The sequence below is a fragment of the Lactuca virosa genome, chromosome 9, assembly GCF_052849685.1.
Source record: "Lactuca virosa cultivar CGN04683 chromosome 9, Lactuca_virosa_CGN04683_v6, whole genome shotgun sequence".
Taxonomy (NCBI): domain Eukaryota; kingdom Viridiplantae; phylum Streptophyta; class Magnoliopsida; order Asterales; family Asteraceae; genus Lactuca; species Lactuca virosa.
In genome coordinates, this window is record NC_136434.1 from 284,446,319 (window position 1) to 284,518,407 (window position 72,089).

At 35.6% G+C, this 72,089-nt stretch overlaps 1 protein-coding gene and 1 long non-coding RNA gene across 5 annotated transcripts; both read right to left on the reverse strand.

Moving 5' to 3' along the window:
• Positions 1-16,717: 16,717 nt before the first annotated feature.
• On the reverse strand, positions 16,718-20,426 carry LOC145140979 (SHUGOSHIN 2-like). 4 transcript variants are annotated; one of them, XM_079074348.1, is made up of 11 exons: positions 20,238-20,426; positions 19,847-19,894; positions 19,397-19,566; positions 19,242-19,279; positions 18,956-19,064; positions 18,848-18,871; positions 18,671-18,739; positions 18,542-18,583; positions 18,373-18,460; positions 18,234-18,288; positions 16,718-17,124 (listed from the first exon to the last, which is right to left on the reverse strand). In XM_079074348.1, exons 3-11 carry the CDS (start codon positions 19,544-19,546, stop codon positions 16,851-16,853), a joined length of 849 nt encoding a protein of 282 aa, XP_078930474.1. In that variant the 5' UTR covers positions 19,547-19,566; positions 19,847-19,894; positions 20,238-20,426; the 3' UTR covers positions 16,718-16,850. The 4 variants fall into 4 exon arrangements, with proteins under 4 accessions (XP_078930474.1, XP_078930473.1, XP_078930472.1 ...); XM_079074347.1 differs by lacking the exon at positions 19,847-19,894 and having other exon boundaries at positions 18,373-18,457; XM_079074346.1 differs by lacking the exon at positions 19,847-19,894 and having other exon boundaries at positions 16,718-17,121.
• A 24,634-nt stretch (positions 20,427-45,060) lies between these two features.
• Positions 45,061-45,526, reverse strand: LOC145136670 (uncharacterized). The gene is made up of 2 exons (XR_013720648.1): positions 45,379-45,526; positions 45,061-45,296 (listed from the first exon to the last, which is right to left on the reverse strand). It is a non-coding gene; the product is annotated as an uncharacterized LOC145136670 (long non-coding RNA).
• Between the last annotated feature and the right edge of the window lie 26,563 nt (positions 45,527-72,089).

A 72,089-nucleotide genomic window follows, 5' to 3' on the forward strand; every position in this document is an offset into this window, starting at 1 on the left:
CACATCGTGAGAATTAGGGTCTCACGTCGTGAGATGAGTTTAAATATGTGTCTGACAAGGAAACTACATTCCGCATATAAATCTTCTAGAATGATCAAGCCCACGTTGTGAGCTATAAATCTCACGTCGTGAGTTTTGTCTTTGCACAAACATCATGAATTTTCTTACAAACACGGCATGGTGATCTATTTCCACGTCGTGGGGAGTGTCTTTGCTTGATTTTTCTTCCCTTTTAAGCTCCATTAAGCTCCTGTTTAAGCTTCAGTCCTTCCAAGTTCCAATATTCGTCACTTCTGATCCTTTTTCTTCAATAATGTCCTTTTTAGCTACAAAATAGAATTTAAACATTATAAGTACCAAATATATTCATTTTCTCAATTAAGCATCAAAGTTCGCATTGGATCGTCTCATGCAACACTAGCAACCTAGGTCTCAACACAACAATACAACAATTTAAAAAAAAATGTAGCTAGATTTTTTTTCAAAATTAGACTATTTTTACAAGTCTTTATTATCTATTTTTAAATTTTAAATCTAGAAATGTCAATTAATCTTAAAATTTCTTTTTAACTTTCGACTCACTACCCCACACTTACTTCATGTAATGTCCCCATTGCATGCATAAACAATTAAAGAAAATAAAAATAAAGAAAGAGAAAAAGAAACAGACTCCCCTGGGGTAGTAATGGCGAGATTGAAATGAGAGGGGGCTACTAAAAGTTGCTCCAAAATTTGTTGAAGACTAGAAACTAGAATTGATGTTTTTTCTTCTCAGAACGGGACTTGACGTGCGAAACGATCGGTGAAGACTTCGTAAAACAGATCAATGTGTACTATCTGGGAATTGTTTCTCGGGAAGTTTCTTCACGCAAGAGATGTCGCCATGTCGTGGTGTGCACATGCCATAGCATGGAAACTGAACAATGGATTTTTTTTCGCGGCTAAAAAATTGAACTCGAGTTGTGTCGGCCAAACACTCATCTTGTCTCTTGTATATGCTATTCCCTCTAGTAGTGGACTTTAATAAAAGCGTCGATCCTTCTTTTATATGGGTAAGTGACCCCACACTTATGTGATGCAGCGCCTCTTGTGAAATTTCTCTCGTGACAAAATCTCACTCGATCCAAATTGTTGAAATTACTGAAGGCATCCGAAGGGCAAAAATTATGCAAAGATCTGAAACATCAAGTTTTTGGCGTCGTTACCGGGGAACAGTTTTCAATTAATTTAGTTTATCTGATTATCCATTATATGTTTTTTTTTCTTTTCTTTTTATTTTTATTATTATTTTCTTTGATAACATGTCACTTGTCTGGAAGGTTTTTGTCGTTTTTTGTAGGAATTCATGATCATACGCATTACTTGGTTTTTCTTTTTATATGGGTTTCGAGATTGCAAGCGATTAGGGAATTCTTGACTTGTTTAGTCCACATATTTGGTGATTTGTCCGACTCAATCCTCAACTTTTGTAGATAGGTTTATAAATTTACTATAACTTCATATTCTTAATATGAGATATAGCAAATAGATTTCAAGAAATACCGTTTTTCTTAATAGACATCTACTAGAAGACTTTTATATAGCTTATCCTAGAGGTTTTCTTAATCCATGTTATCCTAAAAAATGTTTAATGCTTAAGATCCACTTGTGGATATAAAACAAACATCTCAAGGTTGGAATCATTATTTAATATATAAATACAAGGTGTACTTTTATATCAAACTAAATATGACATTTGTATTTACTAAAAACTGGTGGGAGCAAAGTGATATTCCTAATCTTGTATGAATGAGACATTCTTAATCATTAGAAATAACATTCTGACAATGTAAGGTCGTTTTATCTTGAATTAAAAAGTATTTCTAAAATGAAAGACTTAGGAATGATAAGATACATTCTTGGAATGTAAAATCTATAGAGATAGATAAAGACAAATGTTGAAAGTTTTAAATTCTTTTGCACGAATTAAAAATATCTTAAAAGAAATCAAGATACAAGATTCCTTTGGAGGATTATTGGCATTGTCACATGACATCATTTTTTAGTCTGTCTCAAAAGGACATAGCATATAGGTTTGAGATAGATGAAATGATTTATATTCTATTTGCTTGGAAAATGAATCCATCATTTATGTCATATTATGCACAAGACTGGGTATATGATTATGCTATGAACATATCATGAGAAACCAGTTGGATACATGGTTGAGTCACTGGATGACTATAAGAACATTCTAAGAGCACTTAAGAAGAACTAAGAGAATGTTTATGAGATAATCAGTTTAGAAGAAGATCTTTATGTAAAGAGCTACATAAGGTGCTAACTTCAAAACAGATAAATATAATTATGAATTATAATTAGATTATGACTTCTTTATGGAATGGAGAGTAATTTTTGTAGAAATGAGATCCAAGCAAAACATAATTTCACAATCTACTAAATAAGAATACATTGCTACTTCATAAGTTGAAATCAAATATGATTGGATGAATGAGTTCATTGAAAAACTATGTTGATTTGTGCCATTCAAGGATCACATAGAAATCTTCGTGACTTCGAGAGTATACTTAATCAATCTAATAGAATCTATATCATGAAAGAACACCAATCATATTCTAATATACTAAGTGTGACATCCCCATTTTCACGGCCAGAAAAGACCGATTTTGTTTATGCTTTATAAAAATCAGAGTACCTCTTTTAATAAAAATGTTGCGGAATTTGTTCCCAGTAAAACATGATAAATACGTTATCAAAGCATTTCCGAAGAAAAGTATTTTTATTCATTTTAAAACATTTGGGATGTCATCGTCAATACGGAAACATAAGCATAAACAGAACTTACATTCATTATCACTAGTGATCCTTAATCTCTCAGTGTAATGTAACTTCATATCAACACCTGTGATATAAATAAATTGAGTGGGTCAGGTTGAGAAACATGGTGGGTACATAGGGTTTTCAACCCACAATAATATAATTATTATGTTTAATCATCAAACAGTTAACCCAATTACCCATCCCCATTATCTTCTTTACTCTTAAGGATCTACCCTAAGAATTAGCTATTTCTCATTCATTCATTCCTAAGGATTATCCTAAGGAATAGGTACGAAGTCCATCGTTGTCAATGACACAGCTGTCAAGCACAGCTGCTAGTTCTATCACTTAGGCGCAGCTGCCAGAATTATGACATTCTCTATGAGGTGCAGCTGCCAGTATTGTCCTTCGAGCACAGCTGCTAGGGTTATCTCGTTTATTAACAGTATCATTTTCGAGAATCCACTCGCAATACATGTCAATGGGTTTTTAGAGTACACCGGTGAACACATCATTCACAACACCTACAGGTTGCGAGCCTGCTAGTGTTCCACTGGACTGTCTAGAATAGTCTGTGGTTGTCATCCATACTCTGCTAGATGACGGGGCCAACATTTAGGGACAAGGCTTCTCACATCGTCCAGCTCTCACCCTTACCTCATGGTCTATATCACCTCTCAACTCATCATCCAACTCATATTTTATCTACCCATGTTTTACCCAACATATTATGTAGATATAAATACATATACAGTTTAAATAATATAAAACTTGTATAAAATCGTTCATCCAGCATAGATAGCAAGTATACAGATAATATGCACACATAACACGTAGTTTATATAAAATACTTCATATCTATGTGTAAGATGAAAGTGACCATGCACTCACTTGAAAAGGTGGTGATTCCGAACTCAGACAACGCTTCGCTTCTTAAAAATAATTTCCTTCGACGAAACCTAGTATTATTACCACTAGAGTTTAGTCTATTATTCGCCGAGACTAATTAATAGTCTAGCTATTATTACTATTATATAAACGTTAAACAATACTTATATAACCCATAATAATAGCTCAATTACTTATTATAAGTTCTTAATAACGTTACTATAATTAAATAAAAGTTATATTAAAAATAGCGTAGGCGTAGCTCACTTACAGCGGGTTTTATAGAAAGTCGGGCTTTGCTTGGAGCAGCATTCCCGTGCGGAAAAGCTCTTCTTCTCGGAGTCGTCGAGCACTCCAGGGCTTCCGCCTCGTGCTAGGGAGGTTCCCTAGGCTTTTCGGGGGGTTTCGGGGCTAGAAAGAGGTTCTAGAGAGAGAGTAAAAAGAAGAAAGAATGGGAAAGGTGTGAAGAAAATGAGGGTGGGAGAGGTTCTATTTATAGGGTGAAAATGGCTGAAATTGGTGCCACATGTCACCATCTAGTGGCAAGACTTGGGGAGAAAGCAATGGCCAAGATTGTGCCACATCACCCATTTTTGCACAGCACACTTCCGACTTCTAAAATCTGTAACTTTCACATACGACCTCCGTTTTTGACATTCTTTATATCCACGCGTAGGTAAAAATAAGATCTACAACTTTCATTTTGACTCCGTTGGCTAGTTCTTGACCGATCTTAAATTTAACAGTACGAGGAGATTATACTGTTAAATGTCCGCGTAAAATTCATAACTTCTACATACGGACTCTGTTTTCGTCTGTCTTTTTACCGTTGAGTTCCTATTAATGAGATCTTCAATTCTCATTTAGGTCGCGTAGGCCAAAAACCGCTCGAACTAAAATTCGAGTTTCGGGTCGTGCACTGCTATGTCAAATCTTAGAAAATTCATAACTTCCTCATACGAAGTCAGATTTGGGCGTTCTTTTTTTGTATGTTCTCGGTTTAACGTATACTACAACTTTTGTTTAGATCACTAAGGCTAAAAATTCCTTTATCAAAAATTCACTATTTACGTCTCCCGGTGTCGTGTCGGTTCTGCCGTAAAACTTCGACGGGCCATAACTTCTTCGTTATAACTCGGATTTCGGCGTTCTTTATATGTAAGGAACCCTTGAGACATATTCTACAACTAGGTTAAGATTATTTATTCTAAATGTATTATCTCTAAATTGACTAGACCAGATATACGGGCGTGACACTAAGGGTAAAGTCAAATATGGAGATGATAGTATTCATAGAATTCACACAAATTAAATTTAGTCAAATCCATTAATAAGTTCCTTACTTTGAAGCTAAATATGAATGATCACACTTCAGCTATAGGACTTCATTATTCTAGAAATGGGATTTTGATTTGAATTTAGTATTTGGATATTGGAACATTAAGACAACAACTATTATATTGTTTTGATATATTGGGATATGATCATCACATCAATACTTGTTGTGTTCTATTTTAACATGTTTAATCCATGAATAATCTTATTATTCTAAAAGTTCAAATTCGGTTATAATTATGGGAGCAATTATAAAGTAAGACGAATATGAATTGGATTGGTTGACTCTCACTTGATGAAAGTATGTAAGTGGTTGTAACCAAATTTCGTAGGTACTTTTCAGAGAACTAATATTGAACGGGCATGTATCAATATCAACTCATAGATCGTATTTATTAGTGATACTTGATTAAAAGGTACTATTTATGTATCCTTAACGCCTGAGATACATGGTGGCACTTAAGTGTAGGGAGTTTTATGCTTAGATATGGTCAAATGTTGATCCATAACCGGGAAGTTATAAAAGCCCTTTCAGGTATGGTGTGAACTATGCAAGAGGCTTATATAGTCATGATGAGATTTGTTCCTCTTATGTCTTAAGAGTTAGACATCTAACGCGCATTACCCAAAGTTGAACACCAAATGATATTGATTGCAATCCAAGTCTCATGTTTAATAGGATGTCTATAACAATGGGATAACTGATAAACTTACCTTATAATTCAATTGAAGCTTTGAGCTTTTTGTAATTGGATGTTGATAGAACGGAACAAAGTCATATATTACTAGGGGCAACGAAATGTTTCTAGATGTTCACCACTGTCTATATCAATCTATAATGAGTCTTGTGCAAGTGGGATATTGAAAGATCTATGATCAAAAGTCATTATAAAATGATACTGCTAGATAATATATGATACTAAAGGGTCACACTAACAACAACTAAATGGAAATATATCATTTATAAGAAATTGATTCTTGATAAATAAATATAACTCTTGTAAATAATTGGAAATTATTTATTTCATAGAAATATTAATTTTCAATGTTAAGTATCAAAATATATCATAATATATCATAAGGTATGATTTATTATGTCATATATATCTTTTTCGACTATAAAGACTTTTGTCTTTTGGCTAAATGGATAAGGCTTTATATCTTATAAAACACTTGAAGATTTTTGTAAAATCTTCTCTTTTTCTTTATTGAAAAAACACATGAGCTCGTCATTGTGTAAGAGAATATGATCTTTTGATTATAATATTCAAGGGGATATGCTTTAAAAGCATGTCTTGAAAGTATTATTAAGATATAGGCTTTAGAGGCATGTTGCTTAAGGTATTAAGACCCTTGGGATAAAGATTTTGTCAAAAACCTTAAGAAAGGCTTTCATTAGATGATTCTAATAAGGAAAACCACGAAATTTTACTCTCTTCCTCTCAATATTCTCTCTTTGTTTCTTAAGTGGTTAAGTCATAAAATAGTGTTTGATGTTTTACTTGAACTCTCCTTTAGAACAAAAGCTTTGTTTTGTTCTTAAAGGCTTAAGAGTATTGTTATTAAAAGAAGACTAGCATCTTATCATGTTGGCAAATTGTTGGTGCATATCTCTAGAGAGCTTCTACTTTGGAGCTTGGTTACATCTTCATCAACTTCCTAATTGCGAAAAGGAACAAAAGACTTCAAAAGTTGTAATCTTTTCTTCTTATTTGGTTATGTTTATTCTTTCTAAGTTCTTGCAAAATGACCCTTGGTGGGTAAACTAGTTTATTTTGTTCAAAATCAAAGTCTTTCGTTGTTATGTTTGTGTTTATGAAACAATTTTTGAATAAAAACCCAACACATAGATTGTACCATGAATAGGGTTACAAGAGTCCTTGGTCTTATACCAACTTAGAAGGTTATGAAGCACTCTTTGAAATGTAGAGTAAGGGTTCATCCTTCATTAAGTACATTTCGACGGCTACGATTATGAGGTTTACGTTCTCCGCGAGGGTGCTCGACAATCTAGGACTTAGATTAGAGATAGGTGGAAATCCTAACAAAACTTTTGGGTAATTTTTTTACAAACCTTCTTTGAACAAAATATTTGCTGCTCGAAGGGAAACTTTCTAAGAGAATGAGATGATATCCAAAAGAGTTAGTGGGAGCCACACTGATATTGATAAGATTTAAGAGTCAACCAACAAAGAACATGAAGTTGGTCCTATCATTCAATTCGAGATTAAAAGAGATATTGAGGACACAATCCAACTCTTCCCGATACACTTGATAAGGGATGTCATATACCTAGTTATATAGATTAAGTCACTGGCAGACAATAAAGAGAGTATTCCAGCTATCGGAAGTCATGGAAGAACCCTTAAGGTTGTAAAATGGAAGAAGAACATGGATAGAGAGAGATTTAGTCTATGAATGTTTGAAAATTTGGCTATTCAAACACTTGACCTTAAAATCGTAATTGTTAGTGGATCTTCAAGAATATAACAAATATGGATGGGAACTGACACATAGTCAAACCAAAGTGTTTATATATATATATATATATATATATATATATATATATATATATATATGTGTGTGTGTGTGTGTGTGTGTGTATGTGTGTGTTGTTAATGACAGTGGAAGCAACCAAAATCTTTGTTTCAATGATAAATTTCAAGGAGTTTGAATTTCGAGAAACAAATATCCGCTATGTATGTTACAATGTTAGTAGGAGAAACAATACACATATTGCATGTGTTGATTTATAGAGATGGATCTAGGTAATTCATTAGGATAAGACAAAGTACATGAAGTCTCGAAGAAACTTGAAATAGTTCATAATATGTGGCGTGACATTGAGATAATGTCCTAGTTCTAGTATTGAGCTAGAAAAAATGATTTGGGTCCCACATGCTTATGGGATCAATCATGTATTCTATGGCAGATACCAGGTCTGATGAATCGTATGCATTGAGCATGACAGGTCAGATCAGATCAACTTGGCGGGAATCAATGAATCAAAATCAAGAATGTTCCTTAGTGTCCTAGGAGGACAAATGACTTGAAGTTAGTATGAAAGAGTTTATTGTTAAAGTTACATTGATGCTATGTTTCACACTAATAAAGACAATTATGTTTGCAGTCAGAATTCGTGTCTTTTACTGAATGGTGAAGTATCTTCTTGGAAGAGTACCAAGTAATACACTATAGTGGATTTGAGAATAAACTTAGAGTATATTGCCATCAGTTAGAATGCAAAGGAAGATATGTGACTAAAAGAGAATCATTTGTGACGTCTTTGTTGAAATTCAATCATTAATGATCCTTATGAAAGATTCTTGTGATTGAAAGGGTGAACTTACTTCGAGTATGGATCCCAAAGTCATGCAAGATTACATGGTGTGTACTTAGTAAGTACCATTACATTTGATAGTTGTTTGAATGTAAATAGATTATAGTCAATAGAATCATATTGAAACAAAGTCTTTTCGATCCATTCATTAAGTCAACAAGTCTGACAGTAAGACTGATAGTGAAACTTGATCATGAGGCATTTAATTTGCAAGCGATTTGACTAGAGCCCAATTAAAATAAGTTTGTTTTATATTTGAGAACTTAAGAAATATAAATTGTTAATCTGATTGGCGATTATTAAGTAGATATCTTAGTATACGATGGAGATTGGTCATTTCAATTAGTTTAGCATTGTGCTATCCTTTTGCATGTTTAGAACCCACTTCTTGAATATTAATTTATTCAAAACTTCATAGTCGCTCATACTCTTGGGAGTGAGTATAGGAATTAGGATTGTCATGAGTTTGGTGGATTGTCCATAGATTGGACATACAATGGAGATTGTGTGAACACTCATGAGTACCTGGAATAAAGATTTAAGTATTGGAACAACCCACTCCATGGATTCAATCACAAGTAATTATGATATGATAATATATTTTATTCATAAAACGGAGAGAAATTGATTTCTTTGTATACGAGTTGGTTATGTTTTGGTCTTGCTCTAACGCTATTCGTAACTACTAACTAGTAGTTATAACGAGTGAGTTCATGCATGATTAGACAAGTAGAAAAAAAATTGTGTAGTCAAAGTTTATTTGTTCCTTCTCCCTTAACATGAGAGGAGAGATATCCTTGGCCCCTTGATGATTTCGTGTTGTATCTTATGTGTTTGTCCGGGTCCGGACTGAATGGATGTGTTCAATTAGTAGTCTGATTTGATCATCAGAAATTGGAAATTGAAAAAATAGTGTTGAACTGTTAGGTTGATTCATAATACATGACTCAGTTCACAATGATATCTTGTAGAAATAGAGGAATAAATGATCACTTATCTAAGAGTTGATACTTGATAAGATCGAAGTTCGGCAGTTGGTTATTCAAAGATTATTTGACCAAGAGTAGTTGATGAATTTTCCAAGTGGAAAACTGTTAGAAATTGGTGTCCAATGTCATAACTAAATTGGTATAAAATTGGGAATAATAACAAAGTTCTTTTTGGGTTGCCCTCAAGAGCTAAAAAAGTTAGAAAAGATTTAAGAGTGTGAGATAAATTGTTTATTAATTTATAATATATATATATATATATATATATATATATATATATATATATATAAATTAATTAGAAACTTGTTAAAATTAATTTAGAATTAATTTGGAATTAATCAGAATTAATTAGAATTAATGAGGAGTTGATTAAAGGTGTAGGGATTGAATGTTAATTGTACAAAAGTTGAACAAGAGGAACATTATGGAACCCCTTTATGGGGGTGGACGGTTTTGGAGCTCTAGAAGGGTTCTGGAATCAATCCTAATAGTTGGTAAGGAAAAGATTTGAATATGTTCTGATTATTTAATTGATTCAAATTAGCTTTATCTGCAAGTTACCTCAGCTATAAATAGACCATTTGGCCTTCATAATTTTCGTTCCTAATTCTCCATACTCTTAGAGAATTCGTTTTCTCTAAGTGTTCTCTCCTCTCTCCTAGGTTTTAGTCTTTTGTATGTAAGCCATTAGAGGCATTCTACTTTGGGTGCTAGTCCTTCCAAGTGATTGCAAGGAGTTCGAGATCTTCAAGTGGAACATAAGTATATACAATTATACTTGAAAGGTTAGTAATCCTCTCCCTTTTGATAGTTCAAATTCATAATTTTAAAAGTACGTTGCCATAATAGTAAAACCTAGATCTCGGATGCATGTACACTTAGGATTATATTTTGAATGCTTTTGTTGCCTAAATCTAGTGTAGAGATGCATAGAAAACCCAACAGAGCCTCTCGTACGATAGAACAATCCAGAAGAAGATGAGACGCAGTATCAAACATGGTATTGAAAAGCGGACATGAAGTGAAATCGAGAGATAACTCGATTTTCTCAAGATTAAATCAAGTAGGCAATCTATCAAGAAGAGATCTACAAAGAAAGATGTTCATTTTACTAGGAAAGATTCTATTACAAGGAGTAGTGTCCAGATTGTGAATCAAAAACTTATCATCCAATAATTTCTTGCACGATGCCACATTATAACATCCATTCTCATGTTCAGTCCATTTCCATCTGCTTCCCTGTAAAACAAATAAGTCATTAAGGTCCATCTGATATCGTGCTAGGTACATGTAAAGATAAATGATAACACCTCAAGTCCCTCCACTTCTAGCAACATCCCTGGTTCGCCCCACACCACCATCCGAACCATGTAAAGAAATACTGGCATCGCGGAAAATTCTTGTATTTTCATTCTTGAAACGCTACCACCATTTCATAAGGAAGGCATAGTTGAACTCTTTAAGGCTCCCAATTCCTAGACCTCCATTATACAATGATTTGATCACTTTCTTCCAAGCCACCCAAGAAATCTTTTTGCTATCAGAACTACCACCCCCAAAAAATAACTTATATCTTATGCTCTCAAGACGGTTAATAACACCACTTGGGGCCTTGAAGAGTGAGAATAAGTAAGAACCAATGGTACCCATAACCGCCTTGCAAAGAACGAGTCTACCCCCAAAGGAAAGATTTCTAGCTTTCCAATTTGGGAGTTTATTGTTAAATTTCTCTATAAAGGGCGTCTAATTTGATGTTCAACTCATACTAGATCCAATCGGAGCACCAAGACAGGTGAATGGAAATTCACCAACACCACATCTCAACCAGTTTTCCATATCACCAATTTGGTCATTACTAACACCAATGTCATACATCTTTTATTGCATATTATTTTTGTATTGTTTTTTTGAAGAAAAATGTTCAATATTTAACTTTCGAACATACTTATCCTCAAACATGATATTGAAATTTTTACAATAACTCTAGGTCTTTTGTTTTGAACATTGTAAGTAATTGCATTGAAGTTTTCTTCATCGGATTTGGGTTAAAATTTGCTTAAACGGATCTTGTTCATTGAAGTTTTATTCACCCGCTTTGGGTTAAAATTAACAGTCCTTGTTCATTATGAAACACCTTCAACCAAAAATAAGTTTCAACTTAGGTTTACATTTATTCTTTGCTTCATTAGGTGTAACATTTAAGTACGTAGTTGTTCGTTGTAAAGTGGTTTTGTGTTGAACATGTTGTAGAAATAGCTTATGTCCAAAAATACTATGGCAAGTTGGAAAATTCGAGCATCGGTCTAACAACTTCATATGATGTTTTGTTTCGATCTCCCAACCACATTGTTTTGTTATGGAGTTGAATGCCCTTGGAAAACAAATGTTCATCAAAAAGTGTTATTCTTGAATTTTTTTTTTCCCAATTATCACTCTAAATTCTTGTAAGGAACTTCTTTACCCTCAACTCACTATCCTTAAGGCCAAAGAGTGTGTGTTATCACATCCTTTCATTTTTTTTTTTTTGCCAACTCATCGTCATGTCATTTTCTCACATCTTCCCCTCAATTCTCTTATTGATAGGAAATATGTCATTAAATCCAATAATAAATAACATTAAATATATAAAAATGACAATTAAATAAAAAACAATATAAAATAAGTCTACTCGTAGTATTTTTCATAATTTGAATCATTTTCACGCGATTTGTTTCAACCGGATCTTGGGATAAGATTGGTGGGAGAGTTGTTTGGTTTTATTTTTATAAATAAATATTTGAATAATGATAGAAAATTGTAGAAAGTTATATGATATAAAAAAGCAAAAGATGTAATATTTATAGTGGTGCAAATTAAAAATATAATAATAAAAAATATATACTTAGGCTAGCTGTTATTGGAGGAGGAACAGAGAGAAAAATGGACGAGGTTTGGCTCTCCTACAAAAATCTTCACCGTACTGGTGTTCACCACATGGTGTTGTGTTCACCACACCATCGTGAGGCCATGTCATCTCATTGTTGAGTGCAAGGTTAGTACACCCAATGGCTCAATAAAATAAATTATTTCAATTATAATCTCACTGTAGTAGAAAGAACACGTATGTGAATCGGATAGAGTCATAACTATAACCGATCTAAACTTCTTGCAATTAATGTTTCCTTGGTGGATAAATAATAATTTAATAAAAAAAATATATAAAATTAAATTAATAAATAAATAAGAATTGTAACTATATGTCAGATGTATGCCATCTAAATATCATTTTAAGGAATGATGGATGGCTGAAAAACCATTTATAATCTATGTTAGACAAATATTATAGCTTCCCATACAGTGCCTAACATTCGTTATAATAATCTTGATTATGGTTTTATGCATACGAGGAGCCAAAAGATGATGTGACAAGAAACATTTGAAATGATTTTGTCTATATTTTTTAAACAACAAAATATATGGTACTCAGATTGCTACTTTTAAATAGTTATTATAGTTTTATAAGTAATTATTAATTATTGTTTTGTTTCGTGCATCAACGCGGTTCTTGCTGTTTCACAGAATGGATGTGATGGTGACTTTCATAAGGTGGAAGATCTTGGCCTTCCCATGTGACATACTTTCTATTATTATAGATTCTTTTCTATCCAGTTTTTTAGTAAGATTTAATTCCATAAACAAGAAACTTGTACTATGAAAATAAAAAAATAGGATAATACTTTAAAAGCTAACATAATTTACTAATTTAGATCGGATACATATTTAGTGTCATTTATGTTTTTTTTATATATTTAGTCATTTATGTTTTTTACTTTGTACACATATAATCATTACGTTTAATGGTCATATGTATAAAAAAATAAAAAATAATAAAAAAAAACCCATAAATTACTATATATATATATATATATATATATATATATATATATATATATATATATAACATAAATTATTAAGTATATATACAATCTAAAATATGTTATTCTTTTAAATCATTATTAAAAAAAATCGAATTGTTAATCTAGTTTTTCTAAACATGAATTTTGTGATGTAACGTGTGGACAAATAGAAAAGACAATACTTACAAGTTGTTTATTCTCTAGAATACCGAAGATTGACACACTTTTGAGGAAACCTCGATTTTATTAAGGGAAATTGTTAGAAAAGTCTCAATATTTTCGGAAAAATTTCATTTTAGTCCCAAAAAAAATTAAACAGAAAGTCCCGATTAATTGATTTTACACGATAATATATCATTTTCTGTAAAAAGAAAAAAATGGATTTTTTTGTTAATTTGAGCGAAAATAAAATAATCAGGACTTTTATCTTTAAACTTTTCTTTAGGGATAAAGTGAAACTTTTTCGAAAATATTGAGACTTTTCTGAAATTTCTCTTTTATTAATGATCAAAATTTTGCTTTTAAAGAAACAACCAATGAATCCTTAAATAGTAAAACTCTAGCCGGGCATAAAGTAAGAAATTACGAAAAGGCCCAAAACTTTTAAAAAACAAAAAATATGTTGAAAAACTGAAAAATCATGAATTTGACCCTCCAAAAGAATGAATCCGTCGTCTAATATCCACCGGGCTCGGGTGAAGTCATGAGATCTTCTCAGAAAGTTATTTCTACCTGAAAAACTCTACTCTTACATCTCAATCTGATATTGTTCGATTTCTTCAGATGCTTAAGCATTTGCATGTAATATAACTATATTTGTTCCGCATAATTTTGTCATTATTCGTAATAATACAAGTTATAAAAGTCTAGTTTGCCTAAACATATGAATTATATGAATTTAATTAAATCTTATATTGATTTGCACAATTTTAAAAACTGGTTTTTTTAGTTGAAATCAGTTTCCGATTTAACCAGATTGACCGTCGGTTCAACCGGTTCCATAATTTTTATATTTTTTAAATTTTCCTACATAACATATTCACATAAAACCAAGAATTTGGCATCCACAAATAAAAATCCTTATCATAATGATTTATATTATAAAGTCAAAGACATAATAGTTTAGAAGTATCGATCTTCAAGTTAAAAATATCGGTATTCAGTATTCCACTGGTGTATGGGATGTGTCGAAGTTGTGTCTGGTAGTAGTGTGCGTCATCAGCCTTTGATTTGTGTACACTCCAGATAACTTGATCGATCAAGCTATTCAATTTGTTTTGGAAATGAATTGTTTTTAACGAGCTAAATGAATCCAACTATCCAAGTCCAATAAACCGGTTCTACACGTTGGTTCAACCCAGTTTTTGAAGAAACCTTCCAGTTCGATCAATTCTAGAAATTAACATAAAACTAGTCGTTATTAAACCGCTCTCATCTCCGGTTTCTGGTCCAACCAATTAGAACCGGTTTTTAAAACATTGGTTTATGGTCGGACAAAAAGACCATTTTAATTACTTTATAAGATTGGGTTTTTGAAATCATATATAAAAGGATACATATGTGAATTGGCATCATATTGTATTGCTTATAATTCTTGAAGCGTGAGGTGGCTAAAAGTTTGGGACTCAATGATAGCTTACATATTTACGCAGAAAGTAAAAGGCAGCTGACTATGGATAAAAAGAAAATGCAACTATACATAAATAACAAAATAAATATAAAATGTATTTAAATCATTTATCCAATGTAAAAAGTTTCATATATATAGATTATATGATTTTGTTTTTTTAATAATATTAACTAAATAAATAATCAATTAGTAAATATTGTGATGAGATATACAATCTAGTTAAATATGATTATGAGTTTGTCAACAATGAATATCGAATTTAGGAAAATATAAAACCATAATATAATTCTTTATCTTTTCTTTTTTCTACACAAATTAAATAAGTCAGAATCATCAGAAATGAATACACACGCACAAAACCATGTACAGCTGTAATTGCTAGACAACATAGCATTTGTTGTTTTGCATAGATGACTAATTGTTATTGCACCTTTCAACTAAAAACAACAAAATGAAAGAAAATGTCAAGACTAGAATATTTGTGGGGTTAGGAAGGACTTTACATCCAATATTCAAATAACCAAATCTTCTATAAAGCTTTTAACGGTTTCCATTACATTTTAATTAATTGTTTATTCACTTAAATTTCTAAATAATTTTGCTATTATAAATTGGGGTAAAGTATAGTAATTTTTAATCCTATGGTCTTGTGAGAACTAGAGATTTTGAGCCTGCAAAGAAATTTAAACATCGATTTTGATAGAGATGGACAAAAAAAACCTAAAACCAACCAATTCATCAAAACCAGCTTTAACATTTTAGCTATCGAAATTTGACCAAAAACATGTATAATATCGTTTCTCAAATATATATTCGCTCATTTGGTTTTATCCAATGTTTTGGGTTAAAAAAATTAGATGACATAATTATTACATCATAACTAATTTTAAAACTAAAGAATGCAAAATTCATAGAAAAAAAAAATTGAAACACATTTCATACAAGCTCTCTTTTTTTATTGGTTTATTCAATTACCTTGATTCAAAAACAAAGAACAAAATGTTGGTACTTTGTTAGCAAACTCGAAAAAAAAATAATAATAATAACAATAATAATAACAATCCTTTTTTCCACATGTTATATTATCATTCATTTTGTCATATATTATTTTATGGTTATTTTAAATTATATTTTTTCCACATGTCATTTTATGGTTATCTTTTTATTTTATTAAATTTCACATACTATTTAAATATAATAATTGTAATAAATGTATAGCAAATTTCATTAATACAATTTTCTTTCTAATTTCAAAAATTCTAAATTAAAGCCCAATTATTACATTTGTATTCATTTAAATTATTTAAATTCTAAATATTTAGACTTCATATTTAACTTTTTTTTTTCTTGAATAAACACTAAAAAACCAATTTTTTTCGAATCACTCAGTCCACTGCAGTTTTGAAAACCATAAATATATTAACCACTTGTTCAAATTATTATCCATAAGAGATTTGGAGGAGGCATTTCGACTCCTTAAATGATAAATCCCAAATAGCCAAGAAACATAATTCACGTTTTTTTTGTTAAAGATAGAAAAATATTGTTCCAACCCATAGAAAAACATCTTAAATATTGTCCCATTTCAAATCAACAACGTGAATTTATCAATTTGATTAAAATCACCAATCAACGTGAATTTATCAACGTGAAAAATATGGTATCAAACCAATCTGACTTTTGTCTAATCGAATGAAAGTTCCAATTTGTGCACATGAAGATTTTGACTTCAATTAGACCATGTATTCAATTGCTATTTTAATTGCTTTTTACAACCACTAAACCAGATTCAAACCAAAAAAAAAAAAAAAAAAACAACTTTAGACGAACACAAATCAAAGCTAATCATGTATCATTCTACAGATTTCAATCCTCAAAAAAATCTAGAAATGCACTTAATAAGCAAAAGAGTGTAGATATAACAACATGAACATACATCTGAATGTATTCAGTCATTCAGTCCTACGCATTTTAACATTAATGCTCATTTCCTTGTAAGACTGAATCTTTTTAACTGCTTCACGTGAAGGCCTTGAACTAATAGAACATCTTCTTCTTCTACTTTCCTCTTCTTTTTTAATCAAAATCACACAATTTGAATCATTATTATGATTATCCTCTTGCATTCTGTCTTCCTCCTCTTTAAGATCCATATTGTCTGTATCAAATAAGTCTTCTGTTGCTTTCTCTTCTTCTCTCTTAATAAACCTTGCAGATTGCCTCCTACTTAAGATTGAGAAATTTAACCATATATAGCATTCTACTTTTGGAATTTTACAAATAAACTTTCTTATAGCAGCCAGTTTTGTTTTGGAGTAAATTACATGAATGGTCCCTATGGTTTGGGGTAATTTGCACGTTTGGTCCCTAACTTATTTTTTTAACTCGGAAGGTCCCTACAGTTTGTTTTTGTTGCACACTTGGTCCTTGTCTTACCTAAAAATACTATTTTGCCCTTGAATTTTTAATTTATTTAAATAAATACACCCCCTACCCCACTTTATTTAAATAAATTAAAAAATCAAGGGCAAAATTGTCTTTTTAGGCAAGACAAGGACCAAATGCGCAACAAAAACAAACAGTAGGGACCTTCCGAGTTAAAAAAATAAGTTCGGGATTAATCATGCAAATTACCCCAAACCATAAGGACCATTCGTGTAATTTACTCTTTGTTCTGTATTTAGGGTTAATTTCAAAAAAAGACCTTATACTTTGTATTTTTTCCGGATTAAACCTTTGGCTGAAAAAGACTTTGTATTTTTTCATTTTTTCGGAAAAAGCCCTCAACTTTGTATTTTTTTCCGAAAAAAACCCTCAACTTTCTAAATGCTTCCAAATAAACCCCCAACTTTTTTAGTTTTTCCTGAAAAAACCCTCACATTTTACAATTTTTTTGGAGAAAATGAAAAAATACAAGGTCTTTTCAGGAAAAAAAAATTGACGTTTAATCTGAAAAAAACACAAAATATAAGGTCTTTATTGAAATTAACCCTTGTATTTAAATGACCTATTTGGGTAGATTTTTCAAAGTACAATTATGTAACCCTTGTATTTAAATGACCTATTTTTCTTTCTTTCTATTACTATTTATAGCATTGTACATTCACTTTTTATCTTATTAAGGCATTGTATTTTGAGAAATCTACCCAAATATAGCATTCTACTTTCAAATTCTATATTTTTAATTGATTAATAGAAGTTAAATTAAGTTTGTATTAAGAAGAAATAGAAGTGGTTGAGGTAATAAACAAATAAATAAAAAGAATTTGATAATTGATCATGTAATAAACAAAAAAGAGTATTCAAAAATCAAAAAAGAACATATTTCCACAAACCTTCCATTGTCACCCACACCCTTATCTTGTCCATTTCTAACAGAAGGACCTAAACCTAAAATCACATATGAACAAGAATAACTTAATTTTCAGATTCCAATTGATATAAATTAATAAAAACAACATAAATTAAACTCACTTTTGGATTTCTGCCTTCTTTTTGTATTACAATGCTCATCTTTATCTAAACAGACACCTTTCTCCTCATTCTCAGATACTTTCACCTTCTACAAGTGAATACACAAATATTTAAGTAATTTTAATCCATGAGGCCTTTATAAAGTTACTCATGAGAATTAAAAACTAACCTTAACATCATTTGTTTGACATGTTTTGGTTTTCCTTTTTCCCTGAGATAAAAAAAAAAAAAAAGCAGCATTAGGTTGTTGACACTAAGCATGTTATGTTTGCTAATGAAGAAAGATCATAAAACTAACCTCTAACTCCATTTGTTTTGCTATAAGAACACCATTTTTGCATCCAAGTTGATGTTGCATGTCTTTTAGCTAAAAAACAAAACAGAAACAAAAAAGGGTTTTCAAATTTCAATATCATCAATTAATCATAAAGAAACTATTTACCATATAACTGTATGAAGAATGAGATTTACTTACCCTATCTTTCCCAGAATTTACTTCCTGCAAAAGTTGATGAAATATGTTACTAAATTGAAAATAATGGAAAATTGAAAAGATTAATGTCAAGGAAACAGTCAAACAAACCGCTAGCAGTTGACTATTTGACTGAGCAAGCTGTAAATTCTGTTGTTGCATCTTTTGTAAAGTAACCCTCAGTTTGTGTAATTCAGTTCCACTGAGATCAATAATTCTACTGCAACAATATTAAGGAATGTTGTGTATCCATGTTAGAGTCAGTAAAGGTTAGTTTGGTAATTTTCTACAACCATAAATGAGGCTTCATGGTCAAGCCACAACAATGCCACATAACCATGGATAAGAGTGAATTTTACCCTTTTATAAAGTCACTAATATAAGGAATGAAGGATACCTTTTTTCTGCTAAGTGTTTCTTGAGTGCTGCATTTTCCTGGATTATATTAACATAGAATCATGTAAGCATCATTTAAACATGAGAGAAACCACAAAACCAAGGTGACATTCATCTTTCATGTTTGAGAAGTCCCAGAATAGGAAAAGTGAGTACCTTTTGGAGCTGTTCTATAAATTTTTCTTTCACAATAGCTGAATTTGGAAGAGACTTTTTATCTTGTGTCAAAGTGTTATGTTTCTGTTGAATGTTGCTTATGTCAGCAAGCATTTTCCTCCCTGAAGCTCCAGTAGAATCTTTTGCCATTTTCTCTAGTTTACGCTTATCTAGTTTGTCATGAAGGTTTACAATAAAATGAGCAGAATATTAAGCCTTCTAATCTGTAAATATTTTAACATTTAAGAAAAGTATCAAGGTAGAAGGGGTACACAAAAAACTAGAACTTCAGAATAGCACTAACTCTAAACCTGTGCATCTTTTGGGGGAGACTATGTAATATCTTAGCCTTTGTCATCTAATACGAGCAATATTGATCTTTTCACTACTTATGGAAATTTATGTAACTAGTTCAGACAAGCAACCGAAGTCTAAATTTTAAACAAAAACCTGGAATTCGATGTAGCTATTAGAGCTGGCGTTATCTTAAATGTGTCCCTAAATAATGGGAAAACGCAAGAAAAGTTTTAGTAATTTTATATCTGTAAATTTGTGTAAATATCTTGAAATTTTTGAAAATTGAGGAATGTTGGCGAGTTTAAAAGGAAGGACTAATAGTTCAAGTAGATTCAACAAAATGAAACCCTAGTTCGCATTGGAAATCAGTATTGGCCGTTGAATTTTACGAAGAAAACCCTGGAATCCCAAATGGAAACATGGGGTTTGAGATCGCATTTCGTAAAAATCAAATGTTCGATTTTGCAAGGGCATAAAATCTTTTTCTTTACAAATGAAAATAGTCAGATTGATGAATAAATAGACCAAATGAGCTAGCACATACCCTCAAAGACGAAGCCACCTTCCATGATCTTGAACACTGAAAACCCTAATCCGTAACATCAACCTTCAGGCTTCAAGTCCCCCCCTCACACACACTTACACTTCACACGGTCTCTCTCTCTCTCTCATACACAGTATATACAATCAACTAGATGTACTGTAGAAGAGAGCAGGTGCTAGAAATCGAAGCAGAACCCGAGCCTAATTTTGAATCTGCGAGCCTAAATTTTAATTGATGATTATTGGGCCTAATGGGCTACCAGTCGTTTTTTTTTTTCGAAAGCCGGTTCAATTTAAGTTAATATGGTCAAAACCGTTTTAAGAAAGAAGTGGATTGATTGATTTACACGTGTTCAAATCCAAAAAAAAAAATTTCTTACATTTTATTTTTACTTATCCTCCTGCCTACCGTATTAGATGTTGAAATGTGTCAGATTTGATGATAAATTTAATGAAATTGATAATATTTTAGTCCATCTATCACCATTTCATGTGGATAGAAAAATAGTAGGAATAAAATGTATGAGAATTTTTTATTTCTCCCCAAAAAAGAGAAATTAAATATCTTCTTAGATTTCATTCATACTTATCTTCCTACCATATCAGATGTTGACATGTGTCAGATTTAATGACACATTTAATGAAATTGATAATATTTTAGTCTATTTGTCACCATTTAATGTGGGTAGGAAGATAGTAGGAATAAAATGTAGCAGAATTTTTAATTTCTCCCCAAAAAAGAGAAATTAAATATCTTCCTACATTTTATTCGTACCGGACCGGATTTGGCAAAATCGCTTTTGAAAAAAAAAAAAACAAAAAGACATAAACATAAAAGTTCAAATTTTTATAAAATTTTTGATTTTGTAAAATGCATATAACATGAAACAAGTATGTTTTTTTTAAACGGTAATCTAATCTACTCCAAAACTACTCCTTAATCCACATATGTTCACGACCGGAGTTGAACCTTCAACCTCTAAGAGGGAGGGCAACACCCGATACCGTTAGGCTAAAAGCTCTTTGATATGAAACAAGTATTTACATATCTCCCTATCCTAATAAATGAATAGGTTTATTTTTCTATTGATAAGTGTCATACTATTAGAACTTCTTATTAATATTATATGTCACCTAATGCCACTTGTCAACCTATTAATTATCAATTTTAAATTCTCCACTCTAAATACATTAAATTAATAATTGATTTTTCATTTTAAATTTTAAATTTTTTCACTCTAATTATATTGAATTAATAACATTAGATTAAAAAATAAAATAAAATTAATACAGATTATAAAGTGATATAACTTCACGTATTTATTTAAATCAACGATTATAATTTTATATAACTAAAAAAAATATCTCTTAAGTAATAATTTCTTTAAAATAATTTATTAATAATTTTGATTTTTTAATATGACAATTTAATTAATTTTATAATCGTGGTTCTCACGGGTTATAAACTAGTTCAAACATAAAAACATGAAACATAACATTTGTAATCGCAAATAGGCATCGTCGTCAGTGGCGTTGTTGATTTGATTATTTATGGTAGTCGTTTATTAATCATTCATTGTTTGTATATTTCTTGTTCAAACTCTAGTAATTTAACCTACAAGTGGTGAACATTTTTTATTTGTTACATACCATTCAAGTACTCTTTCAAGCAAATGCACACTTCCACCGCCCGGAGCTGCTACCGTCGGAGTCGCCTGAGAACCGCCACAAGCCGTCGGAGAACGACAGGGGAAGAAAATAAGGGTATTGTTAGTTTCCTATAAGGCTTGGAAGTGGTATGCCTCCTTTCTTTCATTTTCTTCTTAAAACCAACATCGACTTGTACCTCTTCTTGTCGGAGTTCAGCCGCCACCGGACCATCATAGGAGAAATAGAGAGAATGAGAATGAAAGGGAAGGGTGGGTTGTTGTTGTCTTGTTGCTTAGAAGCTCAATAAGTGGGTACATCTTCTTCCTTTGCCATTTCTTTCTTATTTTGCTACTTCAACCACTTCACACCACCATCACCGCCGGTAGTAGTGATTGTCACAATCACCACACCATCCGCATGGTACTATTGGTTGGTGATAAGGTCAAGATTGCTTCAAGGTCCTTGGCTAAGTGTTCCATAAATGTATTCTTCTTCTTTTATGGATTTAAGCTTTGGTGTGAGTGTCTTATGCTTCCTATGATCACCATTGCACCACCATGTCACCACCACTTCATGGTGGTTGAATGTTGTTGTGTTTTTTAGCCAATTTATTTAGTATTAAGCACTTAATGGGTTTGCTTTGAAAACAAAATCCATAAACCTTTTCTAAGGAGCTTTTAAGTGAAAAAGTGGGTTAATATGTTGATTTTTGTGAGTAATCTTTTAATCCATTAAGATATTCTTGTTATAATACATTTTATAGATGTTTAGAACTATTATTTCACTGAAATGGTTGGATATGTGTTGCGACATGAAAACCCGAATTTGACATGCGAAAATGAAGAACACAATGGTGTGGGTGGTTAAGAGATATATTCGATCATTGTGATGAGTTACAAAAGGGGATCTAGGTCTAGTCTACATAAATAACTCCAATCACTATTCTTTATGACTACATCTCTCAAACACATTCTACAAATGATATGGCATTCACTATATATAGAGGTGCAAGTACAACTCTCTCTCTCTCTCTCTCTCTCAAAGGCATAAAACCCACATGTTAAAATGGTCTTCCAAGTCTTCCCTTTGACATCCTCCATGAAGAACTTTGCATCCAACATTCTCCCCCTCAAAGTTCAAATGGATGACGGGACTCTAAAATCTCGAAAAGCAACCAACAAATAAGAAGTCCATCCGTAACATCATAATAAGAAGCAATGATGACGAAATCCAAAAACTTCAATCTTTCGTTGTCATTAAGCAATTATAGGCTCTATGATATGTAACAATATAGAAAAAGCTCCAAATTGAATAATCAACCCGAGCTATCGAAAGTAATCCCAAAAATATGACGTTTTAGTAAAAACCCATCAAAAATACCTATTTCGGATCAAGCATTCCAAATCACTTCTTGTCACACCCCGGACGGCGGCAGAAACGTCGGGGTTGCGATGACGTCAACGTTAGATCATAGTTAACATACACATAGTGAATAGTAAAAAACCTTAAACATTATTACACACTTCCATTAATCTGGGTTCAAAAGTTACATCATTAGGATCCACAAAAACACGATAATACATAAACAAGTTCAGCAAAACGTAACTCAAAATAACATAAAGGCCTAAGAATATAGGCCAACATGAAAGAAAGGAAATATATTTCAATGAAATGCATGCCATGAACTTCCAGTTTCTAAGTTCATGAGAATACATGTGTATTAAAATACGTCAACAAAAATTGTTGGTGAGTTCCACAGGTTTTGACTCTGTGTATATTGTTAAAAGTGAATTTTTATATAAAAATGAATTGCTATTGTATTATATAAAAACTTTACTTTTATAACTCAAAGTATAAAATAATAATGACAAGTGTTGACCTGAATTAGGTGTAATTGTACTTGTAATCTCGTACAAGTATGGATATTGATTAACTTACGATACATAAGTTTAACATCAACATAATTTTGTGTTATGTATTATTAAGTGTTTATTTAACTTAAATAATACATTGACACTTAGTCGATTATCTAAGTATATAACTTCATACTACATACAGTCATATTTCAACTTGTACTAGTATTTTGCAACGAATAAATCCTATTTCAATCTTATACAATTACTTTTTATAGTGAACTCTGGAGCTATATCGAGTTTATAACTAAGCTTGTGACTTGAATCAGCCTCTGTGAAGCACTTCAAAAGGGTTGTGTTGTAAGTCTAATCAACGTCGTAAATAGGGAAAAGAATAAGAAGTTATCGCCCGTTTCAACTCATCAAACGAAGGTTGTAGCTAGCAACCACAGGCAGAGGTGTCAACCTATATAGATTTATACACAACATTCTTCGCTCTCGAAGATTAATTGTTATGACATAGGTATTTACTAAGTTTGTGTTCTTAGTTGATGAATATTAAACTCACATAGAAATCTCAGGTTTTACAATTCTATAAATGTGTGTGTTCAAAACTTTAGTTGTCAAGTTAAATTAACTTAAGTGTAAAACCACAAAAGTTTTCTAACAAAAATCGGGCAGCATAATGGCTACGTTTTGATTAAAACTAGATTTCAACCAATGTGAGATCAACCAAATAAAGAACAATATCTTAGATAGAACAAAACAACTATTATACCAAACAATTATAATATAGTTCTTTACATTCATTCGACAAGTCTAAGTATAAATGACCACTTTGAAATATATATATATATATATATATATATATATATATATATATATATATATATATTAGCTGTTTACCCGCGCTAAGTGACGGGTGTGAATAATTTTTTTTCAAAAATTAGTTTCTAGAATCGATTAGTTGTTTTGTGCAAATAATTTACTACATATAAACAATTATTACCAAAGGGCTTATAGCCTAGCGGTATCTGGTGTTGCCCTCCCTCCTTGAGGTTGATGGTTCAAGTCCCGTCGTGGATATAGGTGGGCTTAAGGTGTAGTTTAGGAGTTGGTTAGATTTTCCATTTCAAAAAAAAATCTAAACAATTATTAATAAGAGTCATGCTAGTAGAAACTGTCATTTGGAGAATGGTTTCATTGAAGGTATGTATATCTATAATGTATTTACCCATTTACATCTACTTTAGGCAAATAGTTTTCCTTGAATATATATGGTTTATGCTCCTTTAGGTGAATAGATTTTTTGAAGGTATATGGTTTACACTCCTTTAGGCGAATAGTTTCCTTGAAGGTACATGGTTTACACGCTCATTTGGGTGAATAGTTTCCTCAAATGTATATGGTTTACGCTCATGATTTAAGGCGTAGCTTTGTGTTTGGTGTTTACGGTTGAGGTTTAAGGGTATATAGGTAAAGGGTGCTTTCGATTTTGAAAATAAAAAATCGATATCTACAGTTTTCGGTTAAGCTTTGGTCAGAAACCGCACCATGGTCTCCCCTAGGTCGTATTATTGGTTAAATATAAAAGAATGACCTATTATTGTTGTGTGTGTGTGTGTGAGAGAGAGAGAGAGAGAAAGAAGTACATTGTTATTATTCATTTAAAAAAGAAGTATGTTGCTATCATCCGTTAATAAGATAAGTATGTTGCCATTATTGGTAAAAAGGAGGAGTACGACACTATTATTGGTTAAAAAGATAAATACGCTGCTATTAGTGGTAGAGCCAATCCAAAAGGGTGTTCACACGTAAAGGACAATTGAACCATGGTTGCATTATGATTGTGATATGTAGAATGAAAATATATTGTATTTTCTAATAAATAAAAGATTAATCCAGAATTTTATTTACTTCTGTTACGCTTGGGTCAGATATTATTCATTTCTCAAAATATTGGAGTTTTTGTGGGAACTCAACGAGTTGGGTAGCTCAACTCGTCGTGTCGAGAATTTTGTGTTCGCGGGTTTTAATGATTCAAATCGACGAGTTGGGGGTCCCAAATCGACGAGTTGGCGGCTGTGAAGGAAACCCTAATTTTAGGGCTTGTCACCCTATTTAAAGACCTTAACTCTTTTTTGTTGGCCTCTTTACCAACCTCCCTGTCCAAAAAACCCAAGATTCGTGTTTCATATTGCAAGCTTGTGTGTGGTAAGCTTAGAGAATTGTTTTTGGTGATTCTTGAAAGGAGCTTGGAAGTGGGAAGCATCTAGCTTGGAGGAAGGACCTTAGATCCATAAAATCTTCTTCAAAGGCAGCATTTTTGAGGTATAAAATCGTCAACTTGTCATGTATTCATCTAGATCTCCTTATTTGAAGTTTAAGCATGATTTTGGGGTTTTGGTTGAGTTGTCCAAGAAGATGAGGATTACAAGGGTTGATAAGTTAGATCTGACCCCTTCATGATCTCTCTTGGCTTAAAGTTGCAAACTTTATTAGTTTCTATGTCCCATTCATGCAATGAGTCCTTCACTAAGTCTCTATTAAGCTCTAGAGAGCATTTCTAGCTTGCGTGGACGTAAAGTTGGAAACTTTACGTGAGTTTCTAACCTTTGGACTTCAGATCTGTGTTTTGGGGCTTTGTTGTGAGAGTTTAAGAGCTTAATGGGTTAAGACTCACTATAATGAGCCTAGGGTTTGAGTTTGGCTCTTGATAGATGGTTCTAGGCATCATTTTGGAAGAGATTTGAGATTGGGGGACCCTTGGTTTTGTTGGAAACAGCTTAATGCAATAAGAGGTTGAATTTTGGTCAACTCTGCGAGTTCATTGGTGAACTCGACGAGTTGATGGGAATTTTCCCGATCTGTGTAATGAGAGGAGAAACTCGACGAGTTGAGGGACAACTCGGCGAGTTGGGTCAACTTGGACCGTTGACTTTGACTTTTGACTTATGACTTTGAGCAAGTTTGTCCCAAGGGGTAATAGTGGTAATCTGAATTGTAATTAAGGGAAGTATGGGCTTAGGGTAAGGCCCATATGGGATTGGGCCCAATTTGGAAAATTGGGCCATTAGTGGGCCTTTATGGATCCATTGGTTTTGGGTTTGAGAGTTGAGTTATATTGGGCCATCAGAGTTCAGGTTTTGGACTAAAAAGAATAGTTGGGCCTTAAGGCAAGGCCATGTAAGGGGTTTGGGCCCAATTTGGAAAATTGGGCCAACGATTGATTTATGGACCCTTGGACCTTTCATTTTGTAGTTGGGTCGTAAATTTGGACAAGGCTAGGTAGGGGTAAAATGGTCCTTTTACCCTAAGTATGGAGTTATGGTTATGGATTGGAGCTCAAATGCTAATTGGGAGTATTGTTGGTATTGATAGTTCGGGAAGCCGTCAGGGCAGCAGCTAGGGATTTCTTTCAGTGAGCTTCAGCAATTGAGGTGAGTCTCCTCACCATATCCACGGGTCAAAGGCACCAATGCCGGCCCATTATGTGTTATGTGATATGTTATTTTTCTTTATGATATGTGATATGCTAGTTGTCTCCGTGATACTTGTTGGGTTTTAGTATACTACAACATCCTATGGTGCACATACAACCCTAAATACCTTGGATCTATGTTTTCTCTATTATACATGCAAATGGTTTCCAAGGCATTAAACCTATAACTAGCATGCATTTGACATAAACCATATAATATACTAGTTAGGGAAACATACATTTTCTGTGGCTTGAAGTCTTGATGTATTTGGCCTTAAGAGCTTAGCACCAATAGTATGAAATGCCTCAAATGGAATCACAACACACCTAGGACAAAGGTGGCTCTTGAGAGAGAATTCCATGCACCAAAACACCTCCATATTTCTCTAAGAAAAGAAGTGGTTATTTTGGCTATGGAGTAACCTATTTATATGTAGGATTCCAAGGGTCATGGGTATAACCCATAATCCATACCCATGGGTTTTATGATCCATGGTTCATGTGGCCCAACTCTTTATGTATCCATACATAAACTTGGTCCAACATGGATCATAAGCCCAACACATATAAATATAACTAATTATCATAATTAGTCCCCATAGATTTAATTAGTCTCTTTTGATCACTAAATTAATTCCAAATTAATTCTTGATCGATACTAATTAAAACATATGATTTCATATTAATATATTATAACTTATAATATATTAATAAACCATAAATAACTTTCTCTCAAAAGTCCATCCTAACAAATTGTCCTGATGATATGCAACCCAAATGGACCATGCTACTCTCGGGTCAAGTATATACCAATAATAGTTATGGGCTTAGACATCTAATCCAACAGTCTCCCACTTGGATAAGTCTAAAACTATTATTGCAAGTACGACTTCATAACCCGACTAGCAATCGTAGCTCTTAAAGCCACTGTCGAACTCTGAACAAATCAATGACGCGTCCATTAGATAAGGGATCATATATTCCTCCATTCTAGATATCATATGGACTGAGACATGGATTATAATCATTATCTCTGTCCATTTGTTGTTTCCCGATTTTCGATTTATGATGACTGACTGATTGAACAAATCAAATCAGTCCTGGCTTGGCCAAGCACTCACATGTGCCATCGCTAAATCATCGAGGGGCCCACAGATATCACTTTTATCCCGAAGGTAAAAGGAATGGATAAAATTCGACTCATATGGCTTGTTCTACTACTTGTTGAATCATACACAAAGGCACGTTTTATAATATCGAGTTACCAAATGCGTTTTCGTGCAATCAATGTATAACCAACTCATAGTAACAACTCATATCTCTAGGTTTGAAGAATATAAGATATTATCGTCTCATGATCACTCGTGATAAAATCCATGAAGTGATTCAAATGAGCGCGGGTTGAATCCAATACTCAGAACTTATGAGCACTCATGAGTGTTGTAGCACCACTTTGTCCACCAACTTGGACCTCTACAAACCAACCCATGACAGTCTTGATTCATATCTACTTCCAACATATGACCGACTGTGGATGGTTTGAATAACTTAATCATTCAGGAAGAGCGACTTAGTTATTCTGGAAGTCAAAACATGCAAAGTGAAACACAAGAATAAATGAATCAAATATGGTATCAAACCCTATGAATATAAATAAACACTTTTATTTATCACCATACTGATTACTCATTATTCATTATTTCGGTTTTATCAACTTTATACTTGAATTAAAAACACTAGTTGTCCCATGCTCCAAGCATGTACACTATGTTTTTCTTAAACAATAGCTTTGCCATACACCAAGTATGCACTCTATGTTTGTCTATGATCCTTACTTTGTGAAATAAACCAATTGAACATAATTTCAATGATTCTAATTTCACACTCTCAAATCCTTATCGAAAAATGTGAGAATTTCAAATTCCTATCATTTATCGAAATCTGTTTAGATTTTAAACTTATATGCATTGACCCTCCTGTAATGAATATGTACAAAGTCACAAAGACTTGTCAACAGTCATTATAAGGTATTCCAATGGAGATCAACTCCATGGAAACTAAGTCTCATATTCAAAGTACATTGCTTTGGACATGCTTCTTGCATTAAGTTTTCTAATCTTACACAGATAACTTCCACCTATGGAGACAACTCCATATTCTCATTTTGACTATCACTTTTGAATCAGAGATGCCTCTTTTCAGAATATGTCAATATGGTCCTTCCAAAATTAGCACTATACTTCCAACTGTCCCTGAGCAACCAATCTTTGGTAAACCTCAGATTGTCCTCGACAATTGCTTAATCATTTTAGTCATATCCAATTCTAGACATTTTCCCTTCTTAATGCCTCTGGGCATTTGGAAAAATTTAGAAATGACAAATATTATAGCACATGCAATCGATCCTGTACCCAAAGCAAATGGTACACGATTCATGATGTCTCACATAAAGACATGATTCTAGACCAGTCTTTTGCTACAATATTTTTATTTGCCATGTTTTCAAAATTTGACTATGAAGAGGGATGCCGTAATCATAATCGAATTTTGAGAACGCAATATATAGAATTTCCTTAAGTTGAACCAATCCAACATGAAATTCATATATATATTCTTGACTAAAGATGATTAAGGTCTCAATCTAAGCCTTTAGAACTTAAATGAAGTATATCCTCTCCCTTAATTATAGCAAAACAACTTTTTCAATCCCTGCAGCCTCACAAATTGAAACTTTTGTTTTCTATAATTAACATTGCTAACTTGCAACACTAACAATAATTATCATGCTCCCACTAACATGATGATTATTAGCATAAAACTTATGCTCTCACTAGCTTTGACATTTACTCAGAAATCAGCTGGACTTCTAGAAATCAATACTTTATTGACTTTCTTACCAAAGTTCAGATTTCTGATACGATATGCTTTGATAAAACTTTATCAAAATCATACACCTTTCCTTAGATAGCATGCATGTGTGTCTAAACAATTTCAGAACTATGAAAAGGGATGCCGTAATCATAGTCTCAATTGTTTAGACCTTTTGCCATCTGCTTCAAATCTACTTGGTGGAAGTGTTTCCTCACCATCATTTTCATGAATCGGAGAGAAACCTTATGACCCTTAGATTTTATGGTGTATGTGTTCTTATCCATGTGAATCGTCAAAACCATAGTCACAAGACAAGGATAATGACAAATCCAAACTCATATGGACTGAACTTATGCAATCTTAACTTTTTGCCACCTGGCAGTACAGGGCATGCCATTGCTTCCAAGTTGTTATGCAACCAATTGAGAACTTTAAGAACTCCTATGCAAAGCCAACTTTAACTGGAATGGGCACAGAATATGTCAACACGATAGGTTATAAACCTCAAGTCGTGTGCTAGTGAAGAACCTCAGGTTTTATTCTTGATTAGTTCTTGAAATTCTTTTTAGGATCTTTAAGACTCCCAATATCCTCTTGACATATAAGACTATCTTGCCAAATATTCAAGAGATAGTGCGGATTCTTTATCAAGACAAACACTTCACACAATTGGCCTTAGTTGGTCTTTGTTTTATCCAAAACATCACAACTTACCAATTTCAAATGTACAAGAGTAGGACACTTTTAATCTTACATTTGACAAGTGTTTTAAACCTCTCTTTAAGATATGTCACTCAAGTTACAATCTTGGAGTATGACTCTAAGAATTGTTTTGGAACGAAGTATGACTCATCTTCCTGATCTAACCATTTCAACAATTCATGACTCCTCTTCTTAGTCATAAGAATGCACTAAGATGACCTTTAGAGGACTAATTGTGATATGATTTCTAAATCATTAAGATGATCACAAACATGATACTAAAGTACTCTCCCATCTTTTCAGATTTGAGAAACTTTTATCTTTCTGCCTAATTTGATTCTTCCCATTCGTTCTGCCATACATTGAGACTTTTCCAATGTTTCAGAATTATACTTAAACTTGTAAGTATAACCATATTTACTAAACTTTAGTAAATCAAATAGTCTTAACGAGCTTTGTGGTGGACATGACCAGTGCACAAGAATGTGTACTCGATCCCTTTAGTCCTTCACTTGACTCACACATCCATGTGAACAAGTAATTAGTCTTGATTTTCCAATGCTTGAAAGTTCTCATTCATCATACTATTCAACTTGCATGATTCCAAGTTTCGGTCCAATTGAAACTTGGGTGATGAGGAACTTTCCTGATTTGGTAAATTTAGACACTACCACAAATGGAAGAATCAAATCCATTTTCCAATATTGCTGTCAGTGGAATCATATAAGCAACAATTTTCCACAAATGTCATTGTAAGGATACTTCAAATAAATAAAATTAAACAATTTTCTTTTATTTTAAAACTTTGCGGAAAAACTTATCCTTACAATCCACATGGAAAATTGTTGTTGTCTATTCCTTAGCAATATATCATAACTTCTTAAGCAACTGCTCAAAATTCTGATGCGATCGAAATCCACCTTCGCGATCAGAATCAACATATACTTCCTTTAAGATTTCTCTCTATTCTTTGATTCTTAAAACATCAACATGTGACCCAGTCACATCATGTAATGAGGATCTCAGAATAGAACTTAACAGAGTTAGATAATGGGCTCTACCTGATGTAGAGTCAAACTTATTGACTTTAACATCCTTAGGTAAATTTGGCAGCTTTGCAATCAACGCCCCTTCCTTTGGCAAAATAAACATATGGACCCTTTGGTAATGGGACTATCTCAGACTTAGCCTTTCTCTTTACCATTTAGTCAACCGGGTTGACTATGGCCAATCCCTTTCCATTGGGAAGAGAATGCTTTTTCTGGATTTCCAGTGTCACCATTGTCACTGTCCATAAAGCTTTTGGGAAGTTGATATTCTAATCAAATTTGCTTTACTATCGTTCCAAATCATTGCTGATTCAGCAGCACCAAGCAAATAGATATGATCATTAAGGTTCATATCATAGTCTGTTTCATAGTAGTCCCAAAGGAACTCACTATATGACTTAGAAAGTGATTGAACATCCAACTTTCTCAATACTTTGACACCCAACTCTCCCGGCTTGTCAATATGTGACTTCATCTCTAAGATGTGATCACACATAGACCTTGCTTGCCATTAGGGCTTGAGTGACCTTGAACTTGTGGGTTAGGGAGAATAATTGGAGGAGGCGGAGGAAGAGAAGTATGACTTCCATGAGCCAAACTCGGGAAGTCATATTCATTAGGAAAGCTTGGTTTGGGAAGATCATTGTTGTCTAACCAGACATCAACAATGGGAGAAATTCACGTAAAGTTGATTTAAGTCCTTAATATAACACCCAATATGATATATTAAGGCTAGGACCCAACAAACTATTTTATAACTTAGAAGAGGGATGTCGTAATCCAAGCTATAAAATATTTGAAGGTAGGTGAATGACGATTCACCAATTTCCACCAAGATAAACGAAATGTATTATTAGGTTTTAATTGGTTTTGAAACTCCTAGATTCTTTTGAGATTCATTGAACTTTTCAATGGCATGTTTCAATCTCGAGTGCGCCCTTCAGGTTTTGTGACTGGGACGCCGAGGATCACAAAACAAGGTGTGAAGTAACCATGCAAATATACTTGGTACCCTTAATATTTACCCCTCAATCGATGTGTCGGTTAACCACACACGCTCCAACGATACTATGATAAACATTAAGTTACCCTTTTCCTACCTTGTTAAGTCTAGGTTAGTGTGCCGGTTAACCACACACGCTCCACTAACAGCTTAAACAAAGTGCGAAGTGTAATTTCATGGATTAGCACCTTATTCACATTTTCTTAAGTAACTAAGATTGAGAATTTATAAGTGTTTAGTTACTTAGTATTTATCATTATACTTATAATGAAGGGAGAATTATAGTCCTTGTCCTACCTGTTCGGCTAACGACCCTCCACCGGTCAAGGATGCGGTGAGTGAGAGTGGACACCCATTAAACTGTCATTTTATAGGCAGTAACCTTATACCCCCCTTATAGACCGGCTTCGTGAATGAGGCCTACTAATGGTAAGACGACTTTATCTTATACATATCTATATAATTAAAATTATAATAATAGTATAAGGGTTGAATTTTAAACTTTTAAAATTCTAAGGTCTAGTTTGGAATTAAAGTATACATGGGGGGTAACTTTACAAATTCCAAAACTTGAGGACACGTTTTGAAACCTTTCAAAACTCTTGGATTTTTCATAACTTATGAGTTTAATTAAGGTTTAATGAAAAAAAAAATTCAAGTTCCATAACTTGAGGACAAGTTATGGAAGACATTAAATCATTTAATGATGACATTAAAAATAGTGACTCTTCTATTTTCATAACCTATGAGACTTAATGACACTTTAAAAAGAAAAACTCTTCACTTTCCATAACTTGAGGACAAGTTATGGAGTTCATAAAAACCATTAAGATCAAATATTCCAATTAACACAATAATCAAATAATTTTTCTATGATCTAGATTAAACTCATAAGTAAAGATAATTCACATCAACAATTTTCAAGAAATTAGATAATCATATAAACTAATACAAATCTTGAAACTTTGACAATTATCCTTTGAAGACTCTTAGAATTCATAACCTAAAGAGTTAATAAATGAGACATTACACATCTATAACTTATGGAAGTTTCAAAACTCTTAAGATCATAACTTTAAAAAAAAACTTTTAAGTTCCAAAATTTTATGACAAAATTTGTAACTCCTTAAAACCATTTAGATCAAACTTTTAAAACAAATAAAATAATCATATCATTCTATCTTTTAATAAATTGACCTAATTCAACTCTTGTAGTAAAGTGACTCAAATTTTATAAATAATTAGTTTTTCATAAAATCAAGTAATTATCATAAAATTTGACAAACTTCATGTTTTTTTTTCTTTTTTTTTTCCTTCAACTTGAAAAAAAAATACATTTGCATCAAATATAATAGAAAACAACCCATGGCTGTGATACCACTGTTGGGTTTTTGTATACTACAACATCCTATGGTGCACATACAACTCTAAATACCTTGGATCTATGTTTTCTCTATTATACATGCAAATGGTTTCCAAGACATTAAACCTATAACTAGCATGCATTTGACACAAACCATATAATATACTAGTTAGGGAAACATACCTTTTATGTGGCTTGAAGTCTTGATGTATTTAGCCTTAAGAGCTTAGCACCAATAGTATGAAATGCCTCAAATGGAATCACAACACACCTAGGACAAATGTGGCTCTTGAGAGAGAATTCCATGCACCAAAACACCTCCATATTTCTCTAAGAAAAGAAGTGGTGATTTTGGCTATGGAGTAACCTATTTATATGTAGGATTCCAAGGGTCATGGGTATAACCCATAATCCATACCCATGGGTTTTATGATCCATGGTTCATGTGGCCCAACTCTTTATGTATCCATACATAAACTTGGTCCAACATGGATCATAAGCCCAACACATATAAATATAACTAATTATCATAATTAGTCCCCAGAGAATTAATTATTCTCTTTTGATCACTAAATTAATTCCAAATTAATTCTTGATCGATACTAATTAAAACATATGATTTCATATTAATATATTATAACTTATAATATATTAATAAACCATAAATAACCTTCTCTCAAAAGTCCATCCTAACAAATTTTCCTGATGATATGCAACCCAAATGGACCATGCTACTCTCGGGTCAAGTATATACCAATAATAGTTATGGGCTTAGACATCTAATCCAACAATACTTGCATGGAAGACCCCGGGGGGTGCCCGAGGCAATTGGATGTCAGACCATGGGGGGAGCCCATGGCATTCCAGTCTAAGACCATGTGGGGGTTCCCATGGCAGTTCGTTAAGACCATGTGGGGGTTCCTATAGCATCCGAGTAAGACCGTGGAGGGTTCCTATGGCATCCTTATATGTTTGTATGCATGACTTATGTGGAATTATGTGGTTTCATGTGTGGTATGTTTTGGGGAACTCACCAAGCTTCGTGCTTACAGTTTGTTTATGGTTTCAGGTATCATCGGTTTGGAAAGGAAGGGTCTGGCTTGATCGCAGCGTACACACCCATGTTTTCTGCAACATGTGATTTTGAGATGAGCTCTGATAAATGTTTTTAATTAGTAATGTTTTGAGAATGTTTGGATTAAACGAAATCCGTGTTGGACTATAATGAAAATGAAATTTTTACCTTTGATTTGTGGGTCGTTACAAGTTGGTATCAGAGCCTTGGTTTGAGGGATTCGGACATACTCTCGGGTGTGTCTGAGCTCAAACTGAGGATTGGTAAAGTTTTCAAAAAGAAAAGTATTTTTTGAAAAGAGTTTTCTAAAATAAGATAAGGGTGTGGTGCATGCAATCAGCCGAGCTCAAGTAAGTTTCCTGAAATACTCATACATGTTATCTGTTATGTTTGATTTATGAATCGGTGAATCGCATGCTAGTTAGGGCTAAGGATCTGCTCAGTTTTTGCATGATAAAATGCTAGGAATGATGTCTTTGTATGTTTATTGTATGAGCTGGTAGACTTGCATGCCATAGCTGATTAGTCAGTGATAAATTGGCTTGAGATGTGTGATGCTTTGTCGTCTTGGGAGTATTGGATGCTATGCTATAACGGAAATATCTATTGGTATCAGTAACTGCTAAGTGTTGTTGGATTAATGTCTAGGTCCATAACTATATTTGGTATTTACTTGACTCGACCCGGCATGGTCCATTTGGGTTGCACTTCACCAACACAATTTATATGGATAGTCTTTTGAGAATAGTATATTTATGATTTATATTAATATATTATAAGTTCTAATATATTAATATGGAATCATATTATTTAATTAGTATTGATCAAGAATTAATTTAGAATTAATTAAGTGATCAAAAAGAACTAATTAAATATGGACTCTTATATATATGGAATGGGCCAAGTTCATTTAGGTTGGGCTAAGCTTTCATGGATGGTCCATGGAGCTTTTAACCCATGGATCCTATGTAAATGAAAGGTCATGGGTATTAGGGTTTACATGGATGTAACCCTAATCCTCCATAATATATAAAGGGGTCCTTGGCTCACAAAATTGGCACAAGTGTGTGAAAATAAGAGTGGGCCGATTTTAGTGTGCATACATATTCTCTCAAGTTCTTCCAAGGTGTTTTGGTGATTTGTGATTCCATTTGAGGCTTCCACACTATTGGGGCTAAGCTCTTAAAGCTTGAAGAAATCAAGCACCAACAAAGAGGTATGTAATTCTACTAGATTTTATATTACATGTACTTTATATTATGCTAGTTAGAACAATACCTTAGAAAATTGATATTTGCATGTATAATAGAGAAAACATAGATCCAAGGTATTTAGGGTTGCATGTACACCATAGATGTGTTAGAATGCTCAAAACCCAACAAGTGTATGTTTTAAAAATTATATACGGTTAGGATCTTATAGCCCTAGAATAATTGTTTTGGCCTTATTTCTTGTTCCTTGTCTAGTTGTGGTCCTAGGGTAGAGCCTATTATTTGACAGTCTATTAGATCATGTTATGTGTATAATTTGCATGCATAAGGCAGCCAGCAGTGAGAGTGGAAATCATAGTATAAGTTGTGGTATGTGGGTTGAATGTCCGATGATCGTTTATGGAATGGAGTGTTACTGCACGAATGTTGATTGCTTTGTGCTTTGTGGAACTCTTGGGTAATGGGAGTTAGCCATTATGTGAATATGAATGTATTCATGAGGTGGGTGACTAGCATTATGGGAGTTCTCCAGCAGCTGATGGCGGTGTGAGGTCGGGAACCTAGGAGATCCTAGGAAGTGCTTCAACGAGTTTTATTGCGCTATTTAGTGAGCTTTGGGTGCATCGGTATGAGAAGGTGGCATAGAGGATTCGGGATGACTCTTGAGGAAAGTATGGATAGGTGTGGAAGGTAGTATTGGGCCCGTACTACTGAAAGCACAAGATCCATACTCGAATCAAGAGAGTCCTTGAGAATCTAAGAAGTTGTGGGAGGAGGATCTTTGGGTGTATTCTGATCATTGGTATGTTGTATTTCAGTTTGGTGATGAGCACTCAGGGAGCTGGTTCTGGTTCTGGTTTTGTTCCCGACTCGGGAGCAGGTATTGAGCTGATTAGCGAGCAGTTGCGGGAGTTCATCTCGTCGGAGGTTACTCGTAGTATTTTGGAGATCTTGGATGAGCGCTTGGGCGCGATCAGCGTTGAGATCCTGGCTATCGTTGGAGCCCGAACTCTATCCTTTTGTGAGCGGGATATCGATTTGGAGCACTTGGGGAAAAGGGGACTAGATCAGGTGCAGGCATGAGGGGGTCCCGGGAAGAGACTCAAGACTTCGGATCAACGAAGGAGTGGCCTGCGGGGCCGTGTTCAGTGCAGCACATGTGGGAACTGCACGATGGAGTTTGTCGTTCCAGGGGTATGGGTTGCTACAAGTGTGGCAGGATTGATCATGTCAGCAGGGATTTTCCCCAGGGAGCAAACCCGATATGTTTTCTCTGTGACCAAGTGGTCCACAAGAGAGTCGTTTGTCCGAGGTGTAGGGGAAGAGTAGAGGGTGTACCTGCTCCGGCCATCTTGTGGATCTCTGATCGTCGTGAGGGTAGGGCAGGAGCCCCAACAGAGAGGATTCGGTCATTTCAGTGTCAGGCGGGGGAGACTCGTGCTCCAGCAGGTGATTTTGCGGGTATGTTATCTTTTGCTTTCTCTTCGATTGTTATCGGTAATTATGTTGCTTGGAATGATTTGTTGGTACGGGTAAGCGTTATATTTGGTTTAACTCCATGATATTGTTGGGTTATATTTTCAAGAATGGTTGTATGCCTTTTGCACACCGTGAATCATTAGTGGGTTATTGAAGGGTCATCTCTCATTCGGCAGGATCTAAGTGTTCGATCGTATTCTGGGTAGCAGTAGGGATCGGTTCAGAGGCATTGTGTGAAGAGTTTATGGAGTGGATTCAGCGGGTTAATTCTCCAATATCGTCCGGGTTTTGTGGTAATTCCAGTCGTGTTGATTGGCTATTAGGGACGACTCGAGAAGTGATCCATTGCTGAGGTTTTGGGTTGGGAAACAGTTCTAACGGTTGCAATTTTGGGTATTGTATCATCTTAAGTATTTAGATCATTTGTATTGTGGGATTCGGGAAGTGATCAGCGGATCTTCAGGGATTGTGCAGTCTTTTGGGTTGGTTAGTGATGGAACACTAGTATTAGTTAGCACTGGTTGTCAACAGATCGTTAGAGGGTAAGAAGGATTGGGGATCCTTTAATTCTCGTGTGCCATGAGAACTTAATCGAATTAAAGTGGGGGAGGATTGTTTGGGTATTCAGGAGCAGGAGCGGTTATGAAATTAGGATGAGATTCGCATTTCCGTCGGGGAGGAAGGCGGCCCAAGTGGCTGTTTGGTTTGAAGGATTGTGTGAGTTGGGAGTTTGGGAGACTTCCCAAAATTTGACTCGTGTCCGATTGGTGCTTGATGGCAGGCTTTGAGGAACAAGGTTGGGGTTCCAATCATGATTTGAGTTCAGTTTTAGTGTCCGGTCGAGTGCGTGCTCGACTTTGGGAAAGTCCGGTCTGATAGATCGGCGGTAAGGTTTTGGGCAGTCGTGGTGTGGTGAAAGTGTTGTAAGACTACGGGGGAGCCATAGCATTCACTAGTGATCAGTTGGGGCGAGAGTGTTGTAGGGCTGCGGGGTAGCCGTAGCATTCGCCGGTTCCTAGGCAGTAGTAAGATGGTGGCATTGCTCTCGGATTTCGTCAGAAAAAGGGTATCATGGGAGGTGATTTGGATTATCCGATCGATTAATATTTCATAGAGTACTCTTCAGGAGTTCCTGAGCTGGGTAATCATTATGTTTAGCTAGCAATGGAACGCTAGTATTGTTCAGCGTACGGTATGGTCGGTTCACGCTTTTGAAGGAAATAGATCGGAGATTTATAAAGTTTAAGGGGTGGAAAGCATGGTTGGATGGAAGTATTTTAAGGATGCAATGGGATGGTAGCATTCATTAGTTTGAAGTAGACTATTTATTTGATGGTCACGAGCATGAAAGGGGGAATCAGTTCGTGTCGCGGGCACGCCGGCCAGGGTTGTTGGGAAATTATTCTCTGTTTTAGGATTGAGGATCTTCGGAGTCCGTGGGAGAGCCCGGATGGTTATGGGAATTCGGGAAAGAACTATTAGAGACCTTCGGGTCAAGGGTTTGGATCTTGAGTTGCAGGACCATGTGGATGATCAGTATGCGACGTAGTAGGGTTTAGGTTTGGTAGCCTTGTTATTTGGTTTTTTGGGAACCTGGCGGATGGATCAGGTGCGAGATTGGTAGTCTCAGGGATGGTTTGGGAATGTTATTTTTATCTCGGTCTAGTGATGGGATGTCCAGAATCAGAAGGTTTTGAGTGTAGTGCAAGTGCAGCTTCGTGAATCTCGGGTTATAAGCGAAGTGTCAGATTGGATTTGATTAAGACTTCGAGTCGGGATTTTCTTTCGGAAGTCATGAGGGGCGACTATGCGGAAGTATTTGGCTCAACAACCGGGCAGGAACCCGATATTTTAGAAAATTGGCAGACAAGTTGGGACCAGGGAGGTCTCGGTGGATTTGGAAAGCGGTATCAGTGTTTCGGGCAGTATCAGTGCTTCGGGCAATGTTAGTGATTTGGTTTTTTGTGTGTGGGTGGAGTATCTAGGCGTTTGGGAAATGTTAAGTCACTCACAGCGGTATTAAATAATCTCGGAGTAATTGATTTGACCCTGTTGCGCAACTCTCGTCTTAGTCTAACCGTTGCAGGGATGAATCTTCTACTCGAAGGATTATCTGAGCCTTCTGTTGAGTATAAGTGTTCTGTAGTTGTATATGGTCAGTAACCTTATTACCTATAAATCGGTTGCTGGTTCGAATCTCTATGAGGTTGGCATGGTATCGGTTCGGTGTGAGAGATCTGACGAGGAGTCAGAACATTGAGACTGTAGGTTTCGAAATTTAGGCGAGATAGTATTGGGTTTTATTCAAAGATTGAGAATCCGTTCTTCGCCGGGCTTGAAGAACTATTTTGGGGATGGTTTCAGTAGATCTGGATGGGCCTTTGTAAGATCAAAATTGGAAGTGTTAGGATTGGTTGTTATTCATGGAAGAGTTGATATGGGTTGTTTCAGCGTGGTCGGTTTGTCGAGTAGTCAGGTCATTGTAGGTTGTGGGTCTTAGAAAGATAGAAGTGGTTTGCAAGGGATGAAGATTAGATTAGTGCCTTCAGGATGGAAGTTTTGTTTGGGTTTCGGTTGTTTCGAGAAAGTTGTTCTGTACGCAAAATTTTCGTTTGTGTTTCTCAGGTTGTTAGTTTTGAGATGGGTGTTTGTAAGGAGCGACTTCGAGGACGAAGTCTGATTCAAGTGGGGTAGATTTGTAATGCTTGGGTTAGATATTATTCATTTCTCAAAATATTGGAGTTTTTATGGGAACTCGACTAGTTGGGGAGCTCAACTCGTCGTGTCGAGAATTTTCTGCCCGCGGGTTTTAATGATTCAACTCGACGAGTTGGCGGCTGTGAAGAAAAATCTAATTTTAGGGCTTATCACCTTATTTAAAGACCTTAACTCTTTTGGCTGGCCTCCTTACCAGCCTCCCTGTCCAGAAAACCCTAGATTCGTTTTTCATCTTGCAAGCTTGTGTGTGGTGAGCTTAGAGAATTGTTTTTGGTGATTCTTGAAAGGAGATTGGAAGTGGGAAACATCTAGCTTGGAGGAAGGACCTTAGATCCAGAAACTCTTCTTCAAAGGCAACATTTTTGAGGTATAAAGTCGTCGATTTGTCATGTATTCATCTAGATATCCTTATTTGAAGTTTAAGCATGATTTTGGGGTTTTGGTTGAGTTGTCCAAGAAGATGAGGATTCCAGGGGTTGATAAGTTAGATCTAACCCCTTCATGATCTCTCTTGGCTTAAAGTTGCAAACTTTATTAGTTTCTATGTCCCATTCATGCAATGAGTCCCTCACTAAGTCTCTATTAAGCTCTAGAGAACATTTCTAGCTTGCAATGACGTAAAGTTGGAAACTTTACGTAAGTTTCTAACCTTTGGACTTCAGATATGTGTTTTGGGGCTTTGTTGTGAGAGTTTAAGAGCTTAATGGGTTAAGACTCACTCTAATGAGCCTAGGGTTTGATTTTGGCTCTTTATAGATGGTCCTTAAGGGTAAACTTGGAAACTTTACCCTTCTAGGCATCATTTTGGAAGAGATTTGAGATTGGGGGCCCTTGGTTTCATTGGAAACAACTTAATGCAATAAGAGGTTGAAAATATGGTCAACTCGGTGAGTTCATTCGTGAACTCGACGAGTTGATGGGAATTTTCCCGATCCGTGTAATGAGAGGAGAATCTCGACGAGTTGAGGGACAACTCGGCGAGTTGGGTCAACTTGGACCGTTGACTTTGAATTTTGACTTATGACTTTGAGCAAGTTTGTCCCAATGGGTAATTATGGTAATCTGAATTGTAATTAAGGGAAGTAGGGGTTTAGGGTAAGGCCCATATGGTATTGGGCCCAATTTGGAAAATTGGGCCATTAGTGGGCCTTTATTGATCCTTTGGTTTTGGGTTTGAGAGTTGAGTTATATTGGGCCATCAGAGTTCAGGTTTTGGACTAAAAAGAATAGTTGGGCCTTAAGGCAAGGCCATGTAAGAGGTTTGGGCCCAATTTGGAAAATTAGGTCAATGGTTGATTTGTGGGCCCTTGGGCCTTTCATTTTGTAGTTGGGTCGTAAATTTGGACAAGGCTAGGTAGGGGTAAAATGGTCCTTTTACCCTTAGTATGGAGTTATGGTTATGGATTGGAGCTCAAATGCATGTTGGGAGTATTGTTGGTATTGATAGTTCGGGAAACCGTCAGGGCAGCAGCTAGGGGTTTCTTTCAGTGAGCTTCAGCAATCGAGGTGAGTCTCCTCACCATATCCATGGGTCGAAGGCACCAATGTCGGCCCATTATGTGTTATGTGATATGTTAGTTGTCTTTGTGATATGTGGTATGCTAGTTGTCTCTGTGATACTTGCATGGAAGACCCCAGGGGTGCCCGAGGCAATTAGATATCAGACCATGGGGGGAGCCCATGGCATTCCAGGCTAAGACCATGTGGGGGTTCCCATGACAGTTCGTTAAGACCATATGGGGGTTCCCATGACACCAGAGTAAGACCGTGGAAGGTTTTTTATGGCATCCTTATATGTTTGTATGCATGACTTATGTGGTTTCATGTGTGGTATGTTTTGGGGAACTCACTAAGCTTCGTGCTTACAGTTTGTTTACGGTTTCAGGTATCATCGGTTTGGAAAGGAAGGGTCTGGCTTGTTCGCAACGCACACACCCGTTTTTTCTGCAACATGTGATTTGGGATGAGCTCTGATAAATGTTTTTAATTAGTAATGTTTTGAGAATGTTTGGATTAAACGACATATGTGTTGGACTATAATGAAAATGAAATTTTTACCTTTGATTTTTGGGTCGTTATAACTTCTAATTTATAAGCCTAATATTTGTCCAAATACTTGCATTTGTATAAAAGATGTAATATCACCGGTAAAATGTCAAATAGGCCTACTATTATTGCAAATACTTAACATAAACATGCATGCATATAGTTTATATTAAATATTATATATTTTTATATTAACTGAAATTAGAATGCTATATTTGACCAAACTTGAAAGTAAATTTTTATATTTTGCAACATTTTATATTCACATAGATTTGGGTCAATAGGTACTTAAGCCAAAAATAAGATTAACTATTAAACAAACGCATATTGACCAAAGAAAGCGAAACAAAAAAAAATCATAAGACGGTCAATACTTGCACCAAATTTTTTTGGATGTAGTGCACCATCAATTGATCTCTTCTCTACTATAGACTGAAGATGACTTGTACGAATCTCAAGGGCATCCATTAAACAAAGGTTAAACCGTTAAACCATAAAACAAACTTCAACTCGAGTTTTGGGCCGTGGTTGTCTCGTCATAATCATCTTCTCTTTTTTCTATATCCAGTGCAACTGCTATGATTCTTTAGAATTTAATAATCCAATTTATGTCACACTTGAATATAAGTTATTGAGCATAGTGACCATGTATTAACCTTCACAAGAGGAATTATTCTAGAGCCGACAATTTCAGAGCAACAACTGATATGATAGGGACCATTTCAAGTTCCGAAATATTAGAACCGATTAGAATCGATTTTTGTTCCGGTTTTGGAACCAATATCATCTGGAAGCCCAATTTGTCAATAAAAAACTAAAATTATGTTCTTATTTTATTTTAGTCCTAAACAAATTTAAGTACTTTCTATTCATATTATTTTACGTTTTCAATTTCGAATTTTAAGGACTTCTCAAAATATAGTGTTGGGCTTTTAGTAATATATTTTCCCCTGTTAGAGAAATTACTTTTTCTCATTCATCATTTCACCATTCACGTGTATTGTATCCTCTTTATTCAAAATTCTTTGGACCATAAGGTCCAAACATAAATTTGTCAAATACCTTGCTTTTCCAATTCCACTTATCTTTGCAATCCAAATGTTGAAATATGTGTAATGTTGTATGAACCATAATGAGAATGTCTATACATCCCTTTTTCATTTAAAAAGTTAATGTCTAATGTAAGACAAAAGTTCCATTTAAAACCAAACATAAAAAGATTATTTACAGTATTAATTATTAAATTTAAACTGTATTTTAGCCATTCAAACACCTTACCCCTGTTTTTAATAGTTCTATGTGAACATTGTATAAAATGATAAATTTGTTATACTCTAATGTATAAATTCAGATAAGATGGTAAAAACGATAATTTGTTACATTCAATCCTTAAATAAACTATGGTTTAAATAATCCATAATTTTTTCATAGTTTAATATATAATTTCGGTAATCTCATTAAACAACCCCAACTCTCCCATGGATTGAAAGGGAACTTACAAAATTTCCTCTAAGAAGAAGTTAGTGTCCCTCTTCCAAGACCTGTCGACTTGGGAAGGATAGCAACAAAGAGACACCAAAGAGAACTCTTCCACACTTTCTTCATCATAAGAACTCATTGCATAAATTAACAATATATCAAGGTAAAGGTATTAATAAGAAATTGATTAAAAATATATTGCTATTAAAGAACAAAACCAATTGCTAAGCAATGGACATGGAAGCACATGAACAACCATTACTACTTGAAGCTACCAGGTGAAGCAAAACAAAAAGGTCATCAAATAAATATATTAATAACATTTTTACCATTCAGCACGTTTTAAAGCTTAATACCCAAAGAATTCCAAGAAGAATCCTTAAAATCAATATCAACTTTCTTTATTCTTTTCCGCACATATTAGTAGCTACATCAAAGCATAACATAAGATTTCAAACTTTGGGATAGAATCTCCAGAAAAATAGATATGGATTAAATATGAGAGACTTATTTAAATCAAGTTATTAATTTCCACCTTAAGAGACGATCACATGATTTATGACTTAAGAGTAAAACTTTACCAAAACACATTGACCAACAGATGGATCGCCCCTGACACGTGATACTTGATTTGAAAATGAGAGTAAATAAAAGTTAAAGCCAATGTAACGAGACCATAAAATTATGTATAGATAAGAATTTCAAAACATGGCAATACCAACAAAAAATATCAAACCAAAAACATGGAGAATATGGAACAAAACATGGTAATCCTTTCAATAGAAGCATCTATCTACATTGCATCATTCACATTAAGTAGGGAAAACATAAAAGTGGAAGTGTATTACCCTGAAGAGAAGTAAGTATTTTAGATGAGCTACATTAATAAACTGTTATCACAATTGGCATACAGTGACATAACCCAATCTGCATATGGTTTAGGAAAATCATCCCCTAGATTAGACGTCTTTGTTTTTAGTAGAAAAAAGAATCACCCTAAAACAAAGTTTGATTACTAGAAACTGGGATATGATACTTGCATCATCATACTCGATTGGAGACCAGATTCATTTACATCACCTAGAAACACAAATAAGTTATCATTACATTTGAAAATGGATCTATCTACAAGTAATAAAAATATTCAAAACTAATTGCTTACCGATAATTATTTTTCTTATCTCGGCCATATATAAGTATAATATGATAAAGACTGTCATTTTTCATGATTGATTTGCAACAGATGAGTTGTTATTCTCATTAACCTTGAACACTTTCACTGCTTACCATAGTAACTTATGCGACCTTTTTTCAAGAGAACGTGTGCAAAAGATGGAAAAGGGACCTGAAAGCAGATGATGTTGGAATCAATAGAATGAAGGGATTCATGAACCGGAGTAAAACCACGAAAAAAGATAAAAGTAAACCTACCAATCAAAAACTACAAATGGTAAGGGGTTTACCTCCTGGTTGTTGGAGACCCAAAGATAAAATCAAAACAGCAAATGGTAAGGGTTTACCTCCTAGTTAGCTCTTACTATTATGCTCGAACCTATTAAATTAAAAAATAAAAACTATTATGAAATCAAAAGCAAAACAAAAATGGATGTCAAGGAACATAGTGGATGAAACATAAATGTATAAAGAAGAAGAACAAATGAAGAAACTTTTCGTCTTCAACCCATCATATATCTAATCACCTACAACCAATCGAAACAATAAACGAAATGATCAGAAGAAACTACAATCGAAATTATTTACAGAAAAACACTTATCGTCTTTTTGTGAGAGAGAAAAATGGATTAGGGTTTGTGTGGGGAAATACTACAAAATTGGGAGCGTTGACCATTTTGAAAAACGATGGTTACCATGGCTGCTCAGGGGTGTTTGGCTAAACTTTTTAAAACAACTTATTAGGTTCCACACCACTATAAGTCAAAAAAGTGTTTGGATGAAATAACTTATTCCGATGGGGAACCCCTAATAAGTCATTTTTTCATAAGTTATCCTACCCTTACTTATTAACTTATAAGCTAATAAGCTAATAAGTTATAAGCTAATAAGTAATAAGTTTTTTTTGCCAAACACCCCCTCAGTAGTCACGACTACTATGTGCTGGTGGTGATATTCTTGTGATGGTGGTAAATGGAGGTAGATGGCCACGTTTACGGTTCTTATTAGAGGGAGCAGAGAAATAGAAGAAGGATGAGAGAGAAAGAGACGGAGACCATATACGGTGGAGAAGTTACAAAAAGGTTGTCGGATATAAGGGAAGCAACCATAATCCATTCATATCTGGGGAAATATCAGCATTGAACGTAGACTCGGTCAAAAGGACGTATCAATTCAACAAAATCGAGCAAAATAAATCAATACTTACTGGGGATTCGATGAAGGTGGTGGTAGAGGCTTCGATTAGCCTTCAAACATCGAGATGGAAGCAACAACGTTCGATCTAGTGTTATTGGAGAGAAAGCGCACGGCTGTGTAAAGCTTCAAAGTGAAGGCGATAGTGGTAAGTGAGAAATTTGAAGAAATCGACGAACCTAGATAGAGAGTTTGTATTTCAAAACTTGAATTCACATAAGAAAATGAGTGGAGGCGTTCAAGATTTATTGGGATGCAGGAAGATCAGGGGAAACGGTGGTTGGCGTAGGGTTTCCTGCATATCAATCTTATCCCCATTAATAGGAAAATGAAGATCGGACTGCGCTATAATGTGTATTTCTTCTTGACCGAATCAATTGGTCGAACTTTGAGGAATACCGGTTCATATTTGACCCATTCAATTTGAAGATAAGTGTAGGAGACCGGATAAGATTTATTATGCATAAAGGTGTCGTAAATGTTGTTTTAATGGATGTACCTCTTAAAATTCAACATATTAAGCTAAATGTTTATTAAGATATATATATATATATATATATATATATATATATATATATATATATATATATATATATATATATATATATATATATATATATATTACGGTCTATTTTGATTAAATAAATTAAATTGTTCATTAAATTAGACGTTCAAGTTAAATCATTGAATTAACCATTGGTTTTTGGTATTCTATATATATAATAACAATAGAATAGATAATATAACAAAGTATTATCTATTTATAGTAATCATCAGATATCTCAACTGATTGCATATGAAAATTATTACACGATGCATTTAGTAGAATGCAGTCTAGCATTATACTTAATTTGATATTCAGCAGAACGTTCTGATTTATAGCTATGTCAAAGTGGCAAAACTCTAGGCATTGGATACCCTCCTTGTAACTCAACCTTCACATAATGGGTACCATGAATGAGGGCGATAACAACAGATCCATGGTGTAGGATGTCTTGCGGACCATGCCAAAGCGGAAAGCATGTTGAAGAACCTAGTTTGTCTAAAAGATGTACAATTACATCATATTTGTTACCTATTAGAAAACCAGCATCTGACATAATCAACCAATATGGAGTTGATGCAAAACCCGATCCAAAGAAAGTCAACAAGCGACTTAAATTGTTGAAATCATTTTGTATATTTTTGAATTAGGAGTGGATTAATAACTCGTTGTATAAATCTGGTCAAATTTGAGGCCTTGACTGTATCCGAGGGAAAGATTTATTGTCTGATATCCACAATTTCCATCTCTTTCCACGTCATCAATGTTTGTGACGTATTGATGAAATTCATTTGGAATTTCATTCATATGTGGATATGTGTTGTGTCTCTCTAGTGCCTGGTTTAATCAATTTGATTACACTTCATGTAATCTGGCATATAAGCATCGAAACTATATGTGCTGGGATTTTGATTTGACGAAATATAACTTGGAGTAGACATATCAAAACTATGTGTGAAAGGATCTTTGGTTGGTGGAACCGAAGGTCATATTTTTGTCGATTTTGTGCTCAATCTTGAACCAGGTGCTTTAGTTTTACAAATCTTGATTGTTTTTTGAATTGTGTGTTAAACATTTGGCCCTTGACTTTATAATCAAGTTTCCGCCAAAATTTATGAATTAAATCAAGTGGTGTAACATTTATAAAAATATATCGCATGTTCATGCGCGCATGGTAGCCCATGACTAGTAAGCATTTGACATTCACAATTTTCAGGGAAGAATCCAACAAAACTGATTTGTTCAAATTCGTTGAAGATTATATCAAGTGCATGCCTTGAAACATTTCCAACTAGATCTTTGGATATGTTTGGCCTTCAAAATTTAAGGCAGACTCGTGACTATGCATTTCACATGTCGGTTTAAAGACCAACAATTATCTACTGAAAAATAGGTGCATTTAAATTCAAATGAACAATTTATTCTTTTGCTACCAATATTTTTTGTGGATATTTTTTCTTTTATTAACACCTCCATGATCACACTTAAATTAAATAGTAGTGAATCTTTTTTATTAGAATAACATAACCAAGTCAGTGTCTTGTTTTGAACTTAGTTTATTAATTGTTCATGAGAATTAAATACATGGAAATGATGTTTTTATCAGAAACTACTAAACTTATCGATTAATAATTATACTAATAAACGTAAAGCTTTTACCATGTCGGTTTCAAAACGTGATGTGTCACTAATGAAGTAAATTCTTTCATTATTATCATCTAGAGGTGCATTGCTTGTGTGAATATCGATCCTAATCAATACATATAAATATGAATATATGATATACATAATATTTAAATAATATAAATGGACATACCTTGTAGTTTAATTCATCAAACAATGTCAAATACTCTGGCTAACTCATGTGGTGATTTAAAATAAATTGTTTTCCAAAATTAGATACGATGAAAATGAAATTGAAGGAGTCTATTTATAATAAAAACATTACATATTTTATGATTAAACATATTGAATTATGCATTGGTATCGTTGAATTGTGTGTCAGATAAGAAATCTCATTGAATTATGTGTCCGACTATACATATTATTATATATAACGGTTATAGTCCTCTTATTTATAACTTATTTTTGATTTTCATCCTTTTTATTTTTAAAATATTATTTATATATTTAATCTTTATGTTTACTTATATAAAAAAAAATTATTTCATCGTTTTACGTTCAAAATTATAAAACAATGCAATTCGTATTAAAATAGAAAAGCCAATTAAAAAAAGTGATAAATATTATTTTATAGTTTCAATTACAGTAAACTAAAAATGGAAAATTGTAAATATATAATACAATACACTTAGATCATAATACACTCACATCATTAAAATGAATCTTTCCTAATAAATAAAAATAATTTTGCTACTTGTCATCCTTTTATTCATTATGTCACATATAATTTTGTGGTAAATATAGATTAAATTATATATGTGCGTCATTTTGTAGTTTTTTCCATTTTATTAAATTTCATATAATACTTAAATGTAATAAATGTAATAATAATTGTATATCTAATTTATTAATGCAACTTTCCTTATAAATTTTAAATTTCTAAATTGAATCCAATTATTTTAGTTGTTTATTTATTTAAATTGTTAGTTTAAATTTAAAAGATAAATAAGCACTTCAATTTTAATAATTAAATTTTTTCCTTTTTTTTATTAATTTAAATTTTCTAAATTGTTAGATATTCATGTTTATTTATTTTTTTGAAAAACCCATGTAAGACATGGGTCTCACAATTAATTTTAAAATAATTAAAAATTATTAAAACAATTATGTCTAATGGGGTTATCATACAATTTTTGGGTGCTAATAAAATTCTTGTGTAATAAGCATATAAAGTCATTATTTTGGAATAATCACAAAATCATTAAAATGGATAGTTCCATTAATTGACCAACTTTTTTACTTTTAAACAACATGACACATATTTTAGCAATCTTTGAATCGTAAAACTCCAATAATTTAAGAAAATTTTATTGGCACATTTTTTTTTCGGAAAACTGACATCATCATCTTGCGAAAGATGTACAATTCTGCAATATAATTTCTTTTTCTCTTTGAAGTTTTTTTTGTGTGGTGGTGATCATTCAAAATACAATTTCATGATTCCTAGGTGGTCAATTTGCTAAATGAGACCACTCATTTTGGTTATTGTTTCTATCAACTCCATTATTTTTCTCTGATACTTTCTTAGCATACTAGAAACCTTCCAGTCTTGTTATTTATAGTTACTATGTAACATAATAATGTTATGTTGGTTTTTAAGGTTCCGAAATACATACAAAAGCTTACAAATGTTAGAATTGACACAAGGTATGATCAGTTATAGCAATGTACTTTCGATTTCTAGAAATGAACTCGATTATAACATCTTTTCCAAAGTACAGTGCTGTAATAGGAAGAATAAAAACGGGTTATTATAGGAGAATTTCGTTTATATCCTTAGAAAGTTTAATGTTACTTCTACACGAGTAGTAGAACTAGTGTAACGTCCCCAAAAATATTGACATAAAATTTCTTTTAATTTATCAATAAATGATCATCAATTAATTGCTTAAATAAAACAGGTACATTATAATCAGAGTAATAATTCCCAGAACAAGTCAAATGCGGAACAATAAGTGTGCGTGCCTTGCAGTCAACCCGAACTCTTCCTTTGAAAATCGAAGTACCTGAAACATAAACTGAAAACCGTTAGCACAAAGCTTAGTGAGTTCCCCAACATACCATATACTAAACATACAATAACATATGGTGGGCCTCGCCCGGCTTCGGACCCCGTCCGGCATCGGGCCCCGCCCGGTATCGAGCCTCGCTCGGTATATAGATCTGTAACTCATCAGGCCCCGCCTGGCATCGCGCCCCGCCCGGTATACATATAAACATATAACATGTAATCATATAAACACATAAACATATAATACACAACACATGCCAAATTCACAGAGATAAATAGCATACATACCGGTCATCGGGCCCCGCCCGATATCGGGTCGTACCTAGTAATCATAAAACACATACTGATAACTAGCATACAAGATACTCATCAGGCCCCGCCTGGCATCGAGCCCCGCTCGGTAAACATAAAATACATAACACATGCAAGGGTCACGAAGACAACGAGCATACTAAGCATAACACACTATGGGACGATATTAGTGCCTTCGACCCACTAAATACAGTGAGGAGACTCACCTTGCACTGCTGAAGTCCCGCGAATAAATCCCTGGTTGCTGGCTGACAGATCAACGAACCGTCAACATCAAAACAAGACCCAATTAACAATTTGGGTTTCGATGCATAACCATAAATTCACACTTGGGGTAAAAAGACTATTTTACCCCTAGCCTAAGTTGATCCAAGCCCAAGGCCACATTAAAAATATGGATTTCCCCAGAGGGATTGGACCTGGTTGAGCCAGTAATAAGACTGTAGGAACACCGCTACAGTTAGGAGATCAAGGAAGCAATGGACTGCTTAAGGTCGTTTGTGATATAAGGCTACCTTTTGGTCAGGTAGCAAACACTTTTAGCCTTGGATTTGGTGACGTCGGTACTTGACGTATGGACCCAATCAGTTAGATCAAAAGGTCGCTAGAGCCACAGTGGCATGATAACTAGTGGCAACTAGTTCCAGGGAAGGATTTCGTTCGGAAGTCATGCGAGGCAACTATATGGAAGTCCTTTGGCTCCGCAGCCGGGCCGGAACCCGGTATTTCAGATGACTAACGAATGAAGTGAGACCAGGAAGGTCTCGATAGATTTTGGAAAGCAGCTATGTAACAACATGCTGTTTCAGGCAGTTTCAGTGTTTAGACAGTGTCAGTATTTGCGTTTTAGGGTGCAAGTACGGACGGAATAACTGGTTGATTGTGAAGTGACAAGTCACTCACAGCGGGATTAAGTAATCTCAGAGTAGTCGATTTGGTCCTGTTGCGCAACTCTCGTATGAGTCTAACCGTTGCAGGGATGGATCTTCTACTCGAAGGATTATTTGAGCCTTCTGTCAAGAATAAATGCTCTATTGTTGACTATGGTAAGTGATTTTGTTCTAATGGTAGCATTGAGGTAACCGAGGCAGAAAGTGTGCATTTGGCCGGTCATTCGAAGAAGATTAAGCTTGGTAAATCTCAGCATGGGTGGTCTGCCAGGGGGTTAGGCCATCTCGAGAATACATATTTTAAACGGAGTAGACGTGATTTTGTGCAAGGAATTCGCTCATCTGCGGATTTTAAAGCCTTGTGAAGGTTGGTCACGGTTACCCTGGGGAGGCTAGGGTTTGCCCAGGATTGTGGCCATGTTACTTGGGTGGTTGGGCGTGTAAGGAATGGTAAGGAATGATTTCGAGGACGAAATCTAATTTAAGTGGGGGAGAGTTCTAACACCCCGTTTATTAAATAAATAAATAAACAAATTAATGAACGAATAGTATCCCTAAAATCAATAATTATATATCAAGGGTTGGTCTCGAGGAGTTAACTATCACAGTTTTAAAAGTTGGGGGTTAAAAGTGTAAGTTCCGGGGTTTATTTTGTAAAGATTTTTAGAAGACAGGGGGTGTTTGATATCATTTCGATTTAACATGAAAGGATTTTTGATGGCTGGGGCTAAAAGGGTAAATTATGTACCAAAGTTGAAAAGAATTTGTCAAGCAGGGGCTGCTTGGTAAAATTTCGGACTTGATTTGTAAGAGTTTTCAGAAGGCAGGGTTTAAATGGTAAATTAAGGATTTGTTTTGATAAGAATAATAGGAGGAGGGGCTGGAAGTGCAAAAACCATATGACATTGTATGGGATACGGGTGAACCCGTCACCCTCGTCAACCTCCATATTTATGCCTCATAACCCACATGCACCCGTCCAACCCTAACCCTAATTGATGCTCATCCGCCACCTTTCCTTCCTCCATCGTCCAGCCGCCACCACCTGACCCCTTGCTGTCCCAATAAACCAAGACCACGACATACCATTGTCGCCATCGAAGACGAAGGGTCGCCACCGTTCGGTTGCTTCCGTTGCTGCACCGCCGACGACGAAGATGGGTTCTCATCTTCACCTGCCGCCGCGTCGCTTATGTTGAGGATGGAGCCACAACGGAGTGTGTGGCTGTCGTTGCGGCTGTTCCGATCGTTTCCATTTCTCCTCCTTCTTCCTGCCGACGCGCCACCACCACTACTCTCTTCGCCGATGAAGGCGAGAGTTAGAACCGATACTGTGGTCGTGGGAGGGACCAGTTGAACCGTCTGCTGTTGGGTTTCGATGTTGCCGTCGCCTCCATGCGGCTATTTCGCCACGAGCTGTTGCCAATCGTCATGACTGCCGCCGGCCGCTAGCGCTGCTGCCGTTTGCAAGCTCAGGTCACTGCCACCGCCGTACGCCGCTAGGTGGATAATGGTGTTACTGTTTCGGGCACGCGTGTGTGTATGTATCGTTGGGTGTGTTTCAGTGTAGGTCGTGTGGGTATGTGTTTGCTTGGCCAGAATTGGAAGAGGATCCACCACCACTGTGAGGTGGTGGCTGCCGCCATGCCCCACCGCCGGCCACCACAAGGTGGTCGTGTGTGTTTATTATTTTTTGGGTTAAAGCATTGTAAAATGTAATTAGAAAGTAGAATAATGAAAAGAAACTCATAACCACCACCGTGAGGTGGTGGCTGCCGCCTGCTGCCGCCACTAACCGCCATGTTGGGTGGCGGTGTGCTTTTGCTTGCGTTTAGTTTCTTTTTGGATGCTTGGACAAAAATAGACTAGAAACCATAACCACCACCGTGAGCCGCCGTTGACCACCACTACCCGAGGTGGTAGTGGGTGGTGCCTGACTAACGAAACCGTAATGGGCCTAATGAAACCCTAATGGGCCTAATGAAACCCTAATGAATCTAGGTACTTAGTTTTGGGCCTATTGGGCTATGATTGGGTTGGAAACCCTAATTAGGGTTTAGAAAACCGTAATTTTGGAATTATGGGCTTGGACTTATCCAGACCCGCATTTTCGGTCATTGGAATTGGATTATGTATTAAGCCCGACCACACCATATGATTTTTCTAGTAGAGTGATGGAATTAATTGTGACAACCGTCACATTTAGGTCAAGTCAAAGTCAAAGAAAGTCAACAAGTCAAACCGGCCAACTCAATTAACCCTTGTATATTAGGGTTTACATTATGTTTACTATTGTACAACACACCATCCTAATGCAAAGTATCACTTAGAGTTGGCACGTGTTCAGAAAATCTAAACCCTAATCAGGGTAAGTGATGGAACTACTCGATAAAACATTAATACATACCTTACGGGAGCGTATAACACACATAACGAGGCTTAATCGGGTTTACAAACCTTGCATTTCGAAGTTAAACACTCACAAAAGGTCACAAACAAAGTCTCTCTAAATCTCTCTCACTCTATCTAAATCTCTTCCAAATATCTCTCTAAATCTCTTTCAACTTTTTATAATCACTCGGGGCATCCCGACCCCTAATTTAGTAAAAAACAACTCGAAACGGGAAGATTAATGGAAAAACAGCCCTAAAGGACCGAAACCCCATAGGAACCGAACCTCCCTTAAGGAACCGAAACCTATTAGGAACCGAATCTCCCTTAAAGAACCGAAGCCTCCTAGACCCGAAACCTCTTAGAACCGAACTCCCCTTTTAGGACCGAACTCACTTTCGGTTCGGATCAAGTCCCTTCGGACCGAAGCTCCGCCTGCTCTCGGTCCATTTCGGTCCATTTCGCTTCCAATCCGCCTTCGGTTCCCTCCTTGACCAAGTTCGCGTGCAAGTCCTTAGGACCGAATCTACCTTCGGTTTTGAGCTCCAAGGACCGAACCCTCACCTCAGACGTCGCAGGTTCGCCTCTTGATCCCGATTTTCGAGTACTTTCGCGTTTTAAGCTCGTTTATCATGATTTCAACGTGGGATTTTCACCCAAACTCATATTTTGACATATAAGACCCTACATATTCATATTTTAATCACATTTTAGGGAAAATCTTTATCTAAGAATAATATATTTTGTGCAAGATATTGATTTGGAGTGTTGACTTTCCCATAAGGTAATGACACAAGCTACCTCCCATACCCACTTTATGACAACCCCCAGTCACTATTCATCTCTACCTAGTCAACTATTTGTCCTCTCACACTCCCCTCCAGCAAGATATCTTGATCAAAGGCTGGAAAACCCTCATCTCTTCTTCCACTTTACTCACTCTCTCACCAAAAAGCAAACACCTCTCTCTCACTTTCTCTCTCTAAAAGCTCGAGACTCCAAGGTTGTTCTTGAGCATTCTCCTCCACTCTTGGTAAGTATCTTCATCCTACTCTTGAATACTCTACACTCCTTCACTCAAATCATGGATCTCTTATACAAATATCGTCATATTTGTGCCTAGGATCTTCAAATCTTCAAGCACCTCCCAAGTGTTCTTGACTTGGAAACCTATTAGTTCCATTCACGGACTATTTTGAACATCTTGAGCTTAATATATTTCAAAACTGTTTAATATGAAAATATTTCAAGTTTATACCTTTCTAATGACTACTTGCAAATCTCCATACGATTTTTCTACAATTTATGGCGATTTTTACAAAACTGCCTATCATTTCAGAAACGAATTCGGACCAGTCTGTGAAAATGAACATTTTTACACAAGTTAGAGACTTCTAAAAATCATAATAAAGATTATGAACAAACTAGATACATTTTCTAAACTCCCAGAGTTTACGGATTCAATTTTCGACTTCGTATGATTTTTCTGTGATTTTTCTAAAATAATGCAGAAAAGTTAAAAACTAGTTAAACAGCTTACAATATTTACTACACTTTGTAACATGTTGAGCAAAGAGTATAACAATAAGTTTCCAAATGATGAATGTATTTCTTGTTAGTTTAACATCATAACCAGAAAATGTGTCATTTATGATAAGGATTTCAAACTCTTCTAATAACTAAAATAAACTATAATAAGTATAGTTTATGGATTTTACAATACAAGCATACTACATGAAAAGGGTTTTACGCTCAATACAAATGGGTTTTTCATTTACTACACAATAAATTGTAAAGGGTATAGTTTAGGGATTTCACATTTTAAACATACCGCACGGAAAGGGGTTTCAATTTCACCACAGAAAAGGTTTTACTCGCATACTACACGTAAACTAGTTATCGTAAATTGTGAGACTCGTCTTCATTGTACTCTTAGAGTACGGGTTAAAATTCCTGAATAGTTATAACAGAATATCTTGTAGGGAGAGCGTGATAATTGTGTATAGATCTATATTGGGATTGACAACCCACACCCATGCTGCTTACGACAGCCCGATCGGCCGGTCGGGGGTGACAAATGTCATTTCGATTCCGACGCCTGAAGAACATCACAGCAGGCATCTCTGTTATAGTATGGTTATAGTGACTCACATAGGGAGATAACAACACATATAGTATACGAGAATTTCTACTTTAAAAGGGGGTTTTATCTATTTTGAAACTGCATACAAACACGTTACAAGTACAAAACACACTCTTACACTCGGTCTTGAGATTTAAGACTACATAACATTTTTTAAGGAAAATATTGGATTTTCTTGGGTATTCATTAGAATTACAAACACGTTACAAGTACAACTCATACGCATACATTCAGTCTTGGGATTTAAGACTACATAACATTTTATAAGGAAAACATTGGATCTTGTTGAAGTATACATTACATTTACAAACAAAGGCTTTCAAACTCGGGATACAATACTCGGTTTTATTTCAAACAGAAACTACTAAACATACTGGTAGTAACCAGGGTTTTCAAATTCTACATCCAAAAGCTTATGAACTCACCAACTTAATTGTTGACACTTTTTCGAAATTACTTGTATTCTCAGGAAATCAGTGAAACAGGAAATCAACAGCTTTTGAGGATGAGACGTTAAATCGTCAAACAGTTCTTTTTGTCATCTTAGTGTAATTGATTTTGGGATATGTAAACTCATACTATGGTGTAACTTTTTCAATTATATTATGATGGTTGTATTTGCTTTGGTCACTATTATACTCGTTGTTATGATACTATACATGAAGTCCGCCACCCCCAGACGTTTCCGCCATCCTTGGTTTGGGGGTGTGACATTAATGGATTAAGTCGTTAATGGGTTAAGTGAGAAACACTTAACCCTAATCGTCATTTTATGTGAAAACCCTAATTTCACTTGGGCCTTAAGTTGGGCCTTTCTATTGAGCTTTAGTGATTGGGCTATTTATGGGCCATCCAAGAACAATCATATGGACTAAGAATTATGGATGGGATTTAGGGTAAGGCCCATGTGAAGGATTGGGCCCAATTTGGAAATTTAGGCCATAGGTGGGCTATAATTGGGCCTTTATGATTATGAGATATTGGGCCATTAGAAATGCCAAATGTTTGGACTGGACAAATTGGTTGGGCCTTAGAATAAGACCATATAAAGGTTTGGGCCCAATTTGGAAAATTGGGCCATATGTTGGGCTTTGATTCATAGTTGGACTTTTGGGCCTTTGGATTGGGCCTTGAGTTTGAATCAACCTAAGATGGGGGTAAAGTAGTCTTTTACCCCAAGCATGGAATTATCGATATGTATTGGAACCCAATTACTGATTGGGTGTTATTTTGATGATTGGCAGTTCGAGAACCTGTCATCCAGCAACTAGAGTTTTGTCTACGGGACTTCAGCAGTGCGAGGTGAGTTACCTTCCGGTAGAAGTGAGTTTAAGGCCACAATGTCGGCCCACTAGTAGGAGTTGTTTGTTAGATGATTGTCTCTGTGATAATTATCTAGTATGTCATTAACTGCTATGTTTGTGTGCTAGGATGCTATGTGATACATGTTAGTAGTAGTAGGGGTGAAATAGTCCCCGGATACCGGTTGAAAGATACCGATGGGGTCGTCAAAACCCATGCATGCCTAGCAATATGTTTATGTTGTGTTATTATGTGGTATTGGTATGGGTGAAATAGTCCCCGGTTACCGGTTGAAAGATACCGAAAGGGAGGTTAGCTCCCGATTACCAGTTGAAAGATATCGAAGGGGAGGTCAGCTCCCGGTTACCGGTTGAAAGATACCAAATGGGAGGTTAGTTCTCGGTTACCATTGAAAGAGACCGAAGGGGTAGGTCGGGCACCCAAATATGCCTGACAGTATGATGTTGTATGGTATGTGGTATGATGGGGGAACTCACTAAGCTTCGTGCTTACGGTTTTCAGTTTTGGTTTCAGGTACTTCGTTTTTAAAAGGAAAGGAGCCGGATCGATCGCAGTGCATCACACTATGATTTTCCGCACATGAGATCTTTGGGATTACACTTTGATATTATTTTATGACAATGTGTTTTGATTATTGACACTCTGGTCCTGACACATGATGATAGTATGGATGTTTTTATACTGTTGGTTTATGAATTGTCAAACTAAAAGCGAAATTTTTGGTCTTGAATTTTGGGATGTTACAAGTTAGTATCAGAGCCTTGGTTTGAGGGATTTGGGCACACTCTCGGGTGTGTCTGAACTCAAACTAAGGACTTGGTATGAAAATTTTCAAAAGTAAAATCATTTTATAAAAAGAAGTTTGAAAAGAATTTGAAAAGAGAAAAAGTTACTTTGAAAAAGAATAAGATGTTTGATGCGTGCGACCGGCCGAGCTCAAGTAAGTTTCCCCAAGATACCCATACATGCTATGATATGTTATGTTATGATATGATTATGAGAACTGCATGCTAGATTAGGGATGAGGATCTAGGAGGATGCCTTATATGCCTATTGTATGTGCTTGTAGACTTGCATGCTAGTACTGATCAGTCAGTGATAGGATAGCCTGTTTAGGTTATGCCTGATTGTATAAGCCTTTGAATTGCATGTACAGATTCCTGATTAGAGGATATAATGGTTTGATTGAAGTATGATGGTTAGATTTTCCATTGTCTGAATGTTGTTTTCTTTGTGCTTTGTGGGAATCTTAGTGATGTGAGTTAGCTACTAAGTGAATATGCTAAGTCACATGGGACACATGCCGGATAATCCCAGAGTGATGGACTTGACCATATTGCGCAACTCTTGTTTGAGTCCAACCGTTATAGGCATGGATATTTTACTCGAAGGATTATCTGATCTCTGTTGCATGTGGCTATATTCATGAGGTAGCTAGTTGGCATTACTGGGAATCTTTCAGCAGCTGAGGACTGGGTGGGTTCGGGAACCTGGGAAAGCCTAGGATATGTTTCAGTGGGTTAGTAGTGAGGTTTAGTGAGACTTAGGTGTATCAGATTGAGGAGGTGTGTTGGGTTTAAAGGATTGCGCCATTGGGCCTTAGATGTTCGGTGCATTATGTACTCTCGGTTTGGGCCTGTCTAACCGTGTTTATCTTTCTAGGGTTTAGTATATAAGGTGCATGCATGCATCCTTGTCACTAACGCTTTCATTATTATTGTATTGATTGTACTGTAAACCCCAACACACCTCTACAAAGGAAGTTCTTAACCGAGCTCTTCTGAGGTGTGACTATATTTTAATCATTCGACATACGGATTGATTCATTGAGTGTTCCACTGTTTATTATTCTTATTGATTTACCCGTTAAAGATCTAATCGATCTAAAGAGTTTTCAACTCATCAATTGGTATCAGAGCAGGAGACTGTGTAATCCATACACATCTCTTCTGTTGAAGAAGGTTTTAGGGTTTTCCGCTATTATCATTTTCTACTGGAACCGTTATTCTTCATTGACATTGTTCTTGGACTTCGATCATACCCTAACTTTGTTTACTAGTCTGATCTTGAACAAGTTTCAAAACAAAATCATCATGTCTCTTGACGATTCACAAACAAACCCAATCAACATCTCCAACAGTATCGGATCAACCACCTGGATTCCTATCCTATATACTCAAGATTATGAAGTCTGGACGCATCACTTTGAAGACTATGTGATTGGTTCAGAAGATAATGGATACTTAATCTGGGAAGCGATATATGTAGGTCCGTTTTTTCACTCTGGCACAAACAGAACAATCAAGACGCAAAAGGAGTACAACCAACTCGTGGTTGATGTAAAGGATGTTCCTCAAGACGAGAAGGAAAAGATTGTGAGCAACATTAAAGCACTAAGAATGATCAGATTCGCGCTACAATCTGACACATTCCGGCTGGTCAGTTCATGCTCGACGACACACGAGATATGGGTTAGATTGAAGGAGTTATATTCCACAGATGAGGATCTTGAGCATTCTATCCAAACTTTACTTCTCTCAGAGTTTGGAGACTTCAAGCAAAAACCAGAAGAGAAGCTCATTCAAGCCTTTGATCATTTCAATCATCTTCTCATCAAAATGATAAAGCATGGCATAGAAAGGAAGGTAATTGACCAAAAGATCACATTCATGAATGGCCTAAGAACCGAATGGATGGCGGTGGTGTCTATAGTAAAGGCTCATGAACAATTCAAAAATTACTCCTTGGCAAAGTTAGTGGGGATTCTAAAATCACACGAAAGTGCAGTGACCAAAGAAACGAATGTGGTTTCAAGCATGGGATCTTTAGCTCTCATATCAAAAGGAAAGAACGTGGCTGAAGAAGAAGAAGACCTAGATCTGTCAGAATTTGATCTAACCAATGAAGAATATGCTTTGATGGTCTCTAATCCAAAGAAGTTCATGTGTAGAAAGTTTCCTACCTCAAAGAACCGAAACTGGCAAGGAAGCTATAGTTCGGATAAAGCAAAGGAGGAACTGAAAAACTCTCCTCAGCATGAAGAACCGAAGAAGGACAGTAAGCTAGTTGGTGACTCTGGGTTTGAGTGTCACTTCTGCAAAGGCAAAAATCACTTTGCCAAAGATTGTGTCTTGAGAAAGATGTCAGAAAAGAGCGAGAATGAAGATGATGAGGCCTACTACCTGCGAAAGATAGAAGAATTAAAGAAGAAGAAAGTTGCTGCTAACAACACTATGAATGCTTTAATTGTGCAGGAAAATCTCGTGGATGATGAGTTTGGTGGTGTGGAAGTCTGGTCTACAGACTTTGAGGACGAAGAAGTTCGTAAACCCACACATGGCAGGGCTTTCATTGCGAAAGAAGCTGAAACCGAAAGTGCAGGAAAGTGCTTGATGGTGACTACTGGAGTGTCACAGATGAGAGGCTATACTACTGACGGAGGTTGTGATGAAGCAAGGGAGTGAGAAGACAGATGCTTCGCTGCCAAACCTGTTGGCGAGCAGATCAACGAATGCGACCAGTTGATCAAGAAGGTACAATCTATTCTTGAATCGTTAAAAATCCCTGTCACAAACTATGAAAAAGAACTGAACGAATTAAAATCTATGTTTTCAAGTTTAAGTGGTAGTTTAATACAGAATCTCTTAACAAACTCTAACCTAACTGATCAACTTAGCAGGGTGTCTTCGAAGAGTGAGGAGAGACGGATGTGGATAGAGCAAAAGGAGATCGAGTTAGTCAGGTTTAAGGATGAGACAATTTATTTGCAAAGGGATAATTTAAAGCTTTTAAAACAGAGATTTTTTTTGTTTAATTGCTAAACGTCTATATTCGAATATTACTCAATTGCATCTGAATTGTGAAATAGGCAAGAAAATTCATAGAATGATTCTGCCCTTCCTTGAATTTGAGGAGGATGAAATTGATGCTGATGTATATAACTGTGAAGCCTTTGTTTCTTCGGATGAAATTTCTCCAGCATACAGAATTGGCCTTGACAAAATAGAGTCCTTCATCAAGTCCAAAGACCATAAGGACATGCGTAAGAACCTTTTGGACGAAAATGACAAATTGAAAAATAAAACTGAAACCATGCAGAAGTTTGACTTATTGAATGCCAAGTTAAGTTCGGAAAACAAAATTGATGTTGAAAATACTTCTGAATTTAATGAGGATGATGACATGAGTGAAATATCTGTAGAGGATGAGGTGGACTGTTCTGAATTTGTCAAAAGCGAACCCAAACCTGTCAAAAATCTCATTTCTGAAAATTCTGTTGAGTTCGCTCGTTTATCCCAACATAAGTCCAAAATTCTGAAAGAAAAGGATGTTGTATATCAAAAAGTTCAAACCACACCAAATCAGGTTTATGTAGTTACAGGAGTCACACAGCAGCAAACAGTCGAGCTGACAGCTATAGTAAACGAGGACAATGCTGACGGCTGTGAGGAGCATTTCTGGTCAGCCCCAATCGACAATGCTGATGAAACGGTTGGTCTGTCTGAGAAAACATCATGGAGGGTCAAAGGCAGATATGTGGCAAAACCACTCAACAAGCCCACACATTTTGATGTGCCAAGCACAAGTGGTACCAAAAAGATTCCAAGAGAACTAGTCAAGGCGACAAGCGAAACCTCCTCGCTAAAGAGCGAAACTCATGCTGCAAGACCTAAACCCAAGGCTAATATCCATAAAACTCCAAAGCAATGGTCAGAGAAGAAACATCAACGTAATAGGAGATATAAAAAGAATCTCACTGAAAGGAAGCAGTTTTGGAAGTCCCAAAACCCTAATTATGTTTACTCAGACAAATCTTCACTCCTTACCGAAGAAGCAAAGTCAAAGCGAAACTCTTCTCCTTGTACTCAATGCCACTCCTGCAGTCAAGCGAACCGAAAGAGTAGTTTCGGCTCCCAAGATGAAAGCAAGCGAAACCAAAAGAGTGGTTTCGCTTCTTCATCATCAGATAGAAAGAACCCAAAGCTAGATTTCGCTCCTAAAACTCATCCCTCTCACTCAAAGCAAAATCCAAAAGTGGATATAAAGGGAAAAGGGAAGCTTGTCTTGGAAGATGAAAAGAAGACAACGAAAACGTCTGCTAACTTTAGGAAAGAGAACCAAAAGTTTATGAACAAAAAGAACACAATTCCAAAGTCTAAAGTTAAAGAAACACAAGCTAACAAAATCAAAGTTTTCACAATTAAAAGAAAAGATGAAACCACCTTAATAAAACGAACCTTTTTGGTTGATTCTTTTCTTACAATTCCCTGTTCAGTAAAAGGCTCCCAAGGACCCAAGAAACTTTGGGTTCCTAAATCTGCTTAATTTTTGTAGGTTATTCGTGACGAGCAATTCGATGATGAATGGTATATTGACAGTGGCTGCTCACATCACATGACAGGGAGAAGGGAAGAGCTACGGGAGTTTCGGGCTCTGAAGGATGGTGGATGTGTCAAGTATGGAAACAACTCGTTTGGCACAATAAAAGGCTATGTAATGATCACAAATGGAGATTTATCGATCAGAAAGGTGGAATATGTAGAAGGCTTACAACACAATCTCATCAGTGTCTCGCAACTGGTGGTAGGAACAAGACTGAAGGTTTCGTTCGATGATGAAGGGTCAGAAATAATAGAAAAGAAGACCAAGAATGTTCTGCTGAAATCTCAAAGAAAAGGAGAAATGTATCCACTGAATCTTAATTCGATACCAGGGAAGCCATCTATATGCCTACTAACGAAAGCACATTCTAACGAAAGTTGGCTATGGCACCGAAGGCTCTCGCACCTCAACTTCAAAGACATCAACAAGCTTGTTCTTGGTGATCATGTGCGAGGATTTCCACTTCTCAAGTTTGACAAAGAACATTTGTGTGCTGCATGTGAAATGGGAAAGCAAAGCAGGAAAAGTCATCCAACTCGTGTTAACACAAAGATCATCGAACCACTTGAGCTCCTACATATTGATCTGTGTGGACCTTCGGCTATTGAAAGCATCGGTAGTAACAAATATATACTTGTCATAGTTGATGATTTTTCTCAGTTCACCTGGGTTTTCTTTCTTAAACAGAAATCAGAAGCAACGCTTAAGCTCAAAGTCTTCATAAATCAAGTAGAGCTTCAACTAAGAAAGGTGGTTAGAAACATTCGCAGCGACAATGGGTTGGAATTCAAAAATCAAGTGTTTGAAGAATTCCTTGTTGAAAAGGGAGTGTCTCACAATTTCTATGCTCCCTATACTCCACAACAAAATGGGGTCGTTGAAAGGCGAAACCGATCGTTGTGTGAAGCAGCTCGAACCATGCTCAGCTTCGCTTCATTGCCCCTGTATTTCTGGGCTGATGCTATTGCCGCTGCTTGCTACACCCAGAACCGATCTATACTCAACTAGCGATTCACAATAACTCCTTATGAAATCCTGAACAACCGCAAGCCTAACGTCAAGTTTTTCCATGTGTTCGGTTCGAGATGCTTTATATTCAATTCTAAAGAGAACCGAAACAAGTTTGATGTGAAGGCAGACGAAGGAATTTTTCTTGGGTATTCGCTTACTTCAAAATCATACAGAGTTCTGAATAAACGATCAAAGAAAATCGAAGAAACATATTACGTGTCGTTTGATGATAACTACGTGAAGAAACTCACATCGAGCAAAGAACCAATGAATGAAATCTTTCCTCAAACCGGTCAAGTCTTGATTCCCATTTCCAACTTATTTGAAGAATATGTGAAGCTCTTTGATGAACCGGAGAAAGCTATTCTCTCTGAAGCGAAAGCGGCTGACAACGAAGTAGATAATCTGAAGAAGGTAATTGACGAAGCTGCGAAAATCATGGAAAGCAAACCTTCCAGTTCCAGTGGATCTCAAGAATCTGAAAAATCTCAAAAGCCAGTGAATCTTCCCATTCTACTATCCAGGGGGAGAGCAAGAATCCATCAACCACCATACACACTGAACGTCCAATCGAGGGGGAGAATTCTGAGCCTGAAGCCGAAACTGTTTCATCATTCGAGGGGGAGAATGTCAATAATGAAAATGATGATACACAGTCAGAATTCGAAGAAGAAGTAAATGTTGATCTGGATCCCTCCTATGATCCAAATTACCCTCCCCTCACCAAATGGACAAAAGATCATCCAAAAACCCAAATCATTGGTGAATCATCGGAAAGAGTTCTCACATGTTCTCAAATGAAAGCGAAACAAATTGCATTGTTCTCTCAAGTGGAATTTTGCATGTTTAATTCGTTTGTCTCCAAAGTTGAACCAAAGACTATTAACACTACACTCAATCACTCTGATTGGGTACAAGCAATGCAAGACGAACTCAATGAATTTGAGCGAAACAAAGTATGGAGACTGATTCCTACACCAAAGGATGCATCTGTGGTTGGATTGAAGTGTGTTTTCAGAAACAAGATGGAAAAAGATGGAAATGTAATTCGCAACAAGGCAAGGCTGGTGGTCAAGGGATATTATCAGGAAGAAGGGATAGATTACGAAGAAACCTTCGCTCCTGTAGCAAGGCTAGAATCAGTTTGGATCTTTCTGGCATACGCTGCTCACAAAGACTTTGAAGTTTTCCAAATGGATGTCAAGTGTGCATTCTTAAATGGAGAATTATAAGAGACGGTGTACATAGAACAACCACCTGGTTTTGTGAACGAAAAGTATCCAGATCATTGCTATATTATGTACAAGGCGGTCTATGGTCTGAAGCAAGCTCCTAGGGCATGGTATGAAACACTTACTCGATTTCTAAAAATGTCTAAGTTTAAACAAGGTTCGGTTGACCCAACCTTCTTTCGTAAGAAAGAAGGTAACCACCTTATGATCGTCCAAATTTATGTCGATGATATCATCTTCGGTTCCACGAATCCCAGCCTCACAGCTGAATTCGGGAAGTTGATGGGGACTAAGTTTGAGATGAGCTCAATGGGTCCAATTAACTTTTTCCTTGGCTTGAATATTAGACAGGGACCCGAAGGCATTTTTATTAATCAAGAGGCCTACACCAAGACCTTACTAGCCAAGTTTGGAATGATGGGAGAATCAAAAGTGAAGGTTCCTATGGCGTTTGGCACGAAGTTAACACCTTTTCTGGAAAAACCAGCTGTTGACATGACCCTCTATCGCCAAATGATAGGTTCTTTAATGTATCTAACAGCTAGTCGACCATACATAATGTTTTCTGTCTGTTATTGTGCCAGGTTTCAAGCTAATCCACGCGAACCTCACATGATAGCTGTGAAAAATATTTTCCGATATCTGAAGCGAACCTCATCTCTCGGTCTGTGGTACCCGGCGAAATCGGGATTCTTCGTACAAGCATTCTCTGATGCCAATCTAGGTGGATGTGGACTGGACCGAAAGAGCACAACTGGCGGGTGTCAGTTTTGTGACAACCCAGAAAATTTTTGCTTTTAAGACCCAGTCAATCAACTCAACTGAGTGTCAAACTCATTAGTGTTGAGTTCTAGCCCGGTTAAAGGTCATTCTAAGGAGTTTTGAGCCTAATACACTTAAGGATTAAGTGTTAGAAAGTACCTGCTAGAACCACAGAGTAGCAAAGCAAACCTAAACCTCATCTAAATGAGCTCACGGCCACAAGACCATGAGTTTACGGCCGTAAACTCATGTGGCCGTAAACTCAAGGGTATATAGATGATACTTGGCCATTTTTCCCATTCTTTCCTTTCCTTGGCCGATTTCCCTTCAAATCCTCTCAAGTATCATCAAGTTTTCCTTCCAAGATCTTCACGTAAGTAAGTATTCTTCCTAGATTTGTTGATACATCACTTAATCTAGTATCCTTCCATGATTTCATCCATAGAAATCACTCTTTTCTTAGATCTTCAAGTTACACCAAGAACACCAAGAAGACACACTAGTGTTGTTGGCCAATATCAACCATTTCAAGCTTCTAGATCGTAAGTACTCTTCCTTATACTTGTTATCTAGTTAGTATCCATGCTTAGAGACTTGAAAACATCAAGAACACAAGGACAAAAAGAGTTTACGGCCAAGCCATCTCCCAAGGCCGTAAACCCCTTTAAGGTTGCCATTTTGGCCATAAACCCTATAAGATGAAAAACTAGTGACCCAGGACCCTTCATGGATGAGATTAGGACCTTAAACTACTCTCAAGTGCACAATGACCATGAGTTTACGGCCGTAAACCCCTTTGGGCCGTAAACTCATCAAAAGCCTCATTTGAGGTGGTCTTTCTCATACAAGTATAGAGCAAAAGTCCTTAAAGTTTCCCTAGCTTTCAAACCAACACTTAGCCAAGTCTGGCCATGAGTTTACGGCCGTAAACTCATGAGGAATGGTCCATGGGCCGTAAACTCTATAAAGTGGTGCAATGGTGCCACAATTACTTCCTAAGGCTTGGACTTGATCATAGTATGCTTAACCTTGACTTGTTAGACCTTAAAACACCAAATGGTAGAAGTTACCATGGGTTTACGGCCGTAAACCCATTAGGATCGTAAACCCATGACCGTAAACTCATGTTAGTGACATTTCACTTTCCTTTGATGAATCACATGTGATTCCAACACTTGGTCAAAGTGTTTCCTAGTCCCGTAAGGTGTTTTCTTTCATATAGTTGTTATAAACACTATATTCATGTCAATATGTGTCCTTATATGTCATTTAGGACCTATTGTGTCTTGGGACTTCATTCGTGGAACTTCTCATCCTTACACGCATACTCGTTTGAATCACCCACATCAGGTGAGTTCATACCCCGTAATAAATCTTTTAACTGTTTTAACTGTTTTAAGGGGGGGGGGGGGAATACAAGTTGAACACAATGATAATTGTGTAAATGTTTGTTATAAACATCTTTCAAAATGTTACTTATGTCACTTATAAGTTGTCAAAACATTTCAAAAATTCTTTTAAAGTTATGTTACTTTATAGTTGTACAAAACTCCGTTTTTAAAGTACAAGCATAACTTAGTAGATAAATGAGTCTTTTCAATAACAGTCCAAGTAGAACATTAGTAAACTATAATAGGTATAGTTTAGGAGAATGCTATTCATTACTTCTAGTACAATGAAGCACACAAAGAGTCAGTTCATACATGAGTCAAACACACAGTGAAGAGAAACAAACAATACCATACAGAACATATAGTGAAGAGAATCAAACAATACCATACAGAGAGAACACACAATTACGAGAAACAAACAGAACGTACAATATACAGTACAAAACAAACAAGTTAGGTTGCTATAGCATGAAAACACATACATGATCTAATTATACCAATGAATCACTAACTCATTGTTTTAAACAAAAGGTGATAGTTATATTGGGTATACATGATCATATACTTTAATGTGAATTACACGGCTTGCAAGAATTTGCAGAGGTCGCGTTTGGTTCCCTTAATCTCTTGAGATGGAGAGCGTTTAGTAGGGGTTCTAGCCTTCACATTATAACCGTAATAAAACAAATATGTTTTTAGGTTATTAGTACATCCGCATGTCATTATAAACAACAACTGTGTACTTACATTTCCCATTACTTTCATAAAGTGACAGTACCACCTGAAAGTCAAATTCAAACTATTTTCGAGTCAAGATAGTTATAAACTAGGGAAAATATACATTTTTACAATCGACAAACTGAACAGTCGAGTCTAGCACATAACAAAAGATGCCTTGATAGAAGGCTACGTTTAAAAGAAAGGACCATAATGCTAGTCTTATGATTCCTTAATGTATACATCACAAGATATATATATATATATATATATATATATATATATATATATATATATATATATATATACCAATAGAGTCCGACAGGTAATAGGATGTGTGCTCTCCGCTTCATTTCCTGTTCCTTGTTTGGTTGTGGGCTTGGAACGAATTCACCCAATCTATTTTCTACCCGATTATATATATATGTATGCTTAGTATACATTAAGTCATCATAAGGGTACCAGGTATGGGCTAGGTTATAGGACACAGAGTCAAAGCATAGTTTTTCTAGTACAAAACATACTTTCTAAAATCAGTACTTTTGGTATACAAAACTAGAAACTTCCTAGTAAAGGGTTTAATCCATTTTATTAAACCAGTACAATTTAAAGGACCTTAGGTGAGTAACTCTATAATACCTTAGTTTATACACCATGTTTATATATAAAACTAATACCCAATAGGTAGTTGGATGTGTGCCTTCCGCCTTACTTCCTGTTCCTTGTTTGGTTGTGGGCTTAGGGCAGATTCACCCAGTTAACTTTCTATCCGATATTGGATTATATATATCAGTATAAACTAAGCTATTATAAAAGTAGTCACTGTGGTCACCATTTTATTATAAGAAATATGGGTTTTTCTTAAAGAACTTTTCATTAGATATAAAGGAACCATTACAATTAACTCCATGAGTAACAAGTGTTTACACTAGGGTTATATACGACGATGATCTAACAACCAATGGGATGTGTGCTATCCGCCTTAATTTCTGTTCCTCGTTTGGTTGTGAGCTTAGGGCAGATGCGCACAATCGATTGTTTGTTTACTCTGAGTCTTATATAACTCGTATCCGCTTAGTACCCATAGCAAGGGTTGTAGTGTCATTTTACTTAAACTTCCATCAAAGTAGGAAATATAGGATTTTCTAGAGGAACAGGCGAACTTTTCAAAACAGAACGTACAACTTACAACGTTTTACAACTACATGTTACAACTACATTTTCAACACCATTTTACATCTACATTTTCAACAACACTTTACAACTTACTCACATCACTAAAATCTTATGAACTCACCAACTTAATTGCTGATCAACTCTTTCAAATAACTTGTATTCTCAGGAGACTATTAGACAGGTGCTCGTACTGGGGATTCAGAAGATGGAGCATTATAGCTTCAAGTCTTGTTTTGTTATTTGTGTATGAATTCTATGTTTTGTGAACACACACATTGTAAACACTTTCTTTCGAAATGAAATGGTTGTTCATTACTTGCTTACCATATACATATCTCGTGATACTAAACATGACGTCCTCCACCCCTGAACGATTCCGCCGTTCCGGTTTTGGGGTGTGACAGATTGGTATCAGAGCATTGTTTATAGTGAACTAAGTATATCAACCGATAAAAGATATACAACTATAAATACAATAGGGCTTAAGTGCTCTGGATAATGATATATTTTTAGAGTATAACTACAAGTTATAAAAATATACCTACTTGCTTATACATGTACATAATAGAACTAGTGTCACGAGGAGAACAGAACTAAAGTATTTAAAGGTTGGACACTGTCGTCAACCTGAACAGTTATGTAATCATAGCTAGGATCAATATAGCCTGATCAACTATATTCATTCGAGATGTGACCGACATGTGTTTGGGAATGATGTGGTGTTGCAACAGTGTTAAAACTTACCTGAACACCAGTCAAGAGAACACCAGAACAAGTACATTTAGAGTTAGAATACTATAGGTATATTCTATGATACGATAGCGCGATAACGAGTTTAGAACATACCAAGTTCATTACGTTAAAATACTATAGGAGTATTTTAGTCCATATAAATAACCTATGTGATAACTTAAAAGACCCTTACGGATAGGTCTATAATCTTGCAAGGTATATTCCTAAAGTTTTAATATATAATCAAGATCTTATAGAATTAGAATCTGTGGTCTATGCTTCACTATCCATTCCTCTTAAGGGTGTAGTTTCGGAGTAGGATCACTTATTCGAAAGTCTATTTAATCTCAAATTATATACAGACTTGTATACATTGTACAATTATAGGAGGACCTCGTAAGGATCACCCCATAAAGTTACCTGAAAGCTCATAGATTCTTTAGTCACTTTCATTCTCGCACAACAAGTCCAGATAGATGTAACCACTTCCTCATAGTAGACAACAGAAGAGTCCAGGAGGAACAAGAACAAGTTCATGAGATGTTTTCAAAGAGGGATCAGCCGAAGTAACCAAAACGTCTTACACGTCACACTAATAAATAATAATCTGGTTAATTTATTGAGCGAGTGGAAACACTGCTCACATTATATGTTGAGATTATTTTCTTGCATGCTGCTGGTAACAGTTATTTAGGAAACAGATATTCATTCGAGGATAGTTATTTCAAATTCATAGAGTTTATTAGGTATAGACTCTTTTATGAATTGTTTCTAGAACCCTGTGGAAGTCAGGACCCGATACATCCAGAACTAGGATAACCTTGTCTTTTCAGCTTTCGGCTTGTGTTCATTGCTTTAGACTTATTCCGTCTCATCTTTGTATTCTTTTAGCAAAGATGCCTCCTCACAGATCTAACAGACGCACTACTCCGATAACTCCAACGCCGCCTCCTTCGCAAATAGATATGGCAGCTATAAACGTTGCAGTGGCTGCGGCTGTGGCAACAGCCATGGCTCAATATGACTCCATCAGTACCATTGGAGGTGGAACGCCTACTGATTCTACTCGAGGTGAGGTCCTCGTGTGCTCGAGAGAGTTCTCCTACAAGGACTTCACCAATTGCCAGCCATTGTCCTTTAATGGGACTGAAGGAGTCATTGCCCTCGTGCAATGGTTCGAGAAAACAGAGTCGATCTTCGAAATCTGTTTATGCCCAGAAGGAAGCAAAGTGAAGTTTGCTGCCTGCACCTTCTCTGGCAAGGCCCTAACATGGTGGAACAACCATGCTAAGTCACTGACCCTATCAGTGGCTAACTCAATAGGTTGGGAAAACCTAAAAGAGTTAATGCGGGAAGAATACTGCCCGTTAAGCGAAATTCAAAAGCTGGAACAAGAGCTGTGGGATCTCACTATGGTCGACTCAGACATAGTGACCTACACGGACCGGTTCAGCGAGCTAGCAGCTCTATGCCCCGAGATGGTTACCCCGGAGAGCAAGAAGATAGAAAGATACATTTGGGGTCTGACTGCTCCGACCCAAGGAAATGTGTTGTCTTCTAACCCAGCCACTTTCAATAGTGCTAAACGCCTGGCTCAACGACTCATCGACCATGGAGTCCGCCATGGTGTAAAAGTCCCTATTCCCGAGCCATCGAGGGAAGAGGACTATAATCAGAAGTCGGGGAACAAGAGGAAGAAGAAGCGAACAACACAAGACACCCCGCAAGAGCAACGAGCGAGTAGTATGTACGCCGCTACGACGCCTACTGCTTCAGCACCTGCCAGTCGCTATGCTGGAACCCTCC

Excerpts from the sequence above, each read along its gene's own strand:
- LOC145140979 (XM_079074345.1), bottom strand. The coding sequence starts at position 20,262 with ATGGAAGGTGGCTTCGTCTTTGAGG. Across the intron at positions 19,567-20,237 it reads AGGTGGCTTCGTCTTTGAGG|ATAAGCGTAAACTAGAGAAA; the intron begins GTATGTGCTAGC and ends ATGACAAACTAG. Across the intron at positions 18,584-18,670 it reads CAAAACAAATGGAGTTAGAG|GGAAAAAGGAAAACCAAAAC; the intron begins GTTAGTTTTATG and ends TTTTTATCTCAG.